Below are 70,261 nucleotides of genomic sequence, written 5' to 3'. Positions count from 1 at the left end.
GTTCCCGGTGGCTAATAGTGAAGCAAGGATTAGAGGCAGCTGGGGAGGTCTTCTGTGCAATGTTGGACGCTTTCCCTGGCATTCGGTGCATTAGAGGACCATGGTTGTGCTGAATCGTAGTTGAATTTTTCAAGCATTCTGTGCAGGCCTTGTGCCAAGCACATGGGTGTGTCCCGGGAGACTCCTGTGGCGTGGAGCAGGAAGTGTGCAGGGCTGTGGGAGTGCAAGGGTAGGTTCTGAAGATGCGAGAGAGGTGCAGTCTACACTGTGATGTGCACGTGGAGAGGAGGTGTGAGCTGATGGCTCCTGGACCCTGGTGTTGAAGACTTAAGGGTGAAGCGCGAGCTTGTGTCTTTCAGGCGTGATTTGGGAGATCCAAGAGGAATTGCTTGGCAGGAGGGCTGGGGCCGTTCAGGCCAGGCCCAGAGCTGAGATGGCATGTGTGTGCCCCTGTCTGTTGTTGCTGAGGACTGAACACTGATTAACGGGCAGTGAGGAGACTGTGGGCATCAGTGGCACCAGGGCCTGGCATCCTGTGTCAGGTGGGAGGTCCGGTGGAGGGTGGGAATGGCATAGATGTGTGGGGAGGTGGATTGTGGGTTGTCAGAGGGAGAACGTTCAAGATTTCGTCTGTCCCCTTCATGACAGGGTGGTGTGAGCTTTCTGGATGTTGCCGTGCGCTTCTCCGGGAAGGAATGGAGGCTCCTTGATGAGGCTCAGAGACGCCTGTACCTCGATGTGATGCTGAAGAACTATGCACTTGTATCCTCACTGGGTGAGACCGTCCCCTCCGCTTCCCCCTCCCCAGTGGCATAGGCTCTGTGTCCTGCCTCACTCCCCTTTGTGAAGGTGGCGCTCTGTCCTCAAATGTGCTGCAGGCAGTGCTTGCTTCCGCAGTTTTCTGGGGGAGTTGTGGCAGGTGGAAGGCTGGGGTGTTTGCACTGCTCTTCTCTCTCCTGCAGCCTTAGTACGTGCTGTACTGAACCCTCATGGGGAAGGATTGGAGGTCAGCTGTCTTGCAGTAAGGCTAATGGATGCACCTTGGTTCCCCTTTCCCTGAGTGGGGCAGTGTGTCCAGATCCATGCAATTTCTGTGGCCCCAACTGGAGCTGACAATTCCATGTGCCTGGATTTGTCCTGTGTATGGAATTGCAGCCATTGTCATGGTGGGTACTTACCTGGACTTTGAGCTACGGTTCAACTGTTTCCTGTATTGTTCTCTTTGTGATGTTTAGACATCCTCTCTCCCTGTCCCCACCCACCCACCATTATTGTGGTACAATGCACAAATAAAATTCTATATATTTAAAGTATGTAACAGGATGATATCCATAGCTATTTTAAAAAATTATCGCTGTGGAGTTAACGTGTGAGCTAACTTAATTTATTTGTTCTTTCTTTTTCTTTTGGTGAGAACATTTAAGATGTACTTTCTTAGCAAATTGCAGCTTGACAATGCAGTGTTAATAACTACAGTCACCATACTGTGCATTAGATGTTCAGAACTTTCTGGTCTTGTAAATGATAGTATATCCTTTGACCAGCATCTCCCAGTTTACCTAGTCATCAGCCTCTGGCCTTCTCTTTCTGTTTCTGAGTTCACTTTATTTTTGTTTTCTGAAGATTCTCCTTATAAGTAATAGCATACTTATGTGTCTTTGTCTGAGTGGCTTCTTTGACTTAGCATAATGTCCTCCAGGTTTATTTATGTTGTTGCTAGTGACAGGGTTCTTTGTTTTCACGGCTGAATATTTCTTCACGTATATTTGCATGTGTGTATACCACATTTTCATGGTCACTTCATCCACTAATAGACGCCTTAGAAGGTTTCCATCTCTTGTCTGTGCAGATAATGCTGCAATAAAAATGGAGATACTGATTTAGTTCATATATACCTAGAGTTATTGAGGAATAACTGTAATACTTTCCACAGTGACTGCACTAATTTGCATTTTTAGCAACAATGTTCGAAGGCTCTCTTTTGTCTCCACATCCTCGCCAACATGTTTCCTGTTGTCTTTTGGCTAAGTCATTCTAACAGGCCTGAGGTGACAGTTCATGGTTTTGATCTACATTTCCGCTGAGGATTAGTGATTGTGAGCACCGGTTAACCATTTGTATCTCTTTCACTGTGTTGAATTTTTCTTTTGCTGTTCAGCAACCTTTTAATTTGATGTAGTCCCACGTGTTTGCTTTTGCTTTCGGTGCCTGTGCTTTTGGTGCCATATTTTGTATGTTTTTCTGGGGTGAGGGGCAGAGGTATTTAGGTTTACTTATTTATGGAAATGGAGGTTCTGGGGATTGAAGTCAGAACCTTGTGCATGCTAAGTATGTAGTCTAACCACTGAGTTATACCTTCCCTCCTTGATGCCAAAGTTTGAAATTGATTACCAAGGATAGTGTCACGGAGCCCTCTTGTGTATGTTTTTCTAGGAGTTTACGGTTTCAGCTCTTCCATTGAGGTGTCTAATCCTTGTTGAGTTCGTTTTCATGAGTCCTGGAATATGGGAATCCAGTTTCATACGTTTGATGTGGATATGCAGTTTTCCCAGCAGTGTTCACGGAAGAGACTGTGCTTTTGCTCCTGTGTGCGGTTTGTGCCCTTACCGAAGGCCAGCTGCCTGCGGATGCCTGGGCTTGTTCTGGGCTGTCTCTTCTGTTCTCTGGCCTGTCCGTTTTTATGCCAGTACTATACTGTTTTGATTACCGTCATTTTGTAATATGATTCGAGGGTAGGACTGAGATGCTTTTCACTCTGATCTTCTCAGGATTGCATTGGCTGTTCAGGCTCTTTTGTGGTTGTCTGCACAGGTAGTTTTTCTCTATTTCTGGGAAAAATAGTGTTGGAATTTCAGTAGGAGTTGCATACAAACTAGAGGACTTTGGGTATTACGGCCATTTTCACAATATTAACTCTTCCAATCCCTGGACACTGGGCATTTTCCCATTTATTTCCACCTTTAATGTCCTTTATCAGTGACTAAACACTTTTTCACATACACATTTTTCTGCTCCTTGGTTAATTTCCTTCCTAAGTATGTATTGGTGTTGATGCTGTTAACTGCAGTTGTTTCTTCCTTTCGAAACTGTCACTCTTTTTTTTGTTTGTTTTTCAGATAGTCTATTGTTACTGGGCTGCAGTTCAAGTGATTTTTGTATGTTAATTTTGTATCCTCCAACTTTCTGATTTTGTTTATGCACTCTTACCAGTTCTGTGGGAGAGTCCTTAAGTGTCATCTGTAGAGAAGACTTTGCTTCTTCCTTTCAGATTTAGAGGCCACTTACTTCTTTTTGTTGCCCAATTGGTCTGGGTAGACTCCTGTAGTTGAACGGAAGTGATGAGAGAGTCCATCCTTGTGTCATTCCAGATTGGAGAGGGAAAACTTTTAGCTTTTACTATGAATATGGACTAGGCTGTGACCTGTCATATATGGCGTGTGTCATGGTGAAGTACGCTTCTCCTGTACTTAGTTTGTTGAGAGTTTTTACTATAAAAGTGTGCCGAAGTTTTTGGAATGCTTTTTCTGCATCAATTGCAAAGATCATATGCTTTTTATTCTCCATTCTGCTCAAGAGGTGTATCGCATGTATCGCATTGATCTGTGTACCTTGAGGCATCCTTACATCGCAGGGGTGACTCCAGTTGTTCCGGGTGTATGTTTTCTTGCGCTGCTGAATTTGGTTCTGTGGTATTTTACTGAATATTTCTGCTTATGTGTTGATCATGAATGTTGGGTTGCAGCTTTTTTGTAGTGTCCTTGTGTAGGTTTGGTAGCAGGGTAATGCTGAGCTCATAAAATGAGTTTGGAAGAGGTTCATCCTCTTCAATGTTTGGAAATTTGTGGAGGATGGGGCTAATTCTTCTGAAATATTTGATGGACTTGACCAGCGAATTTGTCTGGTCCTGGGCTGTTGGTTGTTGGCAGATGTTTGATAATTGATTCCATCTCCTTACTGGTTAGGTCTGTTTGTTTTTTCAGTTTCACAATTCAGTCTCGGTTAAATGGTTTGTAGGATTGTATCCATTTCTTCTGGGTTATGCAATTTGTTGGTATTTAACTCATCATAGTAGTCTTTTATACTCCTTTGTGTTTCTGTGTTAATAGTTGTAATGTCTCTTTGATTTCTGATTTTATCTGAGTGTTTTTTCTTTGTGGACGTAAAGATTTGTCAATTTTGTTTAACTTTTCAAAAGTGAACTCCTTGTCTTTTGTCTTGTAGTCTCTTTCATTTATTTCTGCCCTGAGAATTCTTACTGCCTTTCTTCTGGTAATTTTGGGTTTAGTTTGTTCTTTCAACAGTTCTTTGAGATATAAAGGTGTTTATTTTCTCTTTTTTTGGGGGGGGGGTCGTGGTAATTAGATTGCTTGATTCATTGATCAATTGATTGATTGATAGTGGAAATACTGGGGCTTGAACCCAGGACATGGTGCATGTTAAGCCCATGCTGTACCCACTGGGATACACCATCCCCACCTCCCCACTGCATTTCTTCTTATGTTGATGTATCTTAGCGGCCTGTTGTATCCCATTAAGAATCCCATCAGTGATTCATTTCCCACCTGTTCCTATCTGAGTGCCCTGTTAGGGATCGGGTACGCCAGAAACTCAGGAGCACTGGTTGAAATTATGGGGTGATTCCTGCATCCTGCTGTTCCTCGCAGCCAGTATTCGTGAGGTGAGTGAGTGCAGGCACCTGCAGGTGAGCGCTTAGGTGAGCATAGTGCTCACTCTGCTCTGCATGGTGTACCCAGTGCACACTGAGTCAGTCCGTTTAGTTCTGTATTATTTCTATCTGTGTGTTGAACAAGTTGTGTGTGTGTGTATTGTTTACCTTATTTTGTTGAATTGTCTCTCTGGGTTATGTTGTTGCTCGCTGAACTTTGTTCAAACATTTACGTTGAATTCTTTGATACTTGGTAGATCTCCATTTCCTTGGGTGTGATTTCAGCTAAATTATGGTATTCTGTATTGGTTTCACGTTTCCTTGATTTTGGGCAGTGGTGGTTTTCTGTAGCCTTGCGCCAATGTGTGCTGATTTGTTGGTGCAGCCTGTTTCCTGCAGACTGGGTGTTACCGTGTTGGTGGGGAAAGACCCCACCTGTGGTGGGTGCAGCGGTGCCAGCTTGATCGTCTGTGGCCACTGTGACTCTGGGGAAGAGCCAGGTGTGTTGGTGTCAGTGCAGCAGCTTCACCTGAAGTCACCCCTGGTGAAGGTATCAGGAGTTCTCAGTCAGCGAGGCTGAGCGTGTCCACAGCGGTGGGGAAGGCTGCTGGGGAACTCGCGAACTCATTCTCCCATGGACGGAGGAGCTTCTGGCCAAAGGGATCCATCCATGTTGGTGCCCAGTTGGCTCTTGGGCTCCCTGTTGGTTGTGCTGGCCCTGGTGTCTGACAGGCGGGCACCTGTGGGGTGACAGCAGTTCTGGGGTGTGGGTCGTTGCCTAGTCTTGAGCAGCCTTGCCTTTGGATTGTGAGATGTGGCCACGCAGGGAGCAGCCCCGGGGTCTGTGTGTGGCCGCACACCTGAACACAGTGGCTAGGGGGCGGTAGAGCTGGCGACTCTGTAGCGAAGTGGTCTTCTGGCCCTGAGACACAGTAGTACGAGATGTAGCGGTGGCTACAGAGTGGCGGCAGGTTCTGGAATGCCAGCAGCCACAGAGTAGGTGCAGCACTTTGGCTCCAGGACGTGCACAGGGTTGGAAGGGGGTGGCAGCCCTGATCCTAGATTGCCACAACGGCAGCTCTCACCGAGGTGTGGCCCTGTAGCTTCGGACACTCCAGGGCATGTGCTGTTGCCATGGCTGTTGGGTAGCTGGCTGGCGCAAGCTCCAGTGTCCTCTGTGGAGCAGGCAGCTGGCGTCTCCTGCAGAGCAGGCCACCAGGGCTGCAGTGGCTCCCCCTTGTGGCTGACATAGTAAGCCCAGTGACAGCCCAGCCCTTATTTCCTAGTGTTCTCCAGATGTCTGTGCTAACACAGTGTCTCCAGCCATCCTTTCTGTGTGCTGGTTCCTTTCTTTATGCTCCAGTGTGTTGTAGTCAGCTCTTAATTTGACTCTTGAGCCTTGTAAGGCTAAGCGATTTCCTTCCTGGGCAGCCGTGGAATTGTTTTTGTCACTGGTGAAGGATGGTGTCTTCTTTTCTGCTATTTGGTGAGGTCACTCACCTTGTGCCCTTCTCGGGGCTGCTGTGTGCTGCGTTGCTGTGGGACAGCAGTGGCCATTCGCTTGTCCCGTTTTTCCTTCACTGCTTGTGTCCTGCATGTCCCAGGTGGTTGCAGATAGGACTTAGAGAGAAGGGTCCTCTGTGCATCGTGGTATGAACATGACTGCAGCCATGGGCAGGTGGTCTCGGAGGGGCCTGATCCTGGTAAATGGCAGCTGGGGACAGTGTAGCATCAGGGCTGTGTTATGAATACAGCTGGCCTGTGTCTTTGTTCATGCAGGGTTTTGGTGCCATTGCATGTGTTGTGATTGTGCTTTCATGGCCTTGATCCCACCCTTCTGCTGAGGTTCAGATCAGCAGTGGAAAAGGCCCCACAGGAAGCTGTGGTCGGAGAAGTGAGTACTAGACTCTGCGCATCCTTGTGTCACAGCCTGTTTCTGTGTCCTTCCCGGGGTAAGGTCTCCACCATTGTCAGACTCTAGGGGCCCAGTAATGCACAGCAGCTGCTGCTCAAACTCAATTCCAGTTCCCTAGTCTTGAAAAGCATCCCATCTGCGTGAAAACCCTCATTCTTACGTGAGACTGTCACACATTTGTGGTGAGCTCGGCCCCCCTCCCCCACACCCATGAAGTCTACGTGTCCTTCACGATTGTCACTTTGCATTCAGGTTGCTGCTGTGGAGCTGGGGGTGATGAGACATCCTGTGAAGAGACTGTTCCCGAAGCGGTGACCCAGGCTGGGTCTCCTGAGGCCGCTTCGTCTTCCCAGAAGACCCACCCCTGTGAGATGTGTGGTCCTGTTTTGAGAGACATTTTCCAGGTGGCTGAGCAGCAAGGAACAGGACACAGCCAGAAACTGTTGAGGTGTGGGGCGTGTGCAACACAATTCTATATACCTTTGGAAAGCAGTGTGCAAGGGGCTTCGTTTCTCAAGAGCCACAGATTCCACGTGTCACATGATCCTTTTACTTCCGGGAAAATCGTGGCCAATGCCAGACCTCTGCAGCAACAGGCCACACCTACTGTGGAGAAGCCAAATACAGCCACAGCTTTACAAAGCAGAAGTCGTCCCATTTCAGGAGAATGCGACAAAGCCCTCGGCCCTGAACACACACTTGTTCAGGACCAGGGTGTCGACACTGAAAGACCACGCTTTGTGTGCAGTGAGTGTGGCAAAACATTTAGGTACAAAGTCTCATTTGTTATGCACCATAGAATCCACTCTGGAGAAACGCTTCATGTGTTTAACCAATGTGGCAAAACGTTTAGGCAAAACTCAACCTTCAGTCAACATGGAAAAATGTGTACTGGTTCAAGACAGGACAAGTGCAGCAAATGTGGGAAATCCCTGAGCCACAAGTCTGACTTCATTTATCCCCAGAAATTGCACAATGGTGCAAGCAGCTCCGTGTGCAGTGACTGTTCAGGGTCTTTTTCCGATAGGTCTGAGTTGATTCCACGTGAGAGAGTTTTCTCTGGAGAAGGGTTTTATAAGTGTAATGACTGTGTGAAATCTTTTAGCTGTAGGTCTGCCCTCATTTATCATCAGAGATCTCACACAGGAGAAAAGCCGTATGAGTGCAGTGACTGTGGGAAAGCCTTTACCACTAACTCCTTCCTCCGTCGTCATCAGAGAGTTCATTCTGGAGAACGGCCTCATGAGTGTAGTGACTGTGGGAAATGTTTCAACTTGAAGTCTTCCTTCATTTATCATCAGAGATCTCACACAGGAGAACAGCCTTATAAGTGCAGTCATTGCGGAAAATCTTACACCACTCGTTTTAACCTCCGTTGTCATCTACGAGTTCACTCTGGAGAAAGGCTTTCTGAGTGCAGGTACTGTGGGAAATCTTTTACATCTAAGGCTGCCCTCACACGTCATCAGAGATCTCACACAGGAGAAAAGCCGTATAAGTGCAGTGAATGTGGGAAGGCTTTTACTTTTAGTTCCAACCTCCGTTACCATCAGAGAAGTCATTCTGGAGAAAAGCCTTATGAGTGCGTTGACTGTTGGAAATCTTTTTCGTCTAGGTCCTCTTTCACATATCATCGGAAATCTCACACTGGAGAAAGGCCTTATGAGTGCAGTGACTGTGGGAAAGCCTTTAAGACTAACTACTTCCTCCGTTGTCATCAGAGAGTTCATTCTGGAGAACGGCCTTATGAGTGCAGTGACTGTGGGAAATCTTTTTCCTCTAGGTCTGCCTTAAGATACCATCAGAAATCTCACAGAGGAGGAAAGCCTTCTGAGTACAGTGACTGTGGGAAGCCTTTTCTCTTTAAATCCAGATTTTGTTCCCGTCAGGAAGTTCATTCTGGAAAGAGGTCTTCTAAAAGGTGCAGTGAGTGCGGGAAATCTTTGACCAGTAACTTCGCCCTCCGTTACCATCTGAGAATTCATTCTGGAGAAAGGCCTTATGAGTGCAGTGACTGTGGGAAATGTTTTAGGTCTAAGTCTTCTTTCACATATCATCAGAAATGTCACACAGGAGAAAAGCCTTATGAGTGCGTTGACTGTGGGAAAGCCTTTAAGACTAACTACTTCCTCCGTTGTCATCAGAGAGTTCATTCTGGAGAACGGCCTTATGAGTGCAGTGACTGTGGGAAATCTTATATCTCTTGGCATGGCTTAAGATATCATCAGAAATCTCACAGAGGAGGAACGCCTTTTAAATGCAGTTACTGTGGGAAATCTTATACCAGTCTTGTTAACCTCCATAATCACCTAAAAGTTCACTCTTGAGAAAGGCCTACTGAGTGCAGTGACTGTGGGAAATCTTTCATGTCTCCGGTTTCTGTCACATATCATTAGTGACCTCACACAGGAAAAAGACCTTATAAGTTTAGGCATTGTGGGAAGTCTTTTACCACTAGATCCAATCTCTGTTATCACACAGTTCACTCTGGAGAAAGGCCTAATGAATGCAGTGACTGTGGGAAATTTTTTATGTCTAGTGATGCTCTGTGTTGAAATTATAGTCGTCATTCTGGAGAAAGGCCTTATGCATGTAGTGAATGTGGGAAATCCTTTATCCAAAGAAGCAGTTTGAGAAAACACCAGTGGGTTGACAAGAGAGAAAGACCTTATGTGTGTAGTGAGTGTGGGAAATCTTAGCATAGTAAGTGTAGGCTTAGTGAACTCTACAATGTTCACACGGGAGAAAAACCTTTTAACTGCAGTGAATGTGGAAAATCTTTACCTTTAGTTACACCTTCCAGTACCGTCGGAGGCCTCACACTGGAGAAAGGCCTTACAAATGCACTGAATGTGGGAAATCTTTTCCCTTAAATTACCTCCTACGTGGTCATCAGAAAGCTCACACTGGAGAAGGACCTAAGTGCAGTGAATGTGGGAAATCCTTTACCGCTGTCTCCAGCCTCCGTTATCACCAGAGGGCTCACAGCAGAAAGGCCTTTCAGATGCACTGACTGGGAAGTCTTTTACCGGTAGTTCCACCGTCAGTTATCGTCAGAGAAGTCACACAGGAGAAAGGCCTTAAGAGTGCACTGAATGTGGGAAATGTCTTAGCAGACAAATCTTTCTCAATGTTGGGGACTTCTCAGTAGAGAAAGGCATGAATGTACAGGGAATGTGCATTTTCCTTGTTCAGTGTAAGGACACTGGGGAAACTGGGGGGCCATAGGGCTGGGTTGACTCTCACTCCAGGTGCTTCTGAGAGTGGCATGAGTTTTTTCCTTTCGTCAAATTAGAGATTACGGGGTGTTCGGAGACTTTTGATGGACCTGTGCTCCCCCAGTCTACAAGGAACCTGATGCTTCCTGGTGTGCACAATTCTTAGAGGTAATGGTGCTAGTTGTAAGACCCCTGGGTCCAGTGGAAACCATAATCAGTGCAGAAACTGGTCGAAGAGGGAGTGGAGGAGGCTGCAGCCAACTAGATGGAATGTGCCTCTTCTAAGAACGCACCCAGATGTTCCTGTGACATTGAGCATGCAGGATCGGTTTGTACACAAATGTTGGGACCTCCAGGTGTGTTTATCGTGCGTAGCTGGAGTCACTGTCATGCAATATATGTGGAAGGTTTTGTTTTGGGTTCTGTGGGGGCTAGTGAATCTGACCTCAAGGCCCTCACTGCAGAGGCAAGACAAAAAGGAGAAGGAGGCTGTGGCTGTTGTGACCCAGGCCGCCTTTGTGTTGCCTCCAGTAGAAGTGTACGTCATTGCTCCCTGGATTTGCTGCGACTGAGCTCCGAGTGACCCCCAGCGGGCAGTCGGAGAGAGTTGGTGGATTCAATACAGGGTTGCCAAACCTGTTTTTCAAAGAGTGGGACATACCAATTTTTCATCTTGAGTCAATTTTTAAAGCTTTATCAAGGTATAATGTACGTGTACTAAGCTGCATATATTTGAAATATACAAGTTAATAAGTTTTCACCTAGGAATGAGCCTCTGAAACCACCACAGTCCTGGTCATGCCCATGTTTGTTGCGGTACGTTTAGCTGATGTCCTATTCTAGTGTCTCCTTGCCCTTCTCACCTCTCCAAGTATTATTTGGTTTCCTTTCCCTTGCAGTAAATACCTCTGCATTTTCGTGAATTTATCTGATTGGAATCATAAAGTGTTTACTCTTTTTTTCTTCCTATTTCCGTTGTTGCCTAGTTACTTGAGATTCATCAGCGATGTATATGAGTGACTTAGCTATTTTCTGTTGAGTAGTATTCCTTGAGTGTATCACTGGGCGTTTATGCATTCATCTTTTTTCTGGGTGTTTTCTGAGTGTTATTTTGCTGGGTTCTCACTATGGAAAATAAAGCTGCTACAAACATTTGTGTCAGTTCTTTATATGGATGTATGATTCCTTTATGTTTCGTTGATAATTCCGTGGAATGTGTGAGTCATGGGGCAGGTGAATGTTTAACTCCTTTTGAGAGTGAGAAACTGATCGAAAAGAACGGTTCCCTTTTGTGTTCCCATCAGCACTGTGGGAGAGTTCCAGTTCCTCAAAGTCCATGATAAGCGGTTTTTTTTTTTTAAGTGGAGATACTGGGAATTGGACCTCATGTATGCTGAGCATGTGTTCTGCCGGTGAGCTACACCCCAGCTCCCTGTGGCAATCCCGAATGTCAGCCCTTTGAGTCAATGAGTAGTGCTATCTCTCTGGTTTTCATTATACTTCCCTAGAGATTTGTGACCTTGAACGTTTGTATAATGTGCTGTTTACCACGTAGACATCTATTGTACAATTTTTGATCATATCATTTCCCAATTTTTTTCAATATGTTTTTGCTGTTTCCATCATTTAAGTCCCAGCACTCAGTAAAGCAATAAATTTAGCTGCACTTTGTAGGTTTTGCCTATTTCCAAGGTACAAATTCTCCCACCGTGAAAGTGGGATGTACTCAGAGAAGGAGCTGAGAAATTCTCCTTGGGGTCCCCTGGGTGTTTCGTGAAAACTGAACTTAGCCTGTGCAGCAGGAGAGTTGAAAAGGCCAGGCAGACAACAGGTTTCCGGACTGGGAGGTGGCTGGAGATGCCAGCGGCCTCATGCTGAAGAGAGAATCCTGACCAGCCAGAGGGGAGGGACCTCCCTGCACACCCTGGGAGGGGCAGTAGAATCCCTTAGTGGCCTCATCTCAGTAGCCATCTGGTGCTGGAGCCGATATGCAGCCTCCCCAGAGGGGCAGTGGGAGGAGAGTGGGAATGAAGTGGAGGGCTGGGAAGATCCCCTGCACAGCCATATTCCCTCTGGCCTCATCTGATTCCTTGTAAGGGATTCTCATCCTCTGAACACTCTTCAAAGTTCTTTTCATCTTTCTTTTTTTGTGATTATTGACTGATGGTTTCCCACTAGTATTTCCCCTTCATGGACTTCACCATCACTTGTGGCTGCTTTTCTAGACACACCCATTGGGTGAGGGTGACACTGTGGGCCTCTGTGTCCCTGGTGAGGTGTCTCAGGAGGACTCAGGCCCAGGAAACTCAGGTGGAAGGGCCTCCAGGCTGCCACAGGGTAAGGTTCCCAAGGGAAACTGGTGAGATTTTCTCCTCTGAGGCCTACTTGCCCCAAGCTGTTAGGACACATCTGATCTGAGGTGGTACGTCAGGGGACAGCGAGGAAGGGGCGATCCTGGTGGGGTGCAGGTTCAGGTGAAGGTGGATGATAACTGGTCAGGAGAACAGGGGTGGGGCCCAGGAGACAGAGGGTTCCGTGCCTTGTCCAGGTGTTTTATGTCCTTGCTTCTACCACTCATCGCAAAGACAATGCCCTGCCCAGAGTTCCTGGTCATTCTTGTCCTGGGCGGCCCTTGAGGACACAGCACGGTCGTGGTGGTCTGCAATGCAGGGGCACTGGATCCCCCCCAGGTCCTGCCAGTTGGGCGCCTCCTGGCCCCTGGCCTTAGAAGGAGGAAGTCAGAGCCAAACTCCTCAGCAGTTGGGTTTCCAAGATACATGGTTAATGGAGGAAGTAATGGAGTGCAGATTGGTAAAGTAGGATTTTCTTGTGCTAAGAAAAACAATATTAATAGGAACATATTTGAACACACCAACCCACGTACAGCAATTCACCCATGTGCAAAGCCATTCTACAAGGATGTCATGCTGTAAATATGGTTTTTCTGCAGCAAGTATAAGGATGGGAGGATTTTCACATTCTCTGGTTGTAAAGGAGAAGTAATCCATGAATAAACAGTAGAGAATTTGACTTCTACACATTGTTTTTAAAAATTAAAATAAGACATGTGTACCGATAAACTTTTACAACCACAGTTCTAACATTCTATAGCTGGCCAGGAGGTTTTGTTATGGAAATGACAGGCCAGCTAAGAAACAAGCACCACTTGAAGGGTTGCAGTACTCAGATGTATTACAGCAGCGGGCTTAGAGGGGCTTCTCCTTCGACACTCTGAGCACCTCCAAGACGTGCGCACGAGGTTTTATAGGGTAAAGTACAAGCTTGGGGTATTCGGCCAATAGGCATGGAACAGCTTTAGCAGCATCATTATCACAAAAGTAGAGGCAGAGAGGCAGCAAACCAGCATTTCAAGGCCAGATATGTCTCTCTGAAAGTCCACCTCGCTAGCAAAAATTATGAGCAGGGAATCAGCAAACCAACAGTTATTAACTTAGTTTTATTAGTTAGCCCAGCAGAACTCAGATCAGTAACCAGACACTTATGACACGCGTATTTACGAGTTAGCTTGTTAGCCCAGCCTGTCTTCCTTCACATTCCCCCCTCTTCATGCTCTCACAACCCTTGTTGGAGTAAACAGCATCACTCACCTGTTGCAGGGGCTCATAATTGGAGGCTGACATCTGGAGTTTTATAGTCTCTGTCTGCTCACTGGCAAAGCGGGTCAAGGAGTTTAGGACAGAGGGCCCAAATAGCAGAGCTGGAAAAATCAGAAGCAAGGAACTTATGAAAGGTGCCAGCCAGGAGGTCCAGCCCCAGGGGCCTGTCCATGGGCTCTTGTCTAAAATATGTTTTTTCTTTTCCACTCAGTCTTGTAACTCTTGAACCATCCCTCTGACAATTCCTGATTGATTGGCATAAGAACAGCGTTTTTTATTTAGGGAGAGGCATAGTTCCCCTTCTTTGGCTGTGAGTAGGTCCAGACCCCTTCTGTTTTGTAGGAACACCTCAGCCAGAGAGTGAACCTGATTTTGCAGAGCTCCCTCGGTTTCTGGTATTGGAGATCTTGGCTGAACTCACCTGTAAGCTGATAATAGTAATAGGATGAAGCTATGCCACTGATTCCCGTGCCCACCCCTGCTGCCACTCCAAGCCCCACTAGCAAGGGGATCAATTGTATGGCTCGTTTTATTCTTCGCGGATGCTGATGAGTTATGACGGGGATACGTAGACTTTGATTATTAGGCATAATGTCCATTCGGGGAGTGCGATAAGCCAAAGCACATAAAGCTGCCCATCCGGCAGGGAGGCACCGGTAGGCAAGTTCGCCACACACAAGGTAAGTCCCGTTATTAGAACACCATCTTTGCGTGGGCTGGCACACTTGGCCCATAGAGTGAGAGGTTTTAATACATTGTTTTATAGTTAGAGTGCCCTCTAAAGGATTAGTTCCATTATTGAAATAGCATTCTGGTGCCTTGTTTGCAAGCTGTACCCAGTTCAGCCTTGAACTCCTAGTGGTAGAGGCAACATCGCTATTAGTCATAGTGGAAGTCTTAGTGAGGTTTGTCAAAGGTAAAGCCAGGTACATAGCCAGCAGCCTTTAGCCAGGTCTGGATTGGAATGATTGAGAATCCCATGGACTGCGGCCAACAGCCAATCTTATTTGTGGATCCAGATCCCGAGGTTTGGCTAATGATGGAAGCTTTATTGGCTCCCGGGTAGGTAATAACTTCTGGTGTTGCCTCTGAACTGCTTGTTGGACTGCTTGCCGGCGTGCCTGGTCCTGTACCCCTCCTCCATCATTCATCCCATAATGTGTTTGCTTGGTCCGGCACACTAGCTTGCCCGGTGTGCCATAGCACTTGATGCCAGATACATAATAAGCCTTAATCGTGCCAGTCCAGTAGGATCTGCCCTGATATGTGCACTCTGAGGTGGAGTCATAGCATTGACTCGGCGGATAAGTATAAGCTGAAAATACAGGTTGGTACATGGACCACCTATCACCCGGTTCAGCGTAGGTGCATTGTGCAGCCAAGGGGAGTGAGGGCATCAGCATCAGTAATGTCAGCCTTAGGATTATCTTAGACATGATGCTGCGGTTATGGCACCAGTTATAACAAGGTATAAAATAGCTACCAGTGTCCTATGGCCTATATTCCAGTCAGGTGTGGCGGTGCTGGGCAGCCCCACCGCCAATACGCAGGCTAGTATAGCAAACAGAGAAAGACGCAGGGGAGCACAAGAGGAACACATTTAACAGCTTCGTTGAGCTTTCCTCAGGCTTTGGCCGTGCGTTGACTAGCCAGCTTCCGGGTGTGGCAAGAGCAGGGCTCGTCGATCCTTCTCTGGTCACTCGATCTTGAACTTGAGCGGGTCTCCTGGTATGCTCTCAATTTTCCATGGTCCCTCTGAGGTGAAGTCGCTCTCTTAACCCTGGAGTGGTGGTTCTAAAGGGTTGATTCCTGCAACTTTAACAGCTGTAGGAGTGGTTAATACCACTAAATATGGTCCCCTCCACGTTGGCTTGAGAGGTTCGTTTTTCCAATCCTTCACCCATACTTGGTCACCTGGTTTATGGGGATGCACTTGGACTTCTAATGAAATGGGGGTTCTCTTCATTACCCAACCCCAAACTTCCCTTAGTACTTGTCCTAGTCCCAACAGTTGTTGTTGGAGCCCTGAATTTCCTATTTCTGGGGTGGGATTTCCCATCCTGACTAAAGGTGGTGGTCGCCCATAGAGGATTTCAAACGGAGAGTACCCAATGTTAAGTCTTGGGGTGCATCTAATTCTTAACAGAGCCAGGGATAAAAATGTCCACCCAGGGGAGCTGGGTTTCTTGGCTGATTTTAGCTATCATTTGTTTTAGAGTTCTGTTCATTCGTTCTACCTTCCCTGAGCTTTGAGGCCGGTATGCTGTGTGCAGGTTCCAGCGGATGCTCAGTGCCTTTGCTACCTGCTGTACAATCTCTGCCACGACGGAGGGTCCATTGTCAGACCCGATGGAGGCAGGCATTCCAAACCGAGGGATGACACCCGTGAAGAGAGCCTTTGTTACCTCTCTTGCTTTCTCTGTCCTGGTGGGGTAGGCTTCCACCCACCCTGTGAAGGTGCAGACAAAAACCAGCAGGTACTTATATCCCTTACTGGGCCCAAGTTCAGTAAAGTCCACTTCTAAATCTCTGAAGGGAGCCAATCTGCATCGCTGTCCTCCCATTGGCCCAGTGAGCCCTTGTTTTGGATTGTTTTGAGCACAGAGCAAGCAGCGTTGAGAGATTGATGCACACAGAGTAGGGAGATGAGAAACCAGGAAATATTGCTTTAGGAGGGCCTCCAAACCCATTTTTCCCGTGTGTGTGGCTTCGTGGTGTTGTTGGACTATGCGATAAGCTAGTCGTTCCGGGATGAAAACCCTTCCATCCGTCGTGATCCACCATCCGTCCTTTCCTTTCTCCCCTTGTTTGGCCTGTGCCCACTTGTTTTCATCGTGGCTATATTCTGGGGCAGTGGGTAGCTCTGGCGCTGCCATAACTTTAATTACTGAGTGTTCCCAGGCGGCTGCCTCTCTTGCCTTTTGATCAGCCAGCCTGTTCCCCTGGCTCACAGGGTCAATTCCTTTTTGGTGTCCCTTGCAGTGAATAAGGGCCACTTGCTTTGGATCCCATACTGCCTCCAGTAACTGTAAACTTTTTTCTTTGTTGTTGATTTCTTTTCCCCCAGCAGTGAAATGTCCTCTCTCCTTATAGATAGCTCCATGCACATGCAAGGTTGCAAATGCACATTTGGAATCGGTGTATATATTGACCTGCTTTCCTTTCCCTTCCCTTAGTGCCTGGACCAGTGCCCAGATCTCTGCTCGCTGAGCAGACCATCCTGGGAGAAGGGACTCTGCCTTTATTACCTCTCGGGTTGTTGTTACAGCATGATCTGCTCGCTGTTGTCCATTCTGCATGTAACTGCCGCCGTCTGTGAAAAGTTCCAAATCTGGGTTTTGCAGGGGCTTGTCGGTTAGATCAGGCCTGCTTGCATACACTTCTTTGATGATTTTTTTTTCAGTCGTGGTCAGGCTGACCTTCCCCCTCAGGCAAATATGTGGCTGAGTTTGAGGTTCGCACAGTCTCTAGACGGACTCTTGGACTTTCACATAGGAGCCCCTGGTAGTGGGTCATCCTTGTGTTAGTTATCCATGTGTAACCTGGGCCGTTCATCACGGCCACCACAGAATGGGGCACTTTTACATTTCAAGTCTGTCCCAGCGTGAGTTTGTCTGCCTCGTTGACCAGGGTGGCTGTGGTAGCGAGGGCCCGCAGACAGGGTGGCCATCCTGATGCCACAGGGTCCAGTCTTTTAGACAAATAGGCCACAGGGCGCTGCCGTGGCCCCACATTCTGAGTCAGGACTCCAAGAGAAAGTCCCAGTCTGGTCTGGTGTCAGGGCCCATGTTATGGCCACCCCTCAACATCCAGTGTGTCCCTGGGGGCTTGGCCCTGCAGCCATTTTCGTGCTTCGGTGAGAATGTGTCTCTTTTCCTCAGTATTGAAAAGAGTCAGAAGCAGCTGGTGAACATTTCCCCAGGTGGGCCAGTGAGAATGAAAGACATTCTCTACGAGGTCAGTAAGAGCCTGTGATTTGACAGTCTGATTACAGTCGTCACATACCACCCAGTAGAAATCATCGTGGGCTGCACAGAGACCAAACATTGGCATGTCTTCGTGACAGAACTCCATGACTGTCCCAGCATTGCTTCAGGACTGGGCAGGGGCCGGCGCTCCCCGGCAGTTCCCGTGGTGGCGGTGGCAGTGGCGGCCGAGGTGGAGGCGGTGCCAGGGCTGTGGGGGATTCTCTGTCCGCTGACCCTGCTAGGCGTGGCTACCCCTAACGCCATCCACGGCCAGCTCCGACACTTTCTGCTTCTTTTTGGGGGGGGGGACAGGCAGAAATCCTGGCCGGTTCACCAGTGGCTCTTCATCTACTATTGTTGTGGAAGCTCTTCTTAATTCTGGTCAGACCATGATGTGATTGAAATGCCTGCAGTTTTTCAGAGTAGGGAGTATGATGGCGCCTATTGAGAAGGTCTTTGGTGCTAAAGGGTTGGTCGCAGAGTATGGGGTGCGTGCGCTGAACAGTCCTGTCCTCCCTGACTTGTTGCAGCCCTTGTGTGTCCTGCAGTGGCATTTGGAGGGCCAGTGCTGCTGGCTTCCCAGCTTGTGCTGAGCGGAGTCTCTTTCCTACCGGCTCAGGCTGGGGGCAGGGCTCTGCCTTTGGGTCCTCAGGTTGGGGAGGTGTTGACACAGAGGGTGGTGGTGTCTCCAGTTGGACCAGAGATGTCTGTGACCCGGGGGCAAACGGAGGGGGCAGGCACATCTCGTCTTCTGTGTCTCCCTGGAAAGTAGGCTTATTTCTATCTGTCTTTTTTGGCCTGGACCAGCTGAGCTGCTAATATCTTGCATTCTCCAGGTCCATTTGAGCCGAACCAAATCCATGGGGGTAGAGTCTGGGCGATATTGAGCCAGGAGTCAGTGTACGGGAATCGATCTGGGTGACCTGGGGTTCCAGTGATTATTTGATTGCTCATACTTTTGCTAGGTCCAAAGTTCCTCCTGAGGGCCACCCGACTCCAAAGGTCGACCATTTAAGTTCCCACAAAGTATGGAGCCTGCCAGGGGTCATTTAAACTCCATAGTCTCCTGAGAACCCCTTTTTGAAATTCTGATTCATGCAGTCCAGAACTGTCAGCTTGTTTTAGAGGCTCCCATTATTTTTAGTTCACTGATTTTATGACCTGTAGGTGTGGGTCTGCTCTTGGCACCGAGGACTGTGACCCCAGTAGCTCTGTTTTCTTTTCCATTCCTCGAGGCAGTGCAGTTCTCAAAAACCCCGCTGCCTCGCTGGGCCTAACATCTGTCTGCTTGGCTGCAAGCGGTGGCAGTGAGTTAGGGCTTCACGATAGGCGGGTGTCCCTGAGGCTCCCCTGGGCCTGGATGAGCTCTAGGGGTCCCTGCACAAAGCCTTCTCTATAGCGTAAATTGACAAAATATGAGGCCAGGATGGCTGGCCGGTGGCAGAATAAATGGACCAAAAAGGGGACCTGAAAAGAGGATTCCAGCCAGTGCTGGGGTGGCTCCCTCTGGCTCAGGTCTTGCGGGCTTTATTTTAGACAGAGGGGTAGTATTGAGGTTGGCTTATTGATCGCAACAGGATATTCCGGGGGACGGGTGACAAGGTAGCGTCTGAAACTTTATTTTAAAGTGGTCTCGTTTTAGTCCCCAAGGGTAAAGGGATCGTTTACTTATACGCTGTTTTATGTCCCTTTCCCCCCAGTGCCAGTGCCGGTGACACACACACACACACACACACACACACACTACATTACATTACATTACATTACATTACATTACATTACATTACATTACATTACATTAACAACAGTCCTCCCACCAATGCAAATATCCTGCTTCCTGTAGGAGGGGATCCGCCTCCTCTTCTGGCCCCTGGGACAGGACCTGATTTCTCCCTGGGGGTTCCTACCTTGTCTGGACGGCCACCTGGTGAGTCTGTCTGTCTCTCCATTGAGTCTGGCTCTGGTTGTAGCCCAGTCACCCGGAGGGACTGAGTCGCCCTCACGAAAGTGAACCCGGAATACCATCAGGTGGTACCACCTCGTTCACTGCTGGAGCCCCGTCCCCCAGTTGGCCGGAGCCACCAGTCCAGAGGCCCAAGGGGCCAGCGTGGTTGAATCTCACTGGGGCCTCCAGAAATATTACGGAAATGACAGGCCAGTCAAGAAACAAGCACCACTTGGAGGGTTTGCATACTTAGATTTATTATGCCGGCAGGCTCAGAGGGGCTTCTGCTCCAAAGCTCTGAGCACCTCCAAGAAGTATGCACGAGGTTTTATAGGGTTAAAACTTACAAGTTTCGGGTGTTTGGCCAATAGGCATGGAGCAGCTTTAGCAGCATCATTATCACAAAAGCAGAGGCAGGGAGGTAGCAAACTGACATTCCAAGGCCAGAAATGTCTCTCTGAAAATTTAGCTGGCTAGCAAAAAAAACATGAGCAGAGAATCAGCAAACCGACACTTACTAACTTAGATTGACGAGTTAACCCAGCAGAACTCTGATTAGTAATCCGACACTTGTTAAATTTAGATTGATGAGTTAGCTTGTTAGCCCAGCCTGTCTTTTCCTTCTCACTTTGTTTACTGGCAAGAATCTCAGGCACCCTGTCCACAGCAACCACAGCATGAGGAAGACCTAACTGGTTTTATTAGGCAATCGTGACAATGGAAGCATCCACATAGGAACCAGAAGGAGCTCTGTGAAGGGTTGTACATATGGAAGCTTTTCATAGGAAGAAGGGTTGGGCCCAGAAGGTATTAGCAAAAGAAAAGGGAGGATTATTTTAAAGCCAGAACACCTTTTCTGGGGGAAGGAAGGGAAGCGCAAAGGTCTTGTCTTGTGGATTGCTCTTCTTCCTGTATTGGGGGATGGAGAGGGCCAAAGTGACCGATTACCTCATAGGCCCTAGTCAGGAAATCCCACACTCGTGGATCGAGTTTCTTCTGAAGGTCAGAACTGCACTTCAGTCTTGTTTTGGTGCCATGAGCAGTGAATGACTCCGTTTGGGGTCTGTTACTTATTTTTTAACTCGTGCCTCTGGATCACCTGAAGTCTTCTTAAATCACTGATACATTTTCGGAGGGGGGGGTGATTAGGTTTATATATATATACGTACACATACACATACACATTCACACACACAAACACACACATACATACACACTATTTTATTTTTTAAATGGAGGTACTGGGGATTGAATCCAGGACCTCGTGCATGCTAGGCACGCGCTCTACCACTGAGCTATATCCTTCCCTCATTTTCATTTATATATACGTATATATTTAATGGCAGTACTCGGGAATGAACCCGGGACTTCATGCACAGTAAGTACACACATTACCACTCAGTTATACCCTCCCCTCCTTAAATCACTGATTGTTGGGCCTTGCTGCTAAAATGTCTGTGTGAATAGATCTGGGTTCTTGTCTGAGAATGAGCATTTCTGATGAGTCCCTCTTTGATACTGAAGGACACGGTCAGTGCAGAGATGAAACTGTCAGAAGTTGTCTACGGAAGGCCAGGCTGCTTTCCTCCAAGCCCCAGTACACGGGGATGCAGATCTGCAGAGAACAGCAGAGTTAAGATTTCTCAGGGATACCTCCCGGAGAGTCTCTGCGAGGAGCCAAGCAGACTAATAGCTGTAAGAACTGGAGTCTCCGGACTTCCACTGCACAGTCCCCGGTGGGAACACAACACAGGGAAGCCAGGTAGCCACCTGCTTCTTTTTCTTGGAACTGTAATTAAAGGAGGAAGCCGTTAGACTGAGGTGGAGCCAATGCTTTAGTAGCCTTGTAAAGGAGGGGAAAACGAGCCAGTTTATATTCTTGTAAACGCCTCTAGGTAAGAAATAGAAACCTAGGAACGACCAATCACCAACAGTCAACTAGGCTTTCCTGAATAAAACAACGCCTTAAGCTATAGCCAAGCAGATAAGTCCTTGCTCTGTTTCCCTTATTGCTCTACAAAAGCTTCTCCCCTAGTTTTGCCTGGTGCTGCCCAGTTTGAATTGGTGTTTGCTCAAAATTTGCTCTCTTCAAGAAAGAAAAATACTATATGATATCACTTATATGTAGAATCAAAAAAAAAAAAAGACATGGATGAATTTATTTATAAAACAGAAATAGGCTCACAGACATAGAGAACAAACTTGCAGTTAACAGAGAGGAAAGGTGTTGGGAAGGGATAAATGAGACTTCGAAATTTGCAGATACTAACTACTATATACAAAGTAGATAAACAACAGGTCCTATTGTATAGCACATGGAACTATATTCCCTATCTTATAGTAATCCATAATTAAAAAGAATATGAAAAGGAATATGTGTATGTGTATGTATGACTGAAACAGTATGCTGTACACCAGAATGTGACACATTGTAAACTGCCTATGCTTCAACTAGAAGAAAACTAAATAAAGCAAGTAAAATAGATAAATGACAACGGCCTACTGTACAGAACAGGGAACTATTCAATTTCTTATAATAAGCTACAATGGCAAAGAATGTGAAAAAATATGTGTATATATATGTATATTATATATATATATATGTATATGTATGTATACGTATGGCTAAATCACTTTGCTGTACACCTGAAACTAATGTTGTACATCAAGTACACTTCACTAATATATATATATATATTTGTTCAAAAAATTTTTATGTACCTTACTTGTCATTTAACAAAACAACCACCACACAAAACCCCACAAGGCTCACTCTTGCTCAGCTTCCTTACTGCTCGGGGTAATAGTACATCCCATCCCCCTGCTCCGCAAAATCACCTACCTTTTCTCCTTGTTTCCATTGCACCTGCCACATTCTAACATACTATATAACATAGTATTTCCTATTTCCTATTTCTTGTGTTTCCCTTAAACATAATGGAAGCTGCGTAAAGGCAGTGCTCTTTGCTTCTCTTGTGCCGGAATTTCTCCCATGGACCCAGAAAAAGTTCCTGAAAACTCAGTGTGTGCTCAGGGAACATTTGTTAGGGCAGTGAATAAACATGGCAACTCAATTTCTCTCTTATTTTTAGTATTCTAGGTACACTAACTGTCCTCTGTAACTCTCCCTGTAAAGGAGTATTGCTCCATGCTTCCAGGAATGAAAATGAATCACATTTGGTACAGGAATCATACTATAATAAAGGTAAAAAAAAATCACATTTGGGAGACGAAATTCACACAATGACCACGGTTTAGGACAGTCACATGCCCAACTTGATTCTACCATTTTTTGGGGTGTGGCAGGGAGATAACTATTGTCATTTCTTTCTAGAGGGGTAACGGGGGGTTGAACCCAGGACCTCATGCATGGTAAGCACGTGCTCTACCACGTGAGCTATACTTTCTCTCCACGGTTCTTCTATCTTTTCTGACTTCAGAAGTCTATCTTGTAAATCTTCTTGAGGTCTTAACTTTTTTCATCTTTCACCGGTGTTTCCCCAGAGCTATTACTGCTACTATCTTTCAAGAAATACATAAACATTACTAACTGCTTTCTGAAATGCACATCGTGCAATGGTTTTTCTGAGATAGTCTCAACTTCACCTATAAGATGCCACGCCAATGCTTGCAGACATAATACTCACTTCCTAGCAGAAAGATGACATCATGGGGTTTAGATACCCCTTTTTTGTTTTTGTTCATTTGTTGGGGGGGTGAGGTAATTATGTTTATTTATTTATTTTAATGGCGGTACTGGGGGTTGAACCCAGGACCTAATGCATGCTAGACATGTACTCTTCGACTGAATTATACCCTCCCCCCAATACCCATTTATTTTAGGGTTCAGCTGCTCTCTTTTGCACGCATATTCCAACTGAAAATAGCAGCTTCTGTCTGGTACCCGACAGTTGTATCTTAAGTCATTTTTTGTTTGATTCCTAAAAAAATTTGTGTGTATCTGAGGGTATGGTTAAAAAAGATATTATATGGATAAAAGTCTTCCTCAGTGGGTGAGAGAACCCCTAAGTATACAGGCCAGAGAGTGGCTTTGGGTGAAACCTGAGATCTGGTTGTTCATCTAGTTCAGGGTGGCCCACCATCTGTGGAAGAAAATCACAGGTTCCAAATGTAGTTATGCTAGGCCCTGACAACAAACAGGGTCTGACTATCAGAGGGAACTGAAGCGGCTTCTTTCCCTGGAAAAACAGCCTTAACTGGTCAGTTAGGAATTTGCTGCTCAGCACCAATGAGGTAATCTGTCACATGGGCCCTCTCTGTCCTCTAAGGAAGATGAGGTAATCATCTGTCCCCCATAGGTAGGTTACCTAAGCCTGAAATCATCTGTTTTAGTGACGACTTCCATGTCTTCCCTTCAAAAACCTTTCCCTTCCTGGGGCCCTTTGGAGCTCTCCACTTTGCCAGGTGGGATGCCGCTCAATTCCTGACTCAATCAATAAAGCCAAATACATCTTTAAAATTTACTCAGTTGATTTTGTTTTCTCTGTTACCACATCCCTCTTCTTTCTTCCCAGTTAGGACCTGTATAAAATCTTTTCTATTGTTCCTAACTAATCACACTGAAACTCACAAAAGTGACCCTAAAGCTACAGGCTACAACTATTTGAAGAGCAGTAACATCGTTTCCAGCCATGCATGGACTTAATCACGTCTGAATAGCTGTATGGAATGATGCTCCACTTCCTTCGATGGTGGACCAAAGAGAACCGCACAACCGAAAACTTGTGAGAGAAGTTTTATTTAGCGCCCTTGCTCAGTAGTATAGCTCTAGAGTTAACTTCTCAGCTCGGAGGATCTGCTTCATAGAGGTAAGGGTGGAGCCAGAGTATACAGGAGATTTCTTGCTGGGAAAAAGAAAAAACGAAGAAAGGTATTCAAACATTAAAAGGTTGTTGGTAATCACAAAGCACAGACAAGTCAAGTTAATGATTTCAGTGCTTAGTGCTTTTTTGTGTGTGTGTAGAGGAAGATGCAAGAATCTGGGGTCTTTGAAATGAGCCTTTAGGTATGCATCTTAGCTATCTAAGGCCATTGTCCAAAGCCCAGAATTCTTCCTGCTTAGCCCCATCCTGAATTCCGCTCGGGGCACACCTGGGCGTGGGGGTGCGGCGGCAGCGGCTTCGGGCTTCGTCCTCTTAGAACTGGAAAGGCGGACAGCATTCCCTGACCAACGTCTAAAATAGTACTTGTTCTTTGAAGGCAGGATGAGCTTCGAGGAGTCTGAAACAACGGTTCTTCTCGCCATGAACAGGGAGCAAAGCGGCTCGCGCGGGAGGAGCATCACTTTCCTGCACTCCTCAGGGAACCTCGTGGCCACCATCCCTGCCCTCAGGCTGGAGAACTTTCTTCCCTGAGGTCGTCAGAGCCCCGGGACTTACGTCACACGGAAGTAGGGCCAAGGCAGACAGACACGAGGCATGAGCCAATACGGGAGCAGGATGCGGGCCTTCCCCGCCTGAGCATGCGTCAGGGGCGGGACTTCCGGCCTCTTCTGCCGGCGGCCAGTTTGCTTGGCGGCTCCGGCGGCGGAGTCGGCCCGCTGCTGCCGTTCCCTCGACCTCTGTCGGGGGCGAGGCTCCTCATGGGGCAGTGAGGGAGGAAGGGGGCACCCGCCTAGCCAGCCAGGGTGCCCTCACACCTGTAGCCTTCATTTCTGCGTCTCTCCTGTTGCGTGGCGGGCCGGGAACGAAAAGGTCCGAAGGAGACGCTGGCCCGCTGCACCGAGGCGCGTCCGAGGCTCCGTGACGCCCCCCGGTGGGCATCGCGCCAGGCCCGGGATACGGACCCGACGCCCGGGACCCCTCCTGTCCCGCCGCTCCCGGTCTCCTCTCCTCTCCTACGGCTCCCGGCCCCGCTCCGCCCTCAGACCCCGATGGCGGCGGCCGCGCTGAGGGACCCGCCTCAGGTAAACGCGCGTCCTCCGGGCCCGCACCGCCCTCTCCCGCCGGACACTAGAGCCCCGAGTGCGGGGCGCCTGCTCGCGTGCCTGCGGCCCGGGCGCCGGGGTCCAGGCCGGGGAGGCGGCCGTGCGTGGGGCCGTGTTTCTGACGGACGGTATGACGGCGCGGGGACGGGCCCCCAGGCAGAGAGGAGGGTACATGTAAAGGCTGGAGTTCGGACTGAGTCGGGTCCAGGGTACAGCAACCCAGACCAAAACAGGCTCCATCTAGCTGCAGAGACCAGAGCCGACTGGCGGCAGGGGGCAGGGGGGAAGGGAGGAGGCAGGCAGCACAGGAGGATTAATCGCAAGAGTCGTAGTGAATGTTGATGGACCAGAGTGACCGCACTGGATGTGTGAGAAGTGGTTGAATTCTGGATCCACTTTTGGAGAAGGGCCTCTCGGAATTGGGGGTGTTGCTCTTGGTGAGAGAAGGGAAGTAGTAGTGAGGGACGACCTAGTCTTTCGTCCTAGTAGGCGACAGATGGAAGGCCCATCCGTTCGTTAGGGACGTTAGCAGTAGGTTAATTTTCCTTGGCAATACTGTAAGTTTATTTCCGCTCTTAAGAGTCTGAAATGTTTCAAGAGAAGAGTGAGTGTAGGCAACAAGCGGGTAGCTGGACAGGCAGGTCTGGACAGCTAGGGAAGTCGTTGAGGATGGAGACTTTCAAAAATGATGGCCGTTATGTGCACGAGGGTGAAGCTGTTTAACACAATTAGGAGGGGAACGTAGGTTACGGTGGCAATGCTATTAGTAGGTCGAAAAGACGGGTGTGTGCTAAGAAGTGGCTCTCGCTGAGTGCCTGGTTGGGTTTGCTGGGCAGTGCAAATGCAAGCGAGGTGAAGTGGCAGTGGGAACGGTGTGGGAGAGGAGTTGATCGGGCAGGTGGCCAAGGCTTCCATGGGATGAGTGGATGGAAGATGGCTGGGGAGAGGTAGCGGGAACTGAGACAAGATGGCAGGGAGGCTGGGAGTGCTGCTTATTTAGCAGTGTATAGCTTTCCAGAATTTTAAGGTGAGGTTTGATGGGGTCCAGGTAGTTTGAGTCTTGTTCTGACGGAAGAGGTCTGGGGCAAATATGGTCGTCACTGTTCCTGGTAGGGAGATCTTCAGGGCTGGGGTTTCCACAAAGGTTGAGTGGAGAGAGGAGCGTTGTGGCTGCTGAAGGGATAGCCTGGCGGTACAGAAACGCAGCAGGATCATGGGAGTATGAAATTGACTCTTGGTTCCCGGTGGCTAATAGTGAAGCAAGGATTAGAGGCAGCTGGGGAGGTCTTCTGTGCAATGTTGGACGCTTTCCCTGGCATTCGGTGCATTAGAGGACCATGGTTGTGCTGAATCGTAGTTGAATTTTTCAAGCATTCTGTGCAGGCCTTGTGCCAAGCACATGGGTGTGTCCCGGGAGACTCCTGTGGCGTGGAGCAGGAAGTGTGCAGGGCTGTGGGAGTGCAAGGGTAGGTTCTGAAGATGCGAGAGAGGTGCAGTCTACACTGTGATGTGCACGTGGAGAGGAGGTGTGAGCTGATGGCTCCTGGACCCTGGTGTTGAAGACTTAAGGGTGAAGCGCGAGCTTGTGTCTTTCAGGCGTGATTTGGGAGATCCAAGAGGAATTGCTTGGCAGGAGGGCTGGGGCCGTTCAGGCCAGGCCCAGAGCTGAGATGGCATGTGTGTGCCCCTGTCTGTTGTTGCTGAGGACTGAACACTGATTAACGGGCAGTGAGGAGACTGTGGGCATCAGTGGCACCAGGGCCTGGCATCCTGTGTCAGGTGGGAGGTCCGGTGGAGGGTGGGAATGGCATAGATGTGTGGGGAGGTGGATTGTGGGTTGTCAGAGGGAGAACGTTCAAGATTTCGTCTGTCCCCTTCATGACAGGGTGGTGTGAGCTTTCTGGATGTTGCCGTGCGCTTCTCCGGGAAGGAATGGAGGCTCCTTGATGAGGCTCAGAGACGCCTGTACCTCGATGTGATGCTGAAGAACTATGCACTTGTATCCTCACTGGGTGAGACCGTCCCCTCCGCTTCCCCCTCCCCAGTGGCATAGGCTCTGTGTCCTGCCTCACTCCCCTTTGTGAAGGTGGTGCTCTGTCCTCAAATGTGCTGCAGGCAGTGCTTGCTTCCGCAGTTTTCTGGGGGAGTTGTGGCAGGTGGAAGGCTGGGGTGTTTGCACTGCTCTTCTCTCTCCTGCAGCCTTAGTACCTGCTGTACTGAACCCTCATGGGGAAGGATTGGAGGTCAGCTGTCTTGCAGTAAGGCTAATGGATGCACCTTGGTTCCCCTTTCCCTGAGTGTGTCCAGATCCATGCAATTTCTGTGGCCCCAACTGGAGCTGACAATTCCATGTGCCTGGATTTGTCCTGTGTATGGAATTGCAGCCATTGTCATGGTGGGTACTTACCTGGACTTTGAGCTACGGTTCAACTGTTTCCTGTATTGTTCTCTTTGTGATGTTTAGACATCCTCTCTCCCTGTCCCCACCCACCCACCATTATTGTGGTACAATGCACAAATAAAATTCTATATATTTAAAGTATGTAACAGGATGATATCCATAGCTATTTTAAAATAATTATCGCTGTGGAGTTAACGTGTGAGCTAACTTAATTTATTTGTTCTTTCTTTTTCTTTTGGTGAGAACATTTAAGATGTACTTTCTTAGCAAATTGCAGCTTGACAATGCAGTGTTAATAACTACAGTCACCATACTGTGCATTAGATGTTCAGAACTTTCTGGTCTTGTAAATGATAGTATATCCTTTGACCAGCATCTCCCAGTTTACCTAGTCATCAGCCTCTGGCCTTCTCTTTCTGTTTCTGAGTTCACTTTATTTTTGTTTTCTGAAGATTCTCCTTATAAGTAATAGCATACTTATGTGTCTTTGTCTGAGTGGCTTCTTTGACTTAGCATAATGTCCTCCAGGTTTATTTATGTTGTTGCTAGTGACAGGGTTCTTTGTTTTCACGGCTGAATATTTCTTCACGTATATTTGCATGTGTGTATACCACATTTTCATGGTCACTTCATCCACTAATAGACGCCTTAGAAGGTTTCCATCTCTTGTCTGTGCAGATAATGCTGCAATAAAAATGGAGATACTGATTTAGTTCATATATACCTAGAGTTATTGAGGAATAACTGTAATACTTTCCACAGTGACTGCACTAATTTGCATTTTTAGCAACAATGTTCGAAGGCTCTCTTTTGTCTCCACATCCTCGCCAACATGTTTCCTGTTGTCTTTTGGCTAAGTCATTCTAACAGGCCTGAGGTGACAGTTCATGGTTTTGATCTACATTTCCGCTGAGGATTAGTGATTGTGAGCACCGGTTAACCATTTGTATCTCTTTCACTGTGTTGAATTTTTCTTTTGCTGTTCAGCAACCTTTTAATTTGATGTAGTCCCACGTGTTTGCTTTTGCTTTCGGTGCCTGTGCTTTTGGTGCCATATTTTGTATGTTTTTCTGGGGTGAGGGGCAGAGGTATTTAGGTTTACTTATTTATGGAAATGGAGGTTCTGGGGATTGAAGTCAGAACCTTGTGCATGCTAAGTATGTAGTCTAACCACTGAGTTATACCTTCCCTCCTTGGTGCCAAAGTTTGAAATTGATTACCAAGGATAGTGTCACGGAGCCCTCTTGTGTATGTTTTTCTAGGAGTTTACGGTTTCAGCTCTTCCATTGAGGTGTCTAATCCTTGTTGAGTTCGTTTTCATGAGTCCTGGAATATGGGAATCCAGTTTCATACGTTTGATGTGGATATGCAGTTTTCCCAGCAGTGTTCACGGAAGAGACTGTGCTTTTGCTCCTGTGTGCGGTTTGTGCCCTTACCGAAGGCCAGCTGCCTGCGGATGCCTGGGCTTGTTCTGGGCTGTCTCTTCTGTTCTCTGGCCTGTCCGTTTTTATGCCAGTACCATACTGTTTTGATTACCGTCATTTTGTAATATGATTCGAGGGTAGGACTGAGATGCTTTTCTCTCTGATCTTCTCAGGATTGCATTGGCTGTTCAGGCTCTTTTGTGGTTGTCTGCACAGGTAGTTTTTCTCTATTTCTGGGAAAAATAGTGTTGGAATTTCAGTAGGAGTTGCATACAAACTAGAGGACTTTGGGTATTACGGCCATTTTCACAATATTAACTCTTCCAATCCCTGGACACTGGGCATTTTCCCATTTATTTCCACCTTTAATGTCCTTTATCAGTGACTAAACACTTTTTCACATACACATTTTTCTGCTCCTTGGTTAATTTCCTTCCTAAGTATGTATTGGTGTTGATGCTGTTAACTGCAGTTGTTTCTTCCTTTCGAAACTGTCACTCTTTTTTTTGTTTGTTTTTCAGATAGTCTATTGTTACTGGGCTGCAGTTCAAGTGATTTTTGTATGTTAATTTTGTATCCTCCAACTTTCTGATTTTGTTTATGCACTCTTACCAGTTCTGTGGGAGAGTCCTTAAGTGTCATCTGTAGAGAAGACTTTGCTTCTTCCTTTCAGATTTAGAGGCCACTTACTTCTTTTTGTTGCCCAATTGGTCTGGGTAGACTCCTGTAGTTGAACGGAAGTGATGAGAGAGTCCATCCTTGTGTCATTCCAGATTGGAGAGGGAAAACTTTTAGCTTTTACTATGAATATGGACTAGGCTGTGACCTGTCATATATGGCGTGTGTCATGGTGAAGTACGCTTCTCCTGTACTTAGTTTGTTGAGAGTTTTTACTATAAAAGTGTGCCGAAGTTTTTGGAATGCTTTTTCTGCATCAATTGCAAAGATCATATGCTTTTTATTCTCCATTCTGCTCAAGAGGTGTATCGCATGTATCGCATTGATCTGTGTACCTTGAGGCATCCTTACATCGCAGGGGTGACTCCAGTTGTTCCGGGTGTATGTTTTCTTGCGCTGCTGAATTTGGTTCTGTGGTATTTTACTGAATATTTCTGCTTATGTGTTGATCATGAATGTTGGGTTGCAGCTTTTTTGTAGTGTCCTTGTGTAGGTTTGGTAGCAGGGTAATGCTGAGCTCATAAAATGAGTTTGGAAGAGGTTCATCCTCTTCAATGTTTGGAAATTTGTGGAGGATGGGGCTAATTCTTCTGAAATATTTGATGGACTTGACCAGCGAATTTGTCTGGTCCTGGGCTGTTGGTTGTTGGCAGATGTTTGATAATTGATTCCATCTCCTTACTGGTTAGGTCTGTTTGTTTTTTCAGTTTCACAATTCAGTCTCGGTTAAATGGTTTGTAGGATTGTATCCATTTCTTCTGGGTTATGCAATTTGTTGGTATTTAACTCATCATAGTAGTCTTTTATACTCCTTTGTGTTTCTGTGTTAATAGTTGTAATGTCTCTTTGATTTCTGATTTTATCTGAGTGTTTTTTCTTTGTGGACGTAAAGATTTGTCAATTTTGTTTAACTTTTCAAAAGTGAACTCCTTGTCTTTTGTCTTGTAGTCTCTTTCATTTATTTCTGCCCTGAGAATTCTTACTGCCTTTCTTCTGGTAATTTTGGGTTTAGTTTGTTCTTTCAACAGTTCTTTGAGATATAAAGGTGTTTATTTTCTCTTTTTTTGGGGGGGGGGTCGTGGTAATTAGATTGCTTGATTCATTGATCAATTGATTGATTGATAGTGGAAATACTGGGGCTTGAACCAACCAGGACATGGTGCATGTTAAGCCCATGCTGTACCCACTGGGATACACCATCCCCACCTCCCCACTGCATTTCTTCTTATGTTGATGTATCTTAGCGGCCTGTTGTATCCCATTAAGAATCCCATCAGTGATTCATTTCCCACCTGTTCCTATCTGAGTGCCCTGTTAGGGATCAGGTACGCCAGAAACTCAGGAGCACTGGTTGAAATTATGGGGTGATTCCTGCATCCTGCTGTTCCTCGCAGCCAGTATTCGTGAGGTGAGTGAGTGCAGGCACCTGCAGGTGAGCGCTTAGGTGAGCATAGTGCTCACTCTGCTCTGCATGGTGTACCCAGTGCACACTGAGTCAGTCCGTTTAGTTCTGTATTATTTCTATCTGTGTGTTGAACAAGTTGTGTGTGTGTGTATTGTTTACCTTATTTTGTTGAATTGTCTCTCTGGGTTATGTTGTTGCTCGCTGAACTTTGTTCAAACATTTACGTTGAATTCTTTGATACTTGGTAGATCTCCATTTCCTTGGGTGTGATTTCAGCTAAATTATGGTATTCTGTATTGGTTTCACGTTTCCTTGATTTTGGGCGGTGGTGGTTTTCTGTAGCCTTGCGCCAATGTGTGCTGATTTGTTGGTGCAGCCTGTTTCCTGCAGACTGGGTGTTACCGTGTTGGTGGGGAAAGACCCCACCTGTGGTGGGTGCAGCGGTGCCAGCTTGATCGTCTGTGGCCACTGTGACTCTGGGGAAGAGCCAGGTGTGTTGGTGTCAGTGCAGCAGCTTCACCTGAAGTCACCCCCGGTGAAGGTATCAGGAGTTCTCAGTCAGCGAGGCTGAGCGTGTCCACAGCGGTGGGGAAGGCTGCTGGGGAACTCGCGAACTCATTCTCCCATGGACGGAGGAGCTTCTGGCCAAAGGGATCCATCCATGTTGGTGCCCAGTTGGCTCTTGGGCTCCCTGTTGGTTGTGCTGGCCCTGGTGTCTGACAGGCGGGCACCTGTGGGGTGACAGCAGTTCTGGGGTGTGGGTCGTTGCCTAGTCTTGAGCAGCCTTGCCTTTGGATTGTGAGATGTGGCCACGCAGGGAGCAGCCCCGGGGTCTGTGTGTGGCCGCACACCTGAACACAGTGGCTAGGGGGCGGTAGAGCTGGCGACTCTGTAGCGAAGTGGTCTTCTGGCCCTGAGACACAGTAGTACGAGATGTAGCGGTGGCTACAGAGTGGCGGCAGGTTCTGGAATGCCAGCAGCCACAGAGTAGGTGCAGCACTTTGGCTCCAGGATGTGCACAGGGTTGGAAGGGGGTGGCAGCCCTGATCCTAGATTGCCACAACGGCAGCTCTCACCGAGGTGTGGCCCTGTAGCTTCGGACACTCCAGGGCATGTGCTGTTGCCGTGGCTGTTGGGTAGCTGGCTGGCGCAAGCTCCAGTGTCCTCTGTGGAGCAGGCAGCTGGCGTCTCCTGCAGAGCAGGCCACCAGGGCTGCAGTGGCTCCCCCTTGTGGCTGACATAGTAAGCCCAGTGACAGCCCAGCCGTTATTTCCTAGTGTTCTCCAGATGTCTGTGCTAACACAGTGTCTCCAGCCATCCTTTCTGTGTGCTGGTTCCTTTCTTTATGCTCCAGTGTGTTGTAGTCAGCTCTTAATTTGACTCTTGAGCCTTGTAAGGCTAAGCGATTTCCTTCCTGGGCAGCCGTGGAATTGTTTTTGTCACTGGTGAAGGATGGTGTCTCCTTTTCTGCTATTTGGTGAGGTCACTCACCTTGTGCCCTTCTCGGGGCTGCTGTGTGCTGCGTTGCTGTGGGACAGCAGTGGCCATTCGCTTGTCCCGTTTTTCCTTCACTGCTTGTGTCCTGCATGTCCCAGGTGGTTGCAGATAGGACTTAGAGAGAAGGGTCCTCTGTGCATCGTGGTATGAACATGACTGCAGCCATGGGCAGGTGGTCTCGGAGGGGCCTGATCCTGGTAAATGGCAGCTGGGGACAGTGTAGCATCAGGGCTGTGTTATGAATACAGCTGGCCTGTGTCTTTGTTCATGCAGGGTTTTGGTGCCATTGCATGTGTTGTGATTGTGCTTTCATGGCCTTGATCCCACCCTTCTGCTGAGGTTCAGATCAGCAGTGGAAAAGGCCCCACAGGAAGCTGTGGTCGGAGAAGTGAGTACTAGACTCTGCGCATCCTTGTGTCACAGCCTGTTTCTGTGTCCTTCCCGGGGTAAGGTCTCCACCATTGTCAGACTCTAGGGGCCCAGTAATGCACAGCAGCTGCTGCTCAAACTCAATTCCAGTTCCCTAGTCTTGAAAAGCATCCCATCTGCGTGAAAACCCTCATTCTTACGTGAGACTGTCACACATTTGTGGTGAGCTCGGCCCCCCTCCCCCACACCCATGAAGTCTACGTGTCCTTCACGATTGTCACTTTGCATTCAGGTTGCTGCTGTGGAGCTGGGGGTGATGAGACATCCTGTGAAGAGACTGTTCCCGAAGCGGTGACCCAGGCTGGGTCTCCTGAGGCCGCTTCGTCTTCCCAGAAGACCCACCCCTGTGAGATGTGTGGTCCTGTTTTGAGAGACATTTTCCAGGTGGCTGAGCAGCAAGGAACAGGACACAGCCAGAAACTGTTGAGGTGTGGGGCGTGTGCAACACAATTCTATATACCTTTGGAAAGCAGTGTGCAAGGGGCTTCGTTTCTCAAGAGCCACAGATTGCACGTGTCACATGATCCTTTTACTTCCGGGAAAATCGTGGCCAATGCCAGACCTCTGCAGCAACAGGCCACACCTACTGTGGAGAAGCCAAATACAGCCACAGCTTTACAAAGCAGAAGTCGTCCCATTTCAGGAGAATGCGACAAAGCCCTCGGCCCTGAACACACACTTGTTCAGGACCAGGGTGTCGACACTGAAAGACCACGCTTTGTGTGCAGTGAGTGTGGCAAAACATTTAGGTACAAAGTCTCATTTGTTATGCACCATAGAATCCACTCTGGAGAAACGCTTCATGTGTTTAACCAATGTGGCAAAACGTTTAGGCAAAACTCAACCTTCAGTCAACATGGAAAAATGTGTACTGGTTCAAGACAGGACAAGTGCAGCAAATGTGGGAAATCCCTGAGCCACAAGTCTGACTTCATTTATCCCCAGAAATTGCACAATGGTGCAAGCAGCTCCGTGTGCAGTGACTGTTCAGGGTCTTTTTCCGATAGGTCTGAGTTGATTCCACGTGAGAGAGTTTTCTCTGGAGAAGGGTTTTATAAGTGTAATGACTGTGTGAAATCTTTTAGCTGTAGGTCTGCCCTCATTTATCATCAGAGATCTCACACAGGAGAAAAGCCGTATGAGTGCAGTGACTGTGGGAAAGCCTTTACCACTAACTCCTTCCTCCGTCGTCATCAGAGAGTTCATTCTGGAGAACGGCCTCATGAGTGTAGTGACTGTGGGAAATGTTTCAACTTGAAGTCTTCCTTCATTTATCATCAGAGATCTCACACAGGAGAACAGCCTTATAAGTGCAGTCATTGCGGAAAATCTTACACCACTCGTTTTAACCTCCGTTGTCATCTACGAGTTCACTCTGGAGAAAGGCTTTCTGAGTGCAGGTACTGTGGGAAATCTTTTACATCTAAGGCTGCCCTCACACGTCATCAGAGATCTCACACAGGAGAAAAGCCGTATAAGTGCAGTGAATGTGGGAAGGCTTTTACTTTTAGTTCCAACCTCCGTTACCATCAGAGAAGTCATTCTGGAGAAAAGCCTTATGAGTGCGTTGACTGTTGGAAATCTTTTTCGTCTAGGTCCTCTTTCACATATCATCGGAAATCTCACACTGGAGAAAGGCCTTATGAGTGCAGTGACTGTGGGAAAGCCTTTAAGACTAACTACTTCCTCCGTTGTCATCAGAGAGTTCATTCTGGAGAACGGCCTTATGAGTGCAGTGACTGTGGGAAATCTTTTTCCTCTAGGTCTGCCTTAAGATACCATCAGAAATCTCACAGAGGAGGAAAGCCTTCTGAGTACAGTGACTGTGGGAAGCCTTTTCTCTTTAAATCCAGATTTTGTTCCCGTCAGGAAGTTCATTCTGGAAAGAGGTCTTCTAAAAGGTGCAGTGAGTGCGGGAAATCTTTGACCAGTAACTTCGCCCTCCGTTACCATCTGAGAATTCATTCTGGAGAAAGGCCTTATGAGTGCAGTGACTGTGGGAAATGTTTTAGGTCTAAGTCTTCTTTCACATATCATCAGAAATGTCACACAGGAGAAAAGCCTTATGAGTGCGTTGACTGTGGGAAAGCCTTTAAGACTAACTACTTCCTCCGTTGTCATCAGAGAGTTCATTCTGGAGAACGGCCTTATGAGTGCAGTGACTGTGGGAAATCTTATATCTCTTGGCATGGCTTAAGATATCATCAGAAATCTCACAGAGGAGGAACGCCTTTTAAATGCAGTTACTGTGGGAAATCTTATACCAGTCTTGTTAACCTCCATAATCACCTAAAAGTTCACTCTTGAGAAAGGCCTACTGAGTGCAGTGACTGTGGGAAATCTTTCATGTCTCCGGTTTCTGTCACATATCATTAGTGACCTCACACAGGAAAAAGACCTTATAAGTTTAGGCATTGTGGGAAGTCTTTTACCACTAGATCCAATCTCTGTTATCACACAGTTCACTCTGGAGAAAGGCCTAATGAATGCAGTGACTGTGGGAAATTTTTTATGTCTAGTGATGCTCTGTGTTGAAATTATAGTCGTCATTCTGGAGAAAGGCCTTATGCATGTAGTGAATGTGGGAAATCCTTTATCCAAAGAAGCAGTTTGAGAAAACACCAGTGGGTTGACAAGAGAGAAAGACCTTATGTGTGTAGTGAGTGTGGGAAATCTTAGCATAGTAAGTGTAGGCTTAGTGAACTCTACAATGTTCACACGGGAGAAAAACCTTTTAACTGCAGTGAATGTGGAAAATCTTTACCTTTAGTTACACCTTCCAGTACCGTCGGAGGCCTCACACTGGAGAAAGGCCTTACAAATGCACTGAATGTGGGAAATCTTTTCCCTTAAATTACCTCCTACGTGGTCATCAGAAAGCTCACACTGGAGAAGGACCTAAGTGCAGTGAATGTGGGAAATCCTTTACCGCTGTCTCCAGCCTCCGTTATCACCAGAGGGCTCACAGCAGAAAGGCCTTTCAGATGCACTGACTGGGAAGTCTTTTACCGGTAGTTCCACCGTCAGTTATCGTCAGAGAAGTCACACAGGAGAAAGGCCTTAAGAGTGCACTGAATGTGGGAAATGTCTTAGCAGACAAATCTTTCTCAATGTTGGGGACTTCTCAGTAGAGAAAGGCATGAATGTACAGGGAATGTGCATTTTCCTTGTTCAGTGTAAGGACACTGGGGAAACTGGGGGGCCATAGGGCTGGGTTGACTCTCACTCCAGGTGCTTCTGAGAGTGGCATGAGTTTTTTCCTTTCGTCAAATTAGAGATTACGGGGTGTTCGGAGACTTTTGATGGACCTGTGCTCCCCCAGTCTACAAGGAACCTGATGCTTCCTGGTGTGCACAATTCTTAGAGGTAATGGTGCTAGTTGTAAGACCCCTGGGTCCAGTGGAAACCATAATCAGTGCAGAAACTGGTCGAAGAGGGAGTGGAGGAGGCTGCAGCCAACTAGATGGAATGTGCCTCTTCTAAGAACGCACCCAGATGTTCCTGTGACATTGAGCATGCAGGATCGGTTTGTACACAAATGTTGGGACCTCCAGGTGTGTTTATCGTGCGTAGCTGGAGTCACTGTCATGCAATATATGTGGAAGGTTTTGTTTTGGGTTCTGTGGGGGCTAGTGAATCTGACCTCAAGGCCCTCACTGCAGAGGCAAGACAAAAAGGAGAAGGAGGCTGTGGCTGTTGTGACCCAGGCCGCCTTTGTGTTGCCTCCAGTAGAAGTGTACGTCATTGCTCCCTGGATTTGCTGCGACTGAGCTCCGAGTGACCCCCAGCGGGCAGTCGGAGAGAGTTGGTGGATTCAATACAGGGTTGCCAAACCTGTTTTTCAAAGAGTGGGACATACCAATTTTTCATCTTGAGTCAATTTTTAAAGCTTTATCAAGGTATAATGTACGTGTACTAAGCTGCATATATTTGAAATATACAAGTTAATAAGTTTTCACCTAGGAATGAGCCTCTGAAACCACCACAGTCCTGGTCATGCCCATGTTTGTTGCGGTACGTTTAGCTGATGTCCTATTCTAGTGTCTCCTTGCCCTTCTCACCTCTCCAAGTATTATTTGGTTTCCTTTCCCTTGCAGTAAATACCTCTGCATTTTCGTGAATTTATCTGATTGGAATCATAAAGTGTTTACTCTTTTTTTCTTCCTATTTCCGTTGTTGCCTAGTTACTTGAGATTCATCAGCGATGTATATGAGTGACTTAGCTATTTTCTGTTGAGTAGTATTCCTTGAGTGTATCACTGGGCGTTTATGCATTCATCTTTTTTCTGGGTGTTTTCTGAGTGTTATTTTGCTGGGTTCTCACTATGGAAAATAAAGCTGCTACAAACATTTGTGTCAGTTCTTTATATGGATGTATGATTCCTTTATGTTTCGTTGATAATTCCGTGGAATGTGTGAGTCATGGGGCAGGTGAATGTTTAACTCCTTTTGAGAGTGAGAAACTGATCGAAAAGAACGGTTCCCTTTTGTGTTCCCATCAGCACTGTGGGAGAGTTCCAGTTCCTCAAAGTCCATGATAAGCGGTTTTTTTTTTTTAAGTGGAGATACTGGGAATTGGACCTCATATATGCTGAACGTGTGTTCTGCCGGTGAGCTACACCCCAGCTCCCTGTGGCAATCCCGAATGTCAGCCCTTTGAGTCAATGAGTAGTGCTATCTCTCTGGTTTTCATTATACTTCCCTAGAGATTTGTGACCTTGAACGTTTGTATAATGTGCTGTTTACCACGTAGACATCTATTGTACAATTTTTGATCATATCATTTCCCAATTTTTTTCAATATGTTTTTGCTGTTTCCATCATTTAAGTCCCAGCACTCAGTAAAGCAATAAATTTAGCTGCACTTTGTAGGTTTTGCCTATTTCCAAGGTACAAATTCTCCCACCGTGAAAGTGGGATGTACTCAGAGAAGGAGCTGAGAAATTCTCCTTGGGGTCCCCTGGGTGTTTCGTGAAAACTGAACTTAGCCTGTGCAGCAGGAGAGTTGAAAAGGCCAGGCAGACAACAGGTTTCCGGACTGGGAGGTGGCTGGAGATGCCAGCGGCCTCATGCTGAAGAGAGAATCCTGACCAGCCAGAGGGGAGGGACCTCCCTGCACACCCTGGGAGGGGCAGTAGAATCCCTTAGTGGCCTCATCTCAGTAGCCATCTGGTGCTGGAGCCGATATGCAGCCTCCCCAGAGGGGCAGTGGGAGGAGAGTGGGAATGAAGTGGGGGGCTGGGAAGATCCCCTGCACAGCCATATTCCCTCTGGCCTCATCTGATTCCTTGTAAGGGATTCTCATCCTCTGAACACTCTTCAAAGTTCTTTTCATCTTTCTTTTTTTGTGATTATTGACTGATGGTTTCCCACTAGTATTTCCCCTTCATGGACTTCACCATCACTTGTGGCTGCTTTTCTAGACACACCCATTGGGTGAGGGTGACACTGTGGGCCTCTGTGTCCCTGGTGAGGTGTCTCAGGAGGACTCAGGCCCAGGAAACTCAGGTGGAAGGGCCTCCAGGCTGCCACAGGGTAAGGTTCCCAAGGGAAACTGGTGAGATTTTCTCCTCTGAGGCCTACTTGCCCCAAGCTGTTAGGACACATCTGATCTGAGGTGGTACGTCAGGGGACAGCGAGGAAGGGGCGATCCTGGTGGGGTGCAGGTTCAGGTGAAGGTGGATGATAACTGGTCAGGAGAACAGGGGTGGGGCCCAGGAGACAGAGGGTTCCGTGCCTTGTCCAGGTGTTTTATGTCCTTGCTTCTACCACTCATCGCAAAGACAATGCCCTGCCCAGAGTTCCTGGTCATTCTTGTCCTGGGCGGCCCTTGAGGACACAGCACGGTCGTGGTGGTCTGCAATGCAGGGGCACTGGATCCCCCCCAGGTCCTGCCAGTTGGGCGCCTCCTGGCCCCTGGCCTTAGAAGGAGGAAGTCAGAGCCAAACTCCTCAGCAGTTGGGTTTCCAAGATACATGGTTAATGGAGGAAGTAATGGAGTGCAGATTGGTAAAGTAGGATTTTCTTGTGCTAAGAAAAACAATATTAATAGGAACATATTTGAACACACCAACCCACGTACAGCAATTCACCCATGTGCAAAGCCATTCTACAAGGATGTCATGCTGTAAATATGGTTTTTCTGCAGCAAGTATAAGGATGGGAGGATTTTCACATTCTCTGGTTGTAAAGGAGAAGTAATCCATGAATAAACAGTAGAGAATTTGACTTCTACACATTGTTTTTAAAAATTAAAATAAGACATGTGTACCGATAAACTTTTACAACCACAGTTCTAACATTCTATAGCTGGCCAGGAGGTTTTGTTATGGAAATGACAGGCCAGCTAAGAAACAAGCACCACTTGAAGGGTTGCAGTACTCAGATGTATTACAGCAGCGGGCTTAGAGGGGCTTCTCCTTCGACACTCTGAGCACCTCCAAGACGTGCGCACGAGGTTTTATAGGGTAAAGTACAAGCTTGGGGTATTCGGCCAATAGGCATGGAACAGCTTTAGCAGCATCATTATCACAAAAGTAGAGGCAGAGAGGCAGCAAACCAGCATTTCAAGGCCAGATATGTCTCTCTGAAAGTCCACCTCGCTAGCAAAAATTATGAGCAGGGAATCAGCAAACCAACAGTTATTAACTTAGTTTTATTAGTTAGCCCAGCAGAACTCAGATCAGTAACCAGACACTTATGACACGCGTATTTACGAGTTAGCTTGTTAGCCCAGCCTGTCTTCCTTCACATTCCCCCCTCTTCATGCTCTCACAACCCTTGTTGGAGTAAACAGCATCACTCACCTGTTGCAGGGGCTCATAATTGGAGGCTGACATCTGGAGTTTTATAGTCTCTGTCTGCTCACTGGCAAAGCGGGTCAAGGAGTTTAGGACAGAGGGCCCAAATAGCAGAGCTGGAAAAATCAGAAGCAAGGAACTTATGAAAGGTGCCAGCCAGGAGGTCCAGCCCCAGGGGCCTGTCCATGGGCTCTTGTCTAAAATATGTTTTTTCTTTTCCACTCAGTCTTGTAACTCTTGAACCATCCCTCTGACAATTCCTGATTGATTGGCATAAGAACAGCGTTTTTTATTTAGGGAGAGGCATAGTTCCCCTTCTTTGGCTGTGAGTAGGTCCAGACCCCTTCTGTTTTGTAGGAACACCTCAGCCAGAGAGTGAACCTGATTTTGCAGAGCTCCCTCGGTTTCTGGTATTGGAGATCTTGGCTGAACTCACCTGTAAGCTGATAATAGTAATAGGATGAAGCTATGCCACTGATTCCCGTGCCCACCCCTGCTGCCACTCCAAGCCCCACTAGCAAGGGGCTCACTTGTATGGCTCGTTTTATTCTTCGCGGATGCTGATGAGTTATGACGGGGATACGTAGACTTTGATTATTAGGCATAATGTCCATTCGGGGAGTGCGATAAGCCAAAGCACATAAAGCTGCCCATCCGGCAGGGAGGCACCGGTAGGCAAGTTCGCCACACACAAGGTAAGTCCCGTTATTAGAACACCATCTTTGCGTGGGCTGGCATACTTGGCCCATAGAGTGAGAGGTTTTAATACATTGTTTTATAGTTAGAGTGCCCTCTAAAGGATTAGTTCCATTATTGAAATAGCATTCTGGTGCCTTGTTTGCAAGCTGTACCCAGTTCAGCCTTGAACTCCTAGTGGTAGAGGCAACATCGCTATTAGTCATAGTGGAAGTCTTAGTGAGGTTTGTCAAAGGTAAAGCCAGGTACATAGCCAGCAACCTTTAGCCAGGTCTGGATTGGAATGATTGAGAATCCCATGGACTGCGGCCAACAGCCAATCTTATTTGTGGATCCAGATCCCGAGGTTTGGCTAATGATGGAAGCTTTATTGGCTCCCGGGTAGGTAATAACTTCTGGTGTTGCCTCTGAACTGCTTGTTGGACTGCTTGCCGGCGTGCCTGGTCCTGTACCCCTCCTCCATCATTCATCCCATAATGTGTTTGCTTGGTCCGGCACACTAGCTTGCCCGGTGTGCCATAGCACTTGATGCCAGATACATAATAAGCCTTAATCGTGCCAGTCCAGTAGGATCTGCCCTGATATGTGCACTCTGAGGTGGAGTCATAGCATTGACTCGGCGGATAAGTATAAGCTGAAAGTACAGGTTGGTACATGGACCACCTATCACCCGGTTCAGCGTAGGTGCATTGTGCAGCCAAGGGGAGTGAGGGCATCAGCATCAGTAATGTCAGCCTTAGGATTATCTTAGACATGATGCTGCGGTTATGGCACCAGTTATAACAAGGTATAAAATAGCTACCAGTGTCCTATGGCCTATATTCCAGTCAGGTGTGGCGGTGCTGGGCAGCCCCACCGCCAATATGCAGGCTAGTATAGCAAACAGAGAAAGACGCAGGGGAGCACAAGAGGAACACATTTAACAGCTTCGTTGAGCTTTCCTCAGGCTTTGGCCGTGCGTTGACTAGCCAGCTTCCAGGTGTGGCAAGAGCAGGGCTCGTCGATCCTTCTCTGGTCACTCGATCTTGAACTTGAGCGGGTCTCCTGGTATGCTCTCAATTTTCCATGGTCCCTCTGAGGTGAAGTCGCTCTCTTAACCCTGGAGTGGTGGTTCTAAAGGGTTGATTCCTGCAACTTTAACAGCTGTAGGAGTGGTTAATACCACTAAATATGGTCCCCTCCACGTTGGCTTGAGAGGTTCGTTTTTCCAATCCTTCACCCGTACTTGGTCACCTGGTTTATGGGGATGCACTTGGACTTCTAATGAAATGGGGGTTCTCTTCATTACCCAACCCCAAACTTCCCGTAGTACTTGTCCTAGTCCCAACAGTTGTTGTTGGAGCCCTGAATTTCCTATTTCTGGGGTGGGATTTCCCATCCTGACTAAAGGTGGTGGTCGCCCATAGAGGATTTCAAACGGAGAGTACCCAATGTTAAGTCTTGGGGTGCATCTAATTCTTAACAGAGCCAGGGATAAAAATGTCCACCCAGGGGAGCTGGGTTTCTTGGCTGATTTTAGCTATCATTTGTTTTAGAGTTCTGTTCATTCGTTCTACCTTCCCTGAGCTTTGAGGCCGGTATGCTGTGTGCAGGTTCCAGCGGATGCTCAGTGCCTCTGCCACCTGCTGTACAATCTCTGCCACGACGGAGGGTCCATTGTCAGACCCGATGGAGGCAGGTATTCCAAACCGAGGGATGACACCCGTGAGGAGAGCCTTTGTTACCTCTCTTGCTTTCTCTGTCCTGGTGGGGTAGGCTTTTACCCACCCTGTGAAGGTGCAGACAAAAACCAGCAGGTACTTTTATCCCTTACTGGGCCCAAGTTCAGTAAAGTCCACTTCTAAATCTCTGAAGGGAGCCAATCTGCATCGCTGTCCTCCCGTTGGCCCAGTGAGCCCTTGTTTTGGATTGTTTTGAGCACAGAGCAAGCAGCGTTGAGAGATTGATGCACACAGAGTAGGGAGACGAGAAACCAGGAAATATTGCTTTAGGAGGGCCTCCAAACCCATTTTTCCCATGTGTGTGGCTTCGTGGTGTTGTTGGACTATGCGATAAGCTAGTCGTCCCGGGATGAAAACCCTTCCATCCGTCGTGATCCACCATCCGTCCTTTTCTTTCTTTCCTCGTTCAGCCTGTGCCCACTTGTTTTCGTCGTGGCTACATTCTGGGGCAGTGGGTAGCTCTGGCGCTGCCATAACTTTAATTACTGAGTGTTCCCAGGCGGCTGCCTCTCTTGCCTTTTGATCAGCCAGCCTGTTCCCCTGGCTCACAGGGTCAATTCCTTTTTGGTGTCCCTTGCAGTGAATAAGGGCCACTTGCTTTGGATCCCATACTGCCTCCAGTAACTGTAAACTTTTTTCTTTGTTGTTGATTTCTTTTCCCCCAGCAGTGAAATGTCCTCTCTCCTTATAGATAGCTCCATGCACATGCAAGGTTGCAAATGCACATTTGGAATCGGTGTATATATTGACCTGCTTTCCTTTCCCTTCCCTTAGTGCCTGGACCAGTGCCCAGATCTCTGCTCGCTGAGCAGACCATCCTGGGAGAAGGGACTCTGCCTTTATTACCTCTCGGGTTGTTGTTACAGCATGATCTGCTCGCTGTTGTCCATTCTGCATGTAACTGCCGCCGTCTGTGAAAAGTTCCAAATCTGGGTTTTGCAGGGGCTTGTCGGTTAGATCAGGCCTGCTTGCATACACTTCTTTGATGATTTTTTTTTTCAGTCGTGGTCAGGCTGACCTTCCCCCTCAGGCAAATATGTGGCTGGGTTTGAGGTTCGCACAGTCTCTGGACGGACTCTTGGACTTTCACATAGGAGCCCCTGGTAGTGGGTCATCCTTGTGTTAGTTACCCATGTGTAACCTGGGCCGTTCATCACGGCCACCACAGAATGGGGCACTTTTACATTTCAAGTCTGTCCCAGCGTGAGTTTGTCTGCCTCGTTGACCAGGGTGGCTGTGGTAGCGAGGGCCCGCAGACAGGGTGGCCATCCTGATGCCACAGGGTCCAGTCTTTTAGACAAATAGGCCACAGGGCGCTGCCGTGGCCCCACATTCTGAGTCAGGACTCCAAGAGAAAGTCCCAGTCTGGTCTGGTGTCAGGGCCCGTGTTATGGCCACCCCTCAACATCCAGTGTGTCCCTGGGGGCTTGGCCCTGCAGCCATTTTCGTGCTTCAGTGAGAATGTGTCTCTTTTCCTCAGTATTGAAAAGAGTCAGAAGCAGCTGGTGAACATTTCCCCAGGTGGGCCAGTGAGAATGAAAGACATTCTCTACGAGGTCAGTAAGAGCCTGCGATTTGACAGTCTGATTACAGTCGTCACATACCACCCAGTAGAAATCATCGTGGGCTGCACAGAGACCAAACATTGGCATGTCTTCGTGACAGAACTCCATGACTGTCCCAGCATTGCTTCAGGACTGGGCAGGGGCCGGCGCTCCCCGGCAGTTCCCATGGTGGCGGTGGCAGTGGCGGTGGCAGTGGCGGCCGAGGTGGAGGCGGTGCCAGGGCTGTGGGGGATGCTCTGTCCGCTGACCCTGCTAGGCGTGGCTACCCCTAACGCCATCCACGGCCAGCTCCGACACTTTCTGCTTCTTTTTGGGGGGGGACAGGCAGAAATCCTGGCCGGTTCACCAGTGGCTCTTCATCTACTATTGTTGTGGAAGCTCTTCTTAATTCTGGTCAGACCATGATGTGATTGAAATGCCTGCAGTTTTTCAGAGTAGGGAGTATGATGGCGCCTATTGAGAAGGTCTTTGGTGCTAAAGGGTTGGTCGCAGAGTATGGGGTGCGTGCGCTGAACAGTCCTGTCCTCCCTGACTTGTTGCAGCCCTTGTGTGTCCTGCAGTGGCATTTGGAGGGCCGGTGCTGCTGGCTTCCCAGCTTGTGCTGAGCGGAGTCTCTTTCCTACCGGCTCAGGCTGGGGGCAGGGCTCTGCCTTTGGGTCCTCAGGTTGGGGAGGTGTTGACACAGAGGGTGGTGGTGTCTCCAGTTGGACCAGAGATGTCTGTGACCCGGGGGCAAACAGAAGGGGCAGGCACATCTCGTCTTCTGTGTCTCCCTGGAAAGTAGGCTTATTTCTATCTGTCTTTTTTGGCCTGGACCAGCTGAGCTGCTAATATCTTGCATTCTCCAGGTCCATTTGAGCCGAACCAAATCCATGGGGGTAGAGTCTGGGTGATATTGAGCCAGGAGTCAGTGTACGGGAATCGATCTGGGTGACCTGGGGTTCCAGTGATTATTTGATTGCTCATAGTTTTGCTAGGTCCAGAGTTCCTCCTGAGGGCCACCCGACTCCAAAGGTCGACCATTTAAGTTCCCACAAAGTATGGAGCCTGCCAGGGGTCATTTAAACTCCATAGTCTCCCGAGAACCCCTTTTTGAAGTTCTGATTCATGCAGTCCAGAACTGTCAGCTTGTTTTAGAGGCTCCCATTATTTTTAGTTCACTGATTTTATGACCTGTAGGTGTGGGTCTGCTCTTGGCACCGAGGACTGTGACCCCAGTAGCTCTGTTTTCTTTTCCATTCCTCGAGGCAGTGCAGTTCTCAAAAACCCCGCTGCCTCGCTGGGCCTAACATCTGTCTGCTTGGCTGCAAGCGGTGGCAGTGAGTTAGGGCTTCACGATAGGCGGGTGTCCCTGAGGCTCCCCTGGGCCTGGATGAGCTCTAGGGGTCCCTGCACAAAGCCTTCTCTATAGCGTAAATTGACAAAATATGAGGCCAGGATGGCTGGCCGGTGGCAGAATAAATGGACCAAAAAGGGGACCTGAAAAGAGGATTCCAGCCAGTGCTGGGGTGGCTCCCTCTGGCTCAGGTCTTGCGGGCTTTATTTTAGACAGAGGGGTAGTATTGAGGTTGGCTTATTGATCGCAACAGGATATTCCGGGGGACGGGTGACAAGGTAGCGTCTGAAACTTTATTTTAAAGTGGTCTCGTTTTAGTCCCCAAGGGTAAAGGGATCGTTTACTTATACGCTGTTTTATGTCCCTTTCCCCCCAGTGCCAGTGCCGGTGACACACACACACACACACACACACACACACTACATTACATTACATTACATTACATTACATTACATTACATTACATTAACAACAGTCCTCCCACCAATGCGAATATCCTGCTTCCTGTAGGAGGGGATCCGCCTCCTCTTCTGTCCCCTGGGACAGGACCTGATTTCTCCCTGGGGGTTCCTACCTTGTCTGGACGGCCACCTGGTGAGTCTGTCTGTCTCTCCATTGAGTCTGGCTCTGGTTGTAGCCCAGTCACCCGGGGGGACTGAGTCGCCCTCACGAAAGTGAACCCGGAATACCATCAGGTGGTACCCCCTCGTTCACTGCTGGAGCCCCGTCCCCCAGTTGGCCGGAGCCACCAGTCCAGCGGACCAAGGAGCCAGCGTGGTTGAATCTCACTGGGGCCTCCAGAAATATTACGGAAATGACAGGCCAGTCAAGAAACAAGCAGCACTTGGAGGGTTTGCATACTTAGATTTATTATGCCGGCAGGCTCAGAGGGGCTTCTGCTCCAAAGCTCTGAGCACCTCCAAGAAGTATGCACGAGGTTTTATAGGGTTAAAACTTACAAGTTTCGGGTATTTGGCCAATAGGCATGGAGCAGCTTTAGCAGCATCATTATCACAAAAGCAGAGGCAGGGAGGTAGCAAACTGACATTCCAAGGCCAGAAATGTCTCTCTGAAAATTTAGCTGGCTAGCAAAAAAAACATGAGCAGAGAATCAGCAAACCGACACTTACTAACTTAGATTGACGAGTTAACCCAGCAGAACTCTGATTAGTAATCCGACACTTGTTAAATTTAGATTGATGAGTTAGCTTGTTAGCCCAGCCTCTCTTTTCCTTCTCACTTTGTTTACTGGCAAGAATCTCAGGCACCCTGTCCACAGCAACCACAGCATGAGGAAGACCTAACTGGTTTTATTAGGCAATCGTGACAATGGAAGCATCCACATAGGAACCAGAAGGAGCTCTCTGAAGGGTTGTACATATGGAAGCTTTTCATAGGAAGAAGGGTTGGGCCCAGAAGGTATTAGCAAAAGAAAAGGGAGGATTATTTTAAAGCCAGAACACCTTTTCTGGGGGAAGGAAGGGAAGCGCAAAGGTCTTGTCATGTAGATTGCTCTTCTTCCTGTATTGGGGGGATGGAGAGGGCCAAAGTGACAGATTACCTCATAGGCCCTAGTCAGAAAATTCCACACTCGTGGATCAAGTTTCTTCTGAAGGTCAGAACTGCACTTCAGTCTTGTTTTGGTGCCATGAGCAGTGAATGACTCCATTTGGGGTCTATTACTTATTTTTTAACTCGTGCCTCTGGATCACCGGAAGTCTTCTTAAATCACTGATACATTTTCGGAGGGGGGGGTGATTAGGTTTATATATATATATATATACGTACACATACACATACACATTCACACACACAAACACACACATACATACACACTATTTATTTTTTAAATGGAGGTACTGGGGATTGAATCCAGGACCTCGTGCATGCTAGGCATGCGCTCTACCACTGAGCTATATCCTTCCCTCATTTTCATTTATATATACGTATATATTTAATGGCAGTACTCGGGAATGAACCCGGGACTTCATGCACAGTAAGTACACACATTACCACTCAGTTATACCCTCCCCTCCTTAAATCACTGATTGTTGGGCCTTGCTGCTAAAATGTCTGTGTGAATAGATCTGGGTTCTTGTCTGAGAATGAGCATTTCTGATGGGTCCCTCTTTGATACTGAAGGACACGGTCAGTGCAGAGATGAAACTGTCAGAAGTTGTCTACGGAAGGCCAGGCTGCTTTCCTCCAAGCCCCAGTACACGGGGATGCAGATCTGCAGAGAACAGCAGAGTTAAGATTTCTCAGGGATACCTCCCGGAGAGTCTCTGCGAGGAGCCAAGCAGACTAATAGCTGTAAGAACTGGAGTCTCCGGACTTCCACTGCGCAGTCCCCGGTGGGAACACCACACAGGGAAGCCATTTAGCCACATGCTTCTTTTTCTTGGAACTGTAATTAAAGGAGGAAGCCTTTAGACTGAGGTGGAGCCAATGCTTTAGTAGCCTTGTAAAGGAGGGGAAAACGAGCCAGTTTATATTCTTGTAAACGCCTCTAGGTAAGAAATAGAAACCTAGGAACGACCAATCACCAACAGTCAACTAGGCTTTCCTGAATAAAACAACGCCTTAAGCTATAGCCAAGCAGATAAGTCCTTGCTCTGTTTCCCTTATTGCTCTACAAAAGCTTCTCCCCTAGTTTTGCCTGGTGCTGCCCAGTTTGAATTGGTGTTTGCTCAAAATTTGCTCTCTTCAAGAAAGAAAAATACTATATGATATCACTTATATGTAGAATCAAAAAAAAAAAAAGACATGGATGAATTTATTTATAAAACAGAAATAGGCTCACAGACATAGAGAACAAACTTGTGGTTAACAGAGAGGAAAGGTGTTGGGAAGGGATAAATGAGACTTCGAAATTTGCAGATACTAACTACTATATACAAAGTAGATAAACAACAGGTCCTATTGTATAGCGCATGGAACTATATTCCCTATCTTATAGTAATCCATAATTAAAAAGAATATGAAAAGGAATATGTGTATGTGTATGTATGACTGAAACAGTATGCTGTACACCAGAATGTGACACATTGTAAACTGCCTATGCTTCAACTAGAAGAAAACTAAATAAAGCAAGTAAAATAGATAAATGACAACGGCCTACTGTACAGAACAGGGAACTATTCAATTTCTTATAATAAGCTACAATGGCAAAGAATGTGAAAAAATATGTGTATATATATGTATATTATATATATATATATATATATGTATATGTATGTATACGTATGGCTAAATCACTTTGCTGTACACCTGAAACTAATGTTGTACATCAAGTACACTTCACTAATATATATATATATATATATTTGATCAAAAAATTTTTATGTACCTTACTTGTCATTTAACAAAACAACCACCACACAAAACCCCACAAGGCTCATTCTTGCTCAGCTTCCTTACTGCTCGGGGTAATAGTACATCCCATCCCCCTGCTCCGCAAAATCACCTACCTTTTCTCCTTGTTTCCATTGCACCTGCCACATTCTAACATACTATATAACATAGTATTTCCTATTTCCTATTTCTTGTGTTTTCCTTAAACATAATGGAAGCTGCGTAAAGGCAGTGCTCTTTGCTTCTCTTGTGCCGGAATTTCTCCCATGGACCCAGAAAAAGTTCCTGAAAACTCAGTGTGTGCTCAGGGAACATTTGTTAGGGCAGTGAATAAACATGACAACTCAATTTCTCTCTTATTTTTAGTATTCTAGGTACACTAAATGTCCTCTGTAACTCTCCCTGTAAAGGAGTATTGCTCCATGCTTCCAGGAATGAAAATGAATCACATTTGGTACAGGAATCATACTATAATAAAGGTAAAAAAAAAACACATTTGGGAGACGAAATTCACACAATGACCAAGGTTTAGGACAGTCACATGCCCAACTTGATTCTACCATTTTTTGGGGTGTGGCAGGGAGATAACTATTGTCATTTCTTTCTAGAGGGGTAACTGGGGGTTGAACCCAGGACCACATGCATGGTAAGCACGTGCTCTACCACGTGAGCTATACTTTCTCTCCACGGTTCTTCTATCTTTTCTGACTTCAGAAATCTATCTTGTAAATCTTCTTGAGGTCTTAACTTTTTTCATCTTTCACCGGTGTTTCCCCAGAGCTATTCCTGCTACTATCTTTCAAGAAATACATAAACATTACTAACTGCTTTCTGAAATGCACATCGTGCAATGGTTTTTCTGAGATAGTCTCAACTTCACCTATAAGATGCCACGCCAATGCTTGCAGACATAATACTCACTTCCTAGCAGAAAGATGACATCATGGGGTTTAGATACCCCTTTTTTGTTTTTGTTCATTTGTTGGGGGGGTGAGGTAATTATGTTTATTTATTTATTTTAATGGCGGTACTGGGGGTTGAACCCAGGACCTAATGCATGCTAGACATGTACTCTTCGACTGAATTATACCCTCCCCCCAATACCCATTTATTTTAGGGTTCAGCTGCTCTCTTTTGCACGCATATTCCAACTGAAAATAGCAGCTTCTGTCTGGTACCTGACAATTGTATCTTAAGTCATTTTTTGTTTGATTCCTAAAAAAATTTGTGTGTATCTGAGGGTATGGTTAAAAAAGATATTATATGGATAAAAGTCTTCCTCAGTGGGTGAGAGAACCCCTAAGTATACAGGCCAGAGAGTGGCTTTGGGCGAAACCTGAGATCTGGTTGTTCATCTAGTTCAGGGTGGCCCACCATCTGTGGAAGAAAATCACAGGTTCCAAACGGAGTTATGCTAGGCCCTGACAACAAACAGGGTCTGACTATCAGAGGGAACTGAAGCGGCTTCTTTCCCTGGAAAAACAGCCTTAACTGGTCAGTTAGGAATTTGCTGCTCAGCACCAATGAGGTAATCTGTCACATGGGCCCTCTCTGTCCCCTAAGGAAGATGAGGTAATCATCTGTCCCCCCATAGGTAGGTTACCTAAGCCTGAAATCATCTGTTTTAGTGATGACTTCCATGTCTTCCCTTAAAAAACCTTTCCCTTCCTGGGGCCCTTTGGAGCTCTCCACTTTGCCAGGTGGGATGCCGCTCAATTCCTGACTCAATCAATAAAGCCAAATACATCTTTAAAATTTACTCAGTTGATTTTGTTTTCTCTGTTACCACATCCCTCTTCTTTCTTCCCAGTTAGGACCTGTATAAAATCTTTTCTATTGTTCCTAACTAATCACACTGAAACTCACAAAAGTGACTCTAAAGCTACAGGCTACAACTATTTGAAGAGCAATAACATCGTTTCCAGCTATGCATGGACTTAATCACGTCTGAATAGCTGTATGGAATGATGCTCCACTTCCTTCGATGGTGGACCAAAGAGAACCGCACAACCGAAAACTTGTGAGAAAAGTTTTATTTAGCGCCCTTGCTCAGTAGTATAGCTCTAGAGTTAACTTCTCAGCTCTGAGGATCTGCTTCATAGAGGTAAGGGTGGAGCCAGAGTATACAGGAGATTTCTTGCTGGGAAAAAGAAAAAACGAAGAAAGGTATTCAAACATTAAAAGGTTGTTGGTAATCACAAAGCACAGACAAGTCAAGTTAATGATTTCAGTGCTTAGTGCTTTTTTTTGTGTAGAGGAAGATGCAAGAATCTGGGGTCCTTGAAATGAGCCTTTAGGTATGCATCTTAGCTATCTAAGGCCATTGTCCAAAGCCCAGAATTCTTCCTGCTTAGCCCCATCCTGAATTCCGCTCGGGGCACACCTGGGCGTGGGGGTGCGGCGGCAGCGGCTTCGGGCTTCGTCCTCTTAGAACTGGAAAGGCGGACAGCATTCCCTGACCAACGTCTAAAATAGTACTTGTTCTTTGAAGGCAGGATGAGCTTCGAGGAGTCTGAAGCAACGGCTCTCCTCGCCATGAACAGGGAGCAAAGCGGCTCGCGCGGGAGGAGCATCACTTTCCTGCACTCCTCAGGGAACCTCGTGGCCACCATCCCTGCCCTCAGGCTGGAGAACTTTCTTCCCTGAGGTCGTCAGAGCCCCGGGACTTACGTCACACGGAAGTAGGGCCAAGGCAGACAGACACGAGGCATGAGCCAATACGGGAGCAGGATGCGGGCCTTCCCCGCCTGAGCATGCGTCAGGGGCGGGACTTCCGGCCTCTTCTGCCGGCGGCCAGTTTGCTTGGCGGCTCCGGCGGCGGAGTCGGCCCGCTGCTGCCGTTCCCTTGACCTCTGTCGGGGGCGAGGCTCCTCATGGGGCAGTGAGGGAGGAAGGGGGCACCCGCCTAGCCAGCCAGGGTGCCCTCACACCTGTAGCCTTCATTTCTGCGTCTCTCCTGTTGCGTGGCGGGCCGGGAACGAAAAGGTCCGAAGGAGACGCTGGCCCGCTGCACCGAGGCGCGTCCGAGGCTCCGTGACGCCCCCCGGTGGGCATCGCGCCAGGCCCGGGATACGGACCCGACGCCCGGGACCCCTCCTGTCCCGCCGCTCCCGGTCTCCTCTCCTCTCCTACGGCTCCCGGCCCCGCTCCGCCCTCAGACCACGATGGCGGCGGCCGCGCTGAGGGACCCGCCTCAGGTAAACGCGCGTCCTCCGGGCCCGCACCGCCCTCTCCCGCCGGACACTAGAGCCCCGAGTGCGGGGCGCCTGCTCGCGTGCCTGCGGCCCGGGCGCCGGGGTCCAGGCCGGGGAGGCGGCCGTGCGTGGGGCCGTGTTTCTGACGGACGGCATGACGGCGCGGGGACGGGCCCCCAGGCAGAGAGGAGGGTACATGTAAAGGCTGGAGTTCGGACTGAGTCGGGTCCAGGGTACAGCAACCCAGACCAAAACAGGCTCCATCTAGCTGCAGAGACCAGAGCCGACTGGCGGCAGGGGGCAGGGGGGAAGGGAGGAGGCAGGCAGCACAGGAGGATTAATCGCAAGAGTCGTAGTGAATGTTGATGGACCAGAGTGACCGCCCTGGATGTGTGAGAAGTGGTTGAATTCTGGATCCACTTTTGGAGAAGGGCCTCTCGGAATTGGGGGTGTTGCTCTTGGTGAGAGAAGGGAAGTAGTAGTGAGGGACGACCTAGTCTTTCGTCCTAGTAGGCGACAGATGGAAGGCCCATCCGTTCGTTAGGGACGTTAGCAGTAGGTTAATTTTCCTTGGCGATACTGTAAGTTTATTTCCGCTCTTAAGAGTCTGAGATGTTTCAGAGAAGAGTGAGTGTAGGCAACAAGCGGGTAGCTGGACAGGCAGGTCTGGACAGCTAGGGAAGTCGTTGAGGATGGAGACTTTTCAAAAATGATGGCCGTTATGTGCACGAGGGTGAAGCTGTTTAACACAATTAGGAGGGGAACGTAGGTTACGGTGGCAATGCTATTAGTAGGTCGAAAAGACGGGTGTGTGCTAAGAAGTGGCTCTCGCTGAGTGCCTGGTTGGGTTTGCTGGGCAGTGCAAATGCAAGCGAGGTGAAGTGGCAGTGGGAACGGTGTGGGAGAGGAGTTGATCGGGCAGGTGGCCAAGGCTTCCATGGGATGAGTGGATGGAAGATGGCTGGGGAGAGGTAGCGGGAACTGAGACAAGATGGCAGGGAGGCTGGGAGTGCTGCTTATTTAGCAGTGTATAGCTTTCCAGAATTTTAAGGTGAGGTTTGATGGGGTCCAGGTAGTTTGAGTCTTGTTCTGACGGAAGAGGTCTGGGGCAAATATGGTCGTCACTGTTCCTGGTAGGGAGATCTTCAGGGCTGGGGTTTCCACAAAGGTTGAGTGGAGAGAGGAGCGTTGTGGCTGCTGAAGGGATAGCCTGGCGGTACAGAAACGCAGCAGGATCATGGGAGTATGAAATTGACTCTTGGTTCCCGGTGGCTAATAGTGAAGCAAGGATTAGAGGCAGCTGGGGAGGTCTTCTGTGCAATGTTGGACGCTTTCCCTGGCATTCGGTGCATTAGAGGACCATGGTTGTGCTGAATCGTAGTTGAATTTTTCAAGCATTCTGTGCAGGCCTTGTGCCAAGCACATGGGTGTGTCCCGGGAGACTCCTGTGGCGTGGAGCAGGAAGTGTGCAGGGCTGTGGGAGTGCAAGGGTAGGTTCTGAAGATGCGAGAGAGGTGCAGTCTACACTGTGATGTGCACGTGGAGAGGAGGTGTGAGCTGATGGCTCCTGGACCCTGGTGTTGAAGACTTAAGGGTGAAGCGCGAGCTTGTGTCTTTCAGGCGTGATTTGGGAGATCCAAGAGGAATTGCTTGGCAGGAGGGCTGGGGCCGTTCAGGCCAGGCCCAGAGCTGAGATGGCATGTGTGTGCCCCTGTCTGTTGTTGCTGAGGACTGAACACTGATTAACGGGCAGTGAGGAGACTGTGGGCATCAGTGGCACCAGGGCCTGGCATCCTGTGTCAGGTGGGAGGTCCGGTGGAGGGTGGGAATGGCATAGATGTGTGGGGAGGTGGATTGTGGGTTGTCAGAGGGAGAACGTTCAAGATTTCGTCTGTCCCCTTCATGACAGGGTGGTGTGAGCTTTCTGGATGTTGCCGTGCGCTTCTCCGGGAAGGAATGGAGGCTCCTTGATGAGGCTCAGAGACGCCTGTACCTCGATGTGATGCTGAAGAACTATGCACTTGTATCCTCACTGGGTGAGACCGTCCCCTCCGCTTCCCCCTCCCCAGTGGCATAGGCTCTGTGTCCTGCCTCACTCCCCTTTGTGAAGGTGGTGCTCTGTCCTCAAATGTGCTGCAGGCAGTGCTTGCTTCCGCAGTTTTCTGGGGGAGTTGTGGCAGGTGGAAGGCTGGGGTGTTTGCACTGCTCTTCTCTCTCCTGCAGCCTTAGTACCTGCTGTACTGAACCCTCATGGGGAAGGATTGGAGGTCAGCTGTCTTGCAGTAAGGCTAATGGATGCACCTTGGTTCCCCTTTCCCTGAGTGTGTCCAGATCCATGCAATTTCTGTGGCCCCAACTGGAGCTGACAATTCCATGTGCCTGGATTTGTCCTGTGTATGGAATTGCAGCCATTGTCATGGTGGGTACTTACCTGGACTTTGAGCTACGGTTCAACTGTTTCCTGTATTGTTCTCTTTGTGATGTTTAGACATCCTCTCTCCCTGTCCCCACCCACCCACCATTATTGTGGTACAATGCACAAATAAAATTCTATATATTTAAAGTATGTAACAGGATGATATCCATAGCTATTTTAAAATAATTATCGCTGTGGAGTTAACGTGTGAGCTAACTTAATTTATTTGTTCTTTCTTTTTCTTTTGGTGAGAACATTTAAGATGTACTTTCTTAGCAAATTGCAGCTTGACAATGCAGTGTTAATAACTACAGTCACCATACTGTGCATTAGATGTTCAGAACTTTCTGGTCTTGTAAATGATAGTATATCCTTTGACCAGCATCTCCCAGTTTACCTAGTCATCAGCCTCTGGCCTTCTCTTTCTGTTTCTGAGTTCACTTTATTTTTGTTTTCTGAAGATTCTCCTTATAAGTAATAGCATACTTATGTGTCTTTGTCTGAGTGGCTTCTTTGACTTAGCATAATGTCCTCCAGGTTTATTTATGTTGTTGCTAGTGACAGGGTTCTTTGTTTTCACGGCTGAATATTTCTTCACGTATATTTGCATGTGTGTATACCACATTTTCATGGTCACTTCATCCACTAATAGACGCCTTAGAAGGTTTCCATCTCTTGTCTGTGCAGATAATGCTGCAATAAAAATGGAGATACTGATTTAGTTCATATATACCTAGAGTTATTGAGGAATAACTGTAATACTTTCCACAGTGACTGCACTAATTTGCATTTTTAGCAACAATGTTCGAAGGCTCTCTTTTGTCTCCACATCCTCGCCAACATGTTTCCTGTTGTCTTTTGGCTAAGTCATTCTAACAGGCCTGAGGTGACAGTTCATGGTTTTGATCTACATTTCCGCTGAGGATTAGTGATTGTGAGCACCGGTTAACCATTTGTATCTCTTTCACTGTGTTGAATTTTTCTTTTGCTGTTCAGCAACCTTTTAATTTGATGTAGTCCCACGTGTTTGCTTTTGCTTTCGGTGCCTGTGCTTTTGGTGCCATATTTTGTATGTTTTTCTGGGGTGAGGGGCAGAGGTATTTAGGTTTACTTATTTATGGAAATGGAGGTTCTGGGGATTGAAGTCAGAACCTTGTGCATGCTAAGTATGTAGTCTAACCACTGAGTTATACCTTCCCTCCTTGGTGCCAAAGTTTGAAATTGATTACCAAGGATAGTGTCACGGAGCCCTCTTGTGTATGTTTTTCTAGGAGTTTACGGTTTCAGCTCTTCCATTGAGGTGTCTAATCCTTGTTGAGTTCGTTTTCATGAGTCCTGGAATATGGGAATCCAGTTTCATACGTTTGATGTGGATATGCAGTTTTCCCAGCAGTGTTCACGGAAGAGACTGTGCTTTTGCTCCTGTGTGCGGTTTGTGCCCTTACCGAAGGCCAGCTGCCTGCGGATGCCTGGGCTTGTTCTGGGCTGTCTCTTCTGTTCTCTGGCCTGTCCGTTTTTATGCCAGTACCATACTGTTTTGATTACCGTCATTTTGTAATATGATTCGAGGGTAGGACTGAGATGCTTTTCTCTCTGATCTTCTCAGGATTGCATTGGCTGTTCAGGCTCTTTTGTGGTTGTCTGCACAGGTAGTTTTTCTCTATTTCTGGGAAAAATAGTGTTGGAATTTCAGTAGGAGTTGCATACAAACTAGAGGACTTTGGGTATTACGGCCATTTTCACAATATTAACTCTTCCAATCCCTGGACACTGGGCATTTTCCCATTTATTTCCACCTTTAATGTCCTTTATCAGTGACTAAACACTTTTTCACATACACATTTTTCTGCTCCTTGGTTAATTTCCTTCCTAAGTATGTATTGGTGTTGATGCTGTTAACTGCAGTTGTTTCTTCCTTTCGAAACTGTCACTCTTTTTTTTGTTTGTTTTTCAGATAGTCTATTGTTACTGGGCTGCAGTTCAAGTGATTTTTGTATGTTAATTTTGTATCCTCCAACTTTCTGATTTTGTTTATGCACTCTTACCAGTTCTGTGGGAGAGTCGTTAAGTGTCATCTGTAGAGAAGACTTTGCTTCTTCCTTTCAGATTTAGAGGCCACTTACTTCTTTTTGTTGCCCAATTGGTCTGGGTAGACTCCTGTAGTTGAACGGAAGTGATGAGAGAGTCCATCCTTGTGTCATTCCAGATTGGAGAGGGAAAACTTTTAGCTTTTACTATAAATATGGACTAGGCTGTAACGTGTCATATATGGCGTGTGTCATGGTGAAGTACGCTTCTCCTGTACTTAGTTTGTTGAGAGTTTTTACTATAAAAGTGTGCCGAAGTTTTTGGAATGCTTTTTCTGCATCAATTGCAAAGATCATATGCTTTTTATTCTCCATTCTGCTCAAGAGGTGTATCGCATGTATCGCATTGATCTGTGTACCTTGAGGCATCCTTACATCGCAGGGGTGACTCCAGTTGTTCCGGGTGTATGTTTTCTTGCGCTGCTGAATTTGGTTCTGTGGTATTTTACTGAATATTTCTGCTTATGTGTTGATCATGAATGTTGGGTTGCAGCTTTCTTGTAGTGTCCTTGTGTAGGTTTGGTAGCAGGGTAATGCTGAGCTCATAAAATGAGTTTGGAAGAGGTTCATCCTCTTCAATGTTTGGAAACTTGTGGAGGATGGGGCTAATTCTTCTGAAATATTTGATGGACTTGACCAGCGAATTTGTCTGGTCCTGGGCTGTTGGTTGTTGGCAGATGTTTGATAATTGATTCCATCTCCTTACTGGTTAGGTCTGTTTGTTTTTTCAGTTTCACAATTCAGTCTCGGTTAAATGGTTTGTAGGATTGTATCCATTTCTTCTGGGTTATGCAATTTGTTGGTATTTAACTCATCATAGTAGTCTTTTATACTCCTTTGTGTTTCTGTGTTAATAGTTGTAATGTCTCTTTGATTTCTGATTTTATCTGAGTGTTTTTTCTTTGTGGACGTAAAGATTTGTCAATTTTGTTTAACTTTTCAAAAGTGAACTCCTTGTCTTTTGTCTTGTAGTCTCTTTCATTTATTTCTGCCCTGAGAATTCTTACTGCCTTTCTTCTGGTAATTTTGGGTTTAGTTTCTTCTTTCAACAGTTCCTTGAGATATAAAGGTGTTTATTTTCTCTTTTTTTGGGGGGGGGGTCGTGGTAATTAGATTGCTTGATTCATTGATCAATTGATTGATTGATAGTGGAAATACTGGGGCTTGAACCCAGGACATGGTGCATGTTAAGCCCATGCTGTACCCACTGGGATACACCATCCCCACCTCCCCACTGCGTTTCTTCTTATGTTGATGTATCTTAGCGGCCTGTTGTATCCCATTAAGAATCCCATCAGTGATTCATTTCCCACCTGTTCCTATCTGAGTGCCCTGTTAGGGATCAGGTACGCCAGAAACTCAGGAGCACTGGTTGAAATTATGGGGTGATTCCTGCATCCTGCTGTTCCTCGCAGCCAGTATTCGTGAGGTGAGTGAGTGCAGGCACCTGCAGGTGAGCGCTTAGGTGAGCATAGTGCTCACTCTGCTCTGCATGGTGTACCCAGTGCACACTGAGTCAGCCCGTTTAGTTCTGTATTATTTCTATCTGTGTGTTGAACAAGTTGTGTGTGTGTGTATTGTTTACATTATTTTGTTGAATTGTCTCTCTGGGTTATGTTGTTGCTCACTGAACTTTGTTCAAACATTTACGTTGAATTCTTTGATACTTGGTAGATCTCCATTTCCTTGGGTGTGATTTCAGCTAAATTATGGTATTCTGTATTGGTTTCACGTTTCCTTGATTTTGGGCGGTGGTGGTTTTCTGTAGCCTTGCGCCAATGTGTGCTGATTTGTTGGTGCAGCCTGTTTCCTGCAGACTGGGTGTTACCGTGTTGGTGGGGAAAGACCCCACCTGTGGTGGGTGCAGCGGTGCCAGCTTGATCGTCTGTGGCCACTGTGACTCTGGGGAAGAGCCAGGTGTGTTGGTGTCAGTGCAGCAGCTTCACCTGAAGTCACCCCCGGTGAAGGTATCAGGAGTTCTCAGTCAGCGAGGCTGAGCGTGTCCACAGCGGTGGGGAAGGCTGCTGGGGAACTCGCGAACTCATTCTCCCATGGACGGAGGAGCTTCTGGCCAAAGGGATCCATCCATGTTGGTGCCCAGTTGGCTCTTGGGCTCCCTGTTGGTTGTGCTGGCCCTGGTGTCTGACAGGCGGGCACCTGTGGGGTGACAGCAGTTCTGGGGTGTGGGTCGTTGCCTAGTCTTGAGCAGCCTTGCCTTTGGATTGTGAGATGTGGCCACGCAGGGAGCAGCCCCGGGGTCTGTGTGTGGCCGCACACCTGAACACAGTGGCTAGGGGGCGGTAGAGCTGGCGACTCTGTAGCGAAGTGGTCTTCTGGCCCTGAGACACAGTAGTACGAGATGTAGCGGTGGCTACAGAGTGGCGGCAGGTTCTGGAATGCCAGCAGCCACAGAGTAGGTGCAGCACTTTGGCTCCAGGACGTGCACAGGGTTGGAAGGGGGTGGCAGCCCTCATCCTAGATTGTCACAACGGCAGCTCTCACCGAGGTGTGGCCCTGTAGCTTCGGACACTCCAGGGCATGTGCTGTTGCCGTGGCTGTTGGGTAGCTGGCTGGCGCAAGCTCCAGTGTCCTCTGTGGAGCAGGCAGCTGGCGTCTCCTGCAGAGCAGGCCACCAGGGCTGCAGTGGCTCCCCCTTGTGGCTGACATAGTAAGCCCAGTGACAGCCCAGCCCTTGTTTCCTAGTGTTCTCCAGATGTCTGTGCTAACACAGTGTCTCCAGCCATCCTTTCTGTGTGCTGGTTCCTTTCTTTATGCTCCAGTGTGTTGTAGTCAGCTCTTAATTTGACTCTTGAGCCTTGTAAGGCTAAGCGATTTCCTTCCTGGGCAGCCGTGGAATTGTTTTTGTCACTGGTGAAGGATGGTGTCTTCTTTTCTGCTATTTGGTGAGGTCACTCACCTTGTGCCCTTCTCGGGGCTGCTGTGTGCTGCGTTGCTGTGGGACAGCAGTGGCCATTCGCTTGTCCCGTTTTTCCTTCACTGCTTGTGTCCTGCATGTCCCAGGTGGTTGCAGATAGGACTTAGAGAGAAGGGTCCTCTGTGCATCGTGGTATGAACATGACTGCAGCCATGGGCAGGTGGTCTCAGAGGGGCCTGATCCTGGTAAACGGCAGCTGGGGACAGTGTAGCATCAGGGCTGTGTTATGAATACAGCTGGCCTGTGTCTTTGTTCATGCAGGGTTTTGGTGCCATTGCATGTGTTGTGATTGTGCTTTCATGGCCTTGATCCCACCCTTCTGCTGAGGTTCAGATCAGCAGTGGAAAAGGCCCCACAGGAAGCTGTGGTCGGAGAAGTGAGTACTAGACTCTGCGCATCCTTGTGTCACAGCCTGTTTCTGTGTCCTTCCCCGGGTAAGGTCTCCACCATTGTCAGACTCTAGGGGCCCAGTAATGCACAGCAGCTGCTGCTCAAACTCAATTCCAGTTCCCTAGTCTTGAAAAGCATCCCATCTGCGTGAAAACCCTCATCCTTACGTGAGACTGTCACACATTTGTGGTGAGCTCGGCCCCCCTCCCCCACACCCATGAAGTCTACGTGTCCTTCACGATTGTCACTTTGCATTCAGGTTGCTGCTGTGGAGCTGGGGGTGATGAGACATCCTGTGAAGAGACTGTTCCCGAAGCGGTGACCCAGGCTGGGTCTCCTGAGGCCGCTTCGTCTTCCCAGAAGACCCACCCCTGTGAGATGTGTGGTCCTGTTTTGAGAGACATTTTCCAGGTGGCTGAGCAGCAAGGAACAGGACACAGCCAGAAACTGTTGAGGTGTGGGGCGTGTGCAACACAATTCTATATACCTTTGGAAAGCAGTGTGCAAGGGGCTTCGTTTCTCAAGAGCCACAGATTCCACGTGTCACATGATCCTTTTACTTCCGGGAAAATCGTGGCCAATGCCAGACCTCTGCAGCAACAGGCCACACCTACTGTGGAGAAGCCAAATACAGCCACAGCTTTACAAAGCAGAAGTCTTCCCATTTCAGGAGAATGCGACAAAGCCCTCGGCCCTGAACACACACTTGTTCAGGACCAGGGTGTCGACACTGAAAGACCACGCTTTGTGTGCAGTGAGTGTGGCAAAACATTTAGGTACAAAGTCTCATTTGTTATGCACCATAGAATCCACTCTGGAGAAACGCTTCATGTGTTTAACCAATGTGGCAAAACGTTTAGGCAAAACTCAACCTTCAGTCAACATGGAAAAATGTGTACTGGTTCAAGACAGGACAAGTGCAGCAAATGTGGGAAATCCCTGAGCCACAAGTCTGACTTCATTTATCCCCAGAAATTGCACAATGGTGCAAGCAGCTCCGTGTGCAGTGACTGTGCAGGGTCTTTTTCCGATAGGTCTGAGTTGATTCCACGTGAGAGAGTTTTCTCTGGAGAAGGGTTTTATAAGTGTAATGACTGTGTGAAATCTTTTAGCTGTAGGTCTGCCCTCATTTATCATCAGAGATCTCACACAGGAGAAAAGCCGTATGAGTGCAGTGACTGTGGGAAAGCCTTTACCACTAACTCCTTCCTCCGTCGTCATCAGAGAGTTCATTCTGGAGAACGGCCTCATGAGTGTAGTGACTGTGGGAAATGTTTCAACTTGAAGTCTTCCTTCATTTATCATCAGAGATCTCACACAGGAGAACAGCCTTATAAGTGCAGTCATTGCGGGAAATCTTACACCACTCGTTTTAACCTCCGTTGTCATCTACGAGTTCACTCTGGAGAAAGGCTTTCTGAGTGCAGGTACTGTGGGAAATCTTTTACATCTAAGGCTGCCCTCACACGTCATCAGAGATCTCACACAGGAGAAAAGCCGTATAAGTGCAGTGAATGTGGGAAGTCTTTTACTTTTAGTTCCAACCTCCGTTACCATCAGAGAAGTCATTCTGGAGAAAAGCCTTATGAGTGCGTTGACTGTTGGAAATCTTTTTCGTCTAGGTCCTCTTTCACATATCATCGGAAATCTCACACTGGAGAAAGGCCTTATGAGTGCAGTGACTGTGGGAAAGCCTTTAAGACTAACTACTTCCTCCGTTGTCATCAGAGAGTTCATTCTGGAGAACGGCCTTATGAGTGCAGTGACTGTGGGAAGTCTTTTTTCTCTAGGTCTGCCTTAAGATACCATCAGAAATCTCACAGAGGAGGAAAGCCTTATGAGTGCAGTGACTGTGGGAAATCTTATACCACTAGTTTTAGCCTCCTTAGTCATCTAAGAGTTCACTCTGGAGAAAGGCCTTCTGAGTGCAGTGAATGTGGGAAGCCTTTTCTCTTTAAATCCAGATTTTGTTCCCGTCAGGAAGTTCATTCTGGAAAGAGATCTTATAAAAGGTGCAGTGAGTGTGGGAAATGTTTTACCAGTAACAACGCCCTCCGTTACCATCTGAGAATTCATTCTGGGGAAAGGCCTTATGAGTGCAGTGTCTGTGGGAAATGTTTTAGGTCTAAGTCTTCTGTCACGTATCATCAGAGATCTCACACAGGAGAAAAGCCTTATAAGTGCAGTGAATGTGAGAAATCTTTTACCAATAGATACAACCTCCGTTCCCATCAGAAAGTTCACACTGGGAAAAATCCTTATGAGTGCAGTGACTGTGGGAAATCTTTTATGTCTAAGTCTTCTGTCACATATCATCAGAGATCTCACACAGGAGAAAGACCTTATAAGTGCAGTGACTGTGGGAAGTCTTTTACTAATAAATCCAATCTGTGTTATCATCAGAGAGTTCACACAGGAGAAAGGCCATATAAGTGTAGTGAATGTGGGAAATCTTTTATCTCTAGTGATGCTCTGCGTATTCATTATAGACTTCATTCTGGAGAAAGGCCTTATAGATGTAGTGAATGTGGGAAATCCTTTATCCGTAGAAATGGTCTCAGAATACATCAGAGTGTTCACACAGGACAAAGACCTTATGTGTGTAGTGAGTGTGGGAAATCCTTCCATAATAAGTGTAGGCTTAGTGAACACCACAATGTTCACACAGGAACTAAACCTTATAAGTGCAGTGAATGTGGAAAATCTTTTGCCTTTAGTCACAGCTTCCAGTATCATCAGAGAGCTCATGCTGGAGAAAGGCCTTACAAATGCATTGAATGTGGGAAATCTTTTGTCACCAATTACCTCCTCCGTGTTCATCAGAGAACTCACACTGGAGAAAGACCTTATAAGTGTGGTGAATGTGGGAAATCCTTTACTTCTAGCTCCAACCTCCGTTATCACCAGAGTGCTCACACTGGAGAAAGGCCGTTCAAATGCACTGAATGTGGGAAATCTTTTCCCTTAAATTACCTCCTACGTGGTCATCAGAAAGCTCACACTGGAGAAGGACCTAAGTGCAGTGAATGTGGGAAATCCTTTACCGCTGTCTCCAGCCTCCGTTATCACCAGAGGGCTCACAGCAGAAAGGCCTTTCAGATGCACTGACTGGGAAATCTTTTACCGGTACTTCCACCCTCAGTTATCGTCAAAGAAGTCACACAGGAGAAAGGCCTTAAGAGTGCACTGAATGTGGGAAATGTCTTAACGGGCAAATCTTTCTCAACGTTGGGGTCTTCTCAGTAGAGAAAGCCGTGAATGTACAGGGAATGTGCATTTTCCTTGTTCAGTGTAAGGACACTGGGGAAACTGGGGGGCCATAGGGCTGGGTTGACTCTCACTCCAGGTGCTTCTGAGAGTGGCATGAGTTTTTTCCTTTCGTCAAATTAGAGATTACGGGGTGTTCAGAGACTTTTGATGGACCTGTGCTCCCCCAGTCTACAAGGAACCTGATACTTCCTGATGTGCACAATTCTTAGAGGTAATGGTGCTAGTTGTAAGACCCCTGGGTCCAGTGGAAACCATAATCAGTGCAGAAATGGTCGAAGAGGGAGTGGAGGAGGCTGCAGCCAACTAGATGGAATGTGCCTCTTCTAAGAATGCACCCAGATGTTCCTGTGACATTGAGCATGCAGGATCGGTTTGTACACAAATGTTGGGACCTCCAGGTGTGTTTATCATGCGTAGCTGGAGTCACTGTCATGCAATATATGTGGAAGGTTTTGTTTTGGGTTCTGTGGGGGCTAGTGAATCTGACCTCAAGGCCCTCACTGCAGAGGCAAGACAAAAAGGAGAAGGAGGCTGTGGCTGTTGTGACCCAGGCTGCCTTTGTGTTGCCTCCAGTAGAAGTGTACGTCATTGCTCCCTGGATTTGCTGCGACTGAACTCCGAGTGACCCCCAGCGGGCAGTCGGAGAGAGTTGGTGGATTCAATACAGGGTTGCCAAACCTGTTTTTCAAAGAGTGGGATATACCAATTTTTCATCTTTAGCCAATTTTTAAAGCTTTATCAAGGTATAATGTACATGTACTAAGCTGCATATATTTGAAATATACAAGTTAATAAGTTTTCACCTAGGAATGAGCCTCTGAAACCACCACAGTCCTGATCATGCCCATGTTTGTTGCGGTACGTTTAGCTCATGTCCTATTCTAATGTCCCCTTGCCCTTCTCACTTCTCCATTTATCATTTGGTTTCCTTTCCCTTACAGTAAATACCTCTGCATTTTCGTGAATTTATCTGATTGGAATCATAAAGTGTTTACTCTTTTTTTCTTCCTATTTCCGTTGTTGCCTAGTTACTTGAGATTCATCAGCGATGTATATGAGTGACTTAGCTATTTTCTGTTGAGTAGTATTCCTTGAGTGTATCACTGGGCGTTTATCCATTCATCTTTTTCCTGGGTGTTTTCTGGGTGTTATTTTGCTGGGTTCTCACTATGGAAAATAAAGCTGCTACAAACATTTGTGTCAGTTCTTTATATGGATGTATGATTCCTTTATCTTTCATTGATAACTCAGTGCAATGTGTGAGTCATGGGGCAGGTGAATGTTTAACTCTTTTTGAGAATAAGAAACTGATCGAAAAGAACTATTCCCTTTTGCGTTCCCATCAGCACTGTGGGAGAGTTCCAGTTCCTCAAAGTCCATGATAAGCGGTTTTTTTTTTTTAAGTGGAGATACTGGGAATTGGACCTCATGTATGCTGAGCATGTGTTCTGCCGGTGAGCTACACCCCAGCTCCCTGTGGCAATCTGGAATGTCAGCCCTTTGAGTCAATGAGTAGTGCTATCTCTCTGGTTTTCATTATACTTCCCTAGAGATTTGTGACCTTGAATGTTTGTATAATGTGCTGTTTACCACGTAGACATCTATTGTACAATTTTTGATCATATCATTTCCCAATTTTTTTCAATATGTTTTTGCTGTTTCCATCATTTAAGTCCCAGCACTCAGTAAAGCAATAAATTTAGCTGCACTTTGTAGGTTTTGCCAATTTCCAAGGTATAAATTCTCCCACCGTGTAAGTGGGATGTACTCAGAGAAGGAGCTGAGAAATTCTCCTTGGGGTCCCCTGGGTGCTTGGTGAAAACTAAACTTAGCCTGTGTGAGGGGAGACTTGAAAAGGCCAGGCGGACAACAGGTTTCCGGACTGGGAGGTGGCTGGAGATGCCAGCGGCCTCATGCTGAAGAGAGAATCCTGACCAGCCAGAGGGGAGGGACCTCCCTGCACACCCTGGGAGGGGCAGTAGAATCCCTGAGTGGCCTCATCTCAGTAGCCATCTGGTGCTGGAGCCGATATGCAGCCTCCCCAGAGGGGCAGTGGGAGGAGAGTGGGAATGAAGTGGGGGGCTGGGAAGATCCCCTGCACAGCCATATTCCCTCTGGCCTCATCTGATTCCTTGTAAGGGATTCTCATCCTCTGAACACTCTTCAAAGTTCTTTTCATCTTTCTTTTTTTGTGATTATTGACTGATGGTTTCCCACTAGTATTTCCCCTTCATGGACTTCACCATCACTTGGGGCTGCTTTTCCAGACACCCCATCGGGCAAGGGGAATACCGTGGGCCTCTCTTTCCCTTTTGAGGTATCTCAGGAGGACTCAGGTCCAGAAACATCAGGTGGAAGGGCCTCTGGATCCTGAGGAAACCTAGTGAGGTTTTTTCTATCAAGGCCTACATGAGCCATGTCTGATTGAAGGTCGCATCTTAGAGGTGACAGTGAGGAAGTGGTGATCCTAGTCAGGTATATGGAGTCTGGTTGGAGTGTGACCTTGGTAGTGGTGGGGCAGTAATAGGTTAGGAGTAAGGCCGGAACCTAGGAAACGGAGAAGTGTCTGGCGGCCTGCGAAGGCAGTTTAGATAGGACCCTTCTGAGTGTGTAACCAATTCTCCCTCTGTGGGTAAACTTTCTACCATTCATCCCTAAGGCGATGCCCTGCCCAGAATTCTAGTCCCTCTTGCCCTTGGCGTTCCCTCAGCACTGCTGAACAGTTCTTCCAACCTATAGGCTTGGTGACCTGCTGACGACTCCCCACCTCCTGCCCTCAACGTGCATGGTGTAAACACTGGGATTCCCTCAGTGAAGTGAAAAGTCAGGTGTCAGCCTCTGAGGGAAGAATCAGAGATTCAGTCTTTGGAGCAAAGTAAAGACTGAATGTCTGTAGCGATTGTGTTGTCCAAGACATATTGTTAAGAGGAAAATTAATGTCAGACAAAGAAGCACAGATCCAGGAGACTTAGCAGGAGAAATGTACAAAAACTACCTGTAGACATTTTGAAATTACGGAAAATCAATGATAAGAAATCCTGAAAGAAGCCAGAGGGGGAAAATACTCATTGAGGAACAAATTTAAGAATTTTTTTATCTAATATCTCCTCAGAAACTATGGAAGCAAGGAGAGGTGTGACGTATTTAAAGTGCTGATTTGAAAAAAAATCAACCTGGAATTCTGTACTATCAAAATTATCCTTCAATAGTGCAAGGAAATCAAACCCTTTAACAGACCAAAACAAAACAAAAACCAAGGGCATTTGTTGCCAGTAAACCTGCCATGTTAGTCTATTTGAGGTGCTGTAACAAAATACCATAGATTTGTTTATCAATGTAAGTATTTCTCTCTGATTCGGTGGCTGTGTTGTACCAGGTCAAGCTGCGCCTGTGGGTGAATTGTGGTGGGGTGGGGCGGGCAATGTGGAAATCAGGAGCTTTTCATATTCATGTATAAAGCTGGGGGGAAATGGAGGGACTTTGCTACTTGCAAAAAAAAATTCTTTAAAGTAAATAGATCTTAAATATAGAAATATCCTCATGGTATAATACTTTCTATGAAAAAACCCAAAACCCTCTATGACCCTCTTCCTGGTTCATGTCCGTGCCTTGCTGTATCCTCATGTTAGGGAAGGCGTTAGGGGTCTCTCTGGAGCCTCTTACAAAGGCACTGTTCCCACTCAGGAGTGCTCTGTACTTGCTATGACCGAAGCATCTCTCAAGGACTCCACCTCCTAATACTGTCATCTTTGGGAGTCATGCTTTCAACACACACAAAATTTTGGAAGGACAACACAAATATTCAGACCATAGAACTTGCCTTGCAAGAAATGTTTAAAAAGCTTTACAGATGCCAAAAAAATGATATAGGTCAGAAAGTTCAATCTATATGAGGAAGAGGATCGAATAAGGAATAAATGAAGGTAAAATAAAAAGTATGTCTCAAAAAAAGTAGTATTCTTGTTCTTAATTGATCTAACAGATAACAATTTGTTCAAAATAGTAATACCAAGAAGATAGTCTGTTATGTATGCTTATGTGCATGCTTACCTTTTGTGTATATGTTTACGCTCTTATGTAAGTGGAATGAATGACATCTATGATTAAAGGGACTAGAGGGAAGAATTGGGATTACTTGTTATTATGAGGTACACTGTGAAGCAGAAAGGTGTTATTTGAAAGTAGACTAGAGGGGAGGGCACAGCTCAAATGACAGAGCATATTTTCAGTATGCACGAGGTCCTGGGTTTAACTCCCAGTAGTACCTCCATCAAAAAAGTAAGTAAATAATTAAACAAAATTACCTCCTCCCTGCAAAAAGTAAAATAAAAGAAAATGGACTTGGATTAGTTGTCAAAAGTTTACTGCAGACTCCTGGGCAATAATTCAAAAGATAAAAAAAGAAGTATAACTGATACTCTAACAAGAGAAAATGGAATCATAAACTAAGAAAAGCAGAAAAGGAAAAAGTGGAAGACAAAAATTGGAACAAAAAACAAGGGCAACAAATACAAATTAGTAACAAATATGGGAGATATTAATCCCAGTATATCGATAAACCCTTTGAACAGGAAGGAGTAATTACAAAAGATTTTCAGAGGAGATAAAAGCTGAGATCCTGCTATGTGTTGTCTATAGAAACTGTCTTAAGCCTCTAATTTTATAATAATTTGTTGCAGGGCAATAGAAAATGAAGAGGGACAAATGCAAAGAAATGAAATAATTGAGGAAGGCAAGGTTTGCGTAACCAAGTCAGAGAGCACTCACTTTGAAGTTTCTAACTATGTGACGTGGTGGAGTCAGGTCAGTGTGTTAAGTAAACACTCATTTGCTGTGGCTTCACTGCTTAACAATATCGATTAGCTGTTGTCGCCATACCAAGGAATGTTATATTCATGTTTAATCATGAAATTATTCAGTTTATGACTGGGTTAGAAATGGCCTTATGACTAACTACTGGGGCAAAAGTTAGTTGGTGAGCTATTTAGCTAATTGGAAATCATTTAGGTCTTTGTTTACCAAAACACGCTTGACCTGATTGTATAGATTCTGTGAATGGAGCTATGGGAAGGACACAGCCTCATTACAGCTTATTGCATGAGCTTTAATCCCAATAAATATTTACAGAGCGTACTGAATTTTAGAAATGTGCAATAATACTCTCAGTATAATATGAGGGTTTGGAATTAAACATGCTTTAAAAAATTTTTAACATTGTCTTCTTTTGGTTGGGGGAAGTAATTAGGTCTATTTTTATTTATTTACTTTTTTTTTTTTTTAACGGAGGTATTGGAGATTGAACCCAGGACCTTGTGCTAGCTAAGCACACACTCTACTGCTGAGCTATACCCTCCCCCTAAACATGCTTTTAAATCCCACCATTGGCATAGAAACAACTACGTAGATCAACAGAACAGAATATAGAGCCCAGAAATAAACATGTGCATATATGGTCAATTTACTCACACCAAAGGAGTCAAGAATACACAAGGAGGAAAGGATTGTCTCTTCAATTAATGGTGGTGGGGAAAACTGGACAGACACAAAAGAATGATTATCTTACACCTTACACAAAAATCAATCCTAAATTGGTGAAAGACTTGAACATGTGACCTGGAACTCTTAAAACTCCTAAAAGAAAATATAGGGGAAAGCTCCTTGTCATTTGTCTTGGTATTGTTTTTTTGTTTTTTTGATTTGATAACCAAAGGCAAAGGTAATAAAAGTAAAAGTAAACAAGTGGGATTACATCCATCTTAAAAAGCTTCTATGCAGCAACAGAAACCATCAGCAAAATGAAAAGGGAATGGACATAACGGGATGAAATACTTGCAATGGGTTAATATCTAAAATATACAAAGAACTCATACAACTTGATAGCAAAGTAATAATTCAATTTTAAAATGGGCAGTGGACATTTTCCATTAAACATACAAAGGGGCAACAAGTATATGAAAATATGTTTAACATTACTAAATATGCAAACAAGGTGATAACATCACACATGTTAGAATGGCTATCATCAAAAAGACAAGTGCTAACAAGTGTTAGTGAGGATGCTGAGAAATGTGAACACTTGTGTACTCATTCTGGGAATGTAAATTAGTGCAGCCACTATGGGAAAAAGTAGGGAGTTTCCTCAAAAAAAAAAAAAAATAGAACTACCATACTATCCAGCATTTCCACATATGGGTGTAATTCCAAAGGAAATGAAAACAGGATATTGAAGTGATAAGTGCTCTCCTATATTCATTACAGCATTGTTCACCATACCCAAGATGGAAACAATCTGTGTCCATCAGCGGATGAATGGATAAAGACGATGTTTTAAACATATATAACGGAATACTGCCCAGCCATGAGAAAGAAGGAACTCTTGCCATTTGTGACAACATCAATGGACCTTTAAGGCATTGTGCTGTGAAATAAGTGAAACAGGAAGACAAATACTGTATAGTATCACTTACATGCAGAATCTTAAAAAGTCAAACTTACAACATATAAATGTTGTTGGGGTGATGCGGGGTGGACGAAATAGGGTAAGGTTGGTGAAAGGAAAGAAACTCAGGCATAAAATGAATAAGACCTGAGGATCTAATGTAAAATATGAGTATGATTGATAACAGTGTATTGTATAATTGAAGTATGTAAGAGAGTAGAACTTAAATGTTCTCTCACACACCCACAAGATATGTGAAGTGATCATGTGTTAACTAGATGGGAATCATTTCACAGTGTATACATATATTAAATCAGCACTATGTTCATATTGATATCTTACAGTTTTAAGTCAATTATAAGTCAGTAAAGCTGATTAAAAAATAAAACCATAAATAAGTCAAACCCCCCAGACATGCCTTTCTTGATCAAACTAACAAATATCAAATCTATCTGATGCTTCGTATTTTTAAATTATCTGACAGATTTGTAGAAAGACCCTGACTTATAGAAATGGAGTTCCAAAAAGTGTTCACTGACATGATGAATCCAAACTTACTCAAAATCTGTCAGAGATTTGTATTCCCCAACTCATTTTATGGTGCTAGAATAGCATTCTCAAAACTTATAAATAAGTAAGTTTTATTTATAAAATAAATTCTGCTATGCTTCCTGAATGTAGTACGAGTTGAAAGCATCTCAGTAATTCAGGAATGGTTTATTATTAGAAAATACATCTAATAGCATTCAACATATTAATGAATTATAAACATGTTTAGCTTAAATGCAAAAAAAAAAAAATCTATTCACATCAGAAAACAACACAACCATGCAGAGAAATCTGTATCATTAACTGTTCAAATTTTATCAAAGAATACACTACAATAAGCCAGAATTTTAGCAATAAAATCAAGTTTTGGTTTGAGATTAGCAAGCAAACAAGCCTGTCA

General features: G+C 46.7%; 2 protein-coding genes across 9 annotated transcripts in view; both read left to right on the top strand.

The window, feature by feature from the left end:
• Nucleotides 1-10,968, top strand: part of LOC141578707 (uncharacterized) — a 12,710-nt gene extending 1,742 nt beyond the window's left edge. The window contains exons 2-3 of one of the 2 annotated variants that reach the window (XM_074370907.1): nucleotides 649-775; nucleotides 6,834-10,968. In XM_074370907.1, the coding sequence (XP_074227008.1) occupies nucleotides 649-775; nucleotides 6,834-8,908 (2,202 nt within the window). In that variant the 3' untranslated portion in view covers nucleotides 8,909-10,968. Of the gene's footprint in view, nucleotides 1-648; nucleotides 776-962 lie in introns of those variants that run through there. The other variant, XM_074370908.1, reaches the window with a different exon arrangement.
• A 13,913-nt stretch (nucleotides 10,969-24,881) lies between these two features.
• Nucleotides 24,882-64,067, top strand: LOC105074525 (zinc finger protein 792-like). 7 transcript variants are annotated; one of them, XM_074370900.1, is made up of 4 exons: nucleotides 27,159-27,288; nucleotides 51,073-51,778; nucleotides 53,685-53,811; nucleotides 59,863-64,067. In XM_074370900.1, the coding sequence occupies exons 2-4, from the start codon at nucleotides 51,746-51,748 to the stop codon at nucleotides 62,709-62,711; spliced, it is 3,009 nt and encodes a 1,002-aa protein (XP_074227001.1). In that variant the 5' UTR covers nucleotides 27,159-27,288; nucleotides 51,073-51,745; the 3' UTR covers nucleotides 62,712-64,067. The 7 variants fall into 7 exon arrangements, with proteins under 7 accessions (XP_074227005.1, XP_074227006.1, XP_074227003.1 ...); XM_074370906.1 differs by lacking the exon at nucleotides 59,863-64,067 and adding an exon at nucleotides 53,999-56,766; XM_074370901.1 differs by having other exon boundaries at nucleotides 27,170-27,288; nucleotides 51,077-51,778.
• The last annotated feature ends 6,194 nt before the right edge of the window (nucleotides 64,068-70,261 follow it).

Source organism: Camelus bactrianus, chromosome 9 (genome assembly GCF_048773025.1).
Source record: "Camelus bactrianus isolate YW-2024 breed Bactrian camel chromosome 9, ASM4877302v1, whole genome shotgun sequence".
Classification (NCBI taxonomy): domain Eukaryota; kingdom Metazoa; phylum Chordata; class Mammalia; order Artiodactyla; family Camelidae; genus Camelus; species Camelus bactrianus.
Note: the sequence above shows the minus strand (reverse complement) of the source record. Positions and strands in the feature narration are given on the sequence as shown.

Excerpts from the sequence above, each read along its gene's own strand:
- LOC105074525 (XM_074370900.1), top strand. The coding sequence starts at position 51,746 with ATGGCGGCGGCCGCGCTGAGGGACCCGCCTCAG. Across the intron at positions 51,779-53,684 it reads CGCTGAGGGACCCGCCTCAG|GGTGGTGTGAGCTTTCTGGA; the intron begins GTAAACGCGCGT and ends CCTTCATGACAG. Across the intron at positions 53,812-59,862 it reads TGCACTTGTATCCTCACTGG|GTTGCTGCTGTGGAGCTGGG; the intron begins GTGAGACCGTCC and ends CTTTGCATTCAG.